General features: G+C 46.3%; 2 protein-coding genes, 1 non-coding gene and 2 pseudogenes across 3 annotated transcripts; 2 read left to right on the plus strand and 3 right to left on the minus strand.

Annotated features, from left to right (window-relative positions):
• Window positions 1-1,538: 1,538 nt before the first annotated feature.
• On the minus strand, window positions 1,539-2,595 carry LOC146183291 (uncharacterized; the record flags this gene model as incomplete). The annotated part of the gene is made up of 3 exons (XM_084608705.1): window positions 1,539-2,020; window positions 2,281-2,348; window positions 2,489-2,595. Coding segments are annotated over 3 exons (657 nt in total), but the record flags the coding sequence as incomplete, so codon positions are not given.
• A 27,888-nt stretch (window positions 2,596-30,483) lies between these two features.
• On the minus strand, window positions 30,484-31,999 carry LOC146183292 (uncharacterized; annotated as a pseudogene).
• Window positions 32,000-40,560: 8,561 nt separating this feature from the next.
• On the minus strand, window positions 40,561-42,890 carry LOC146183293 (uncharacterized). Its single transcript, XM_084608350.1, has 7 exons — window positions 42,698-42,890; window positions 42,222-42,343; window positions 41,970-42,113; window positions 41,832-41,925; window positions 41,456-41,521; window positions 41,232-41,303; window positions 40,561-40,646 (listed from the first exon to the last, which is right to left on the minus strand). The coding sequence occupies exons 1-7, from the start codon at window positions 42,888-42,890 to the stop codon at window positions 40,561-40,563; spliced, it is 777 nt and encodes a 258-aa protein (XP_084464476.1).
• Window positions 42,891-45,557: 2,667 nt separating this feature from the next.
• Window positions 45,558-49,127, plus strand: LOC146183294 (uncharacterized; annotated as a pseudogene).
• Window positions 49,128-57,160: 8,033 nt separating this feature from the next.
• TRNAK-UUU (transfer RNA lysine (anticodon UUU)) lies at window positions 57,161-57,237 on the plus strand. The gene has a single exon. It is a non-coding gene; the product is annotated as a tRNA-Lys (tRNA).
• Window positions 57,238-71,140: the final 13,903 nt, after the last annotated feature.

Below are 71,140 nucleotides of genomic sequence, written 5' to 3' on the forward strand. Positions count from 1 at the left end.
AACCAGTCCTCCCGGTGGCGGCATTTTTTGGTTCTAGCTGTAGTGTAGTAGTTGTCACTGTGCAGCACAAGCAAGTTTTTTTAATTGAGAGAAACACGCACATCTGACATTCTACGTTGTTGCTGCTAAATGAAAAAAATGCTTCATGAAACACTAAAAGCTCTAGCCATTTGAAGCTGCCCGAGCGTGTTGTTATCAAGAGAAGCATTCTTCTTGGCATGCCCCCCAAACCGGCCTCCGTGGCGCAATCGGCTAGCACGTTCGGCTGTTAACCGAAAGGTTGGAGGTCCGGCTCCTCCCGGTAGTGGCATTTTTGGTTGTAGCCGTAGTGTCGTGGTTGTAACGGAGCAGCACAAGCAAGTTTGGTTAATTGAGAGAAATGCACACATCTGACATTTCACTTTCTTGCTGTAGTCTCGTGGATTAAGTGAAAAAAATGCTTCATGAAACACTAAACACCCTAGTCATTTGAAGCCTCCCGAGCGTGTTGTTAGCTAGAGAAGCATTCTTCTTGGCATACTCCCCGACCCGGCCTCCGTGGCGCAATCGGCTAGCGCGTTCGGCTGTTAACCGAAAGGTTGGAGGAACGAGTCCTCCCGGTGACGGCATTTTTTTGTTGCAGTTGTAGTGTAGTAGTTGTCACGATGCAGCACAAGCAAGTTTGGTTAGTTGAGAGAAATGCACACATCTGACCGTGGCCTCCGCGATCGGCTCCGTCGCAGCGCCGTTGCTCCGGCCGTCCCATTCGCACGGAGAGAGCGTAATGCGGTGTGACTGCTGCTCTCGCCGCGCGTGGCGCGCGCTCCCCATGGCTCGCTTCCCCTGATGCGGACGGGCGCAGACGACGCAAACGCACTTATCGCAGGCTGTGTGCGATACGCACGAGAAAATTACCGCCCAGAAGTGCTAGTGAAAAACAAAGTAGCTTGCTGGTGCAATTAGGCAATTGCTTCTTGAATTCTGATGCTGACTTAGAACCGGGGAAAGGCAAATCGTCATGAGAGCGTGCCTTTTGCAACATGCAGGTAATTTTCTTTGTGTAGCTGTTCAGGGTTTCAAAACACGAAATATTTTGCAGTTGAACAGAGCGGTTTATTTTATCTCTTAAATTCTTGTGCATATTAGCTTAGAACGAGAAATTACTTTTCATTTATGGGGATCAAGGAATTCTGCCAGTTTTCCTGTGTAGACATGGTGTAAATCTGGTTTATACTTAAATTCGTGCAATAAATGTTAGCTTTCAGCGCTTGCAGATGCCACTCAATGCATTGTCCCATGCCTATTTTGGCCAGGGCAGTGCACAACAGCCTGCAATGGATAAAGTTTTTTGACCTTGTAGTGGAGGGAACTAAGGCGGATTTAGTCTTTTTCTTTTCTTTTCATCCTCGGCAAGCAACAAAAAAGATGGTTTATTTCAATAAACCTACAGCTTGGCAGGAATACAGATAAAATCATTTGAGGATACAAATTGCACTTTATTTAAAAAGACAAAATTGGAGCCATGATGTTCAGCATCAGTTTTTCACATTTTCTTTATTCTAAACGCGCCGCACTTTCCTTTGCAGTGGCTTGCAGGCGAGCTTCTTGCGGTATGCTGCCCGGTCCGTTACAGTAGAGCCGACGTTGGATAAAAGTGGCCTAATGAACTTGTCGAAAACTACAGCTAGTGTGCTTGTGGCGTGGTCATCTCTTGCTGGGCATACGAAAAGGGGGCACTGCTCCAGTCGAGGCAGTAACAGTTCAGCCAGTTGCTGACGCACGTTGGTCTTTTTTATGTGCGGCAGGGCAATATCAACTGCTTTTTTAATGGTCACGAGGACAGTGACAAGTTCAGACTTTGGGAAAATTAGCCCACCCCTTGACTGCAGGCTAATAAGCCGCATCAGCACCGAACTTGATCCATGCGACTGGTGGAGGGAAGGGCAGAAACTGCATGTTCTTCGCTCCTCAACTGCCTTCGCCACAAAACCTGCTATATAAGCGATGCTTGCATTTGCTATGGTTGATTGTGGCCGCTGCACTGAAATAGAATATACCCATATTAGCATTTGGAGCTAGACATACTGCAATGTACTGCCATTTGTGCGAGCAAAAAAATTCAGCTTATGGCACAAACCTATAAAAAAGGTTTATCATGTCCAAACTCAGCGTGCATTCTCTAAAAAATTTCACATTTAGGCATTGCCACCAGTCATCTGTTAGAGCCGTGCAATAACGCGAAATGGTCGGTTTTCAGTTCCAATTCACATGGATAGAGTGGGTGAACGAGTGTGTACTCACGAGGCATCGCTTTCAGGGATCTGAAGAGCTCGTCGATTTCCATCGCAAAATCCTCAGTTCCCGTGAACCTGGAACAAAAATATGCATAGTATTTATATCAGCAAATTATATGTGTTAGCCAAATCGCTGTAGGCTGCAAAATAAACACAATAGTAGTCCAGCGAGCCAACGAAGCGTAAGTTCTTGAAAAATCTTATGCAACATATACCTGGCTGGGGTCACTGTCAAAGCATGCGGGGTTGTCTGTGCTGTTGCTCGAGCTGGAACATCCAGTTCGGAGGACGACACATTCAGGGAGGCACCATGCAAACTGCAATATATGTAAAATAGTTATCGCCACTAATAATCAGCAGCCACATAAAAGCAAAAAATGGTTGTAACACATTGCCCATCGGCAAAGCAGGTTTTGCGCGCTCACATGGTCTGAACTAAACATTTCCACCAAGCAGGCAGACTACAACAGTAGAGCTGCTCGCGTTGTGAAATTTTAGTTGTGCAAGGGCATGAAAGTGATTAGCTTTGTGTTTTGAAACAAGAGACAACCAGCTGCCAACTACGAGCACTCGCTCCAGAACTCAAATACCATGTACCTACCTCAAAACAGTCTGTCCATTTTCAATGTTTGAAGCTTGAGATGGGCACATGCTTCCAGTCCGCAAGATCCTTTCCAGGCTAAATGTCACAGCCCTTGCATCAAGACAGTCATTCCCACCAGCCATTTGCCGCAAAGAACTGAAGAGGAGCTCTACGGGGTCACTGGAGAGGTTCCTTGTTAAAACATAAAAGAAGCCGTTCTCGAGAAGGTACTTGATGCATAGTACAGTAGATTTGCTTGTCAGCAAGAGAGCTTCGTAGGCTTCAGCACTAAGAAACTTTTTCCGGTTCCTTTTACAGGCATTGTAGATAGTTTTGAGGTAGTCTGGGAACTCCTTCTCCAGCCATTGTAGGCGTTCGTCGGCAGCACAGAAAAAGTGCATTTGGTCAGGCTTTCTCAAATGCACATGTGCCGTTCGGTTGGCCACATTGTGGATGGAAAACCACTTCTGCATCATCTTCATAAACAATATTGGTGCGTCAGCGTTCCTGAACTGTTCTGCCTGAGGGTGGTACCAGGGGTATTCTTTCAAAAAAGAAAGCGCTGAGATAACTTCATCTGAAAACAGCTGCACTGCTCTTCCCACATGCATCTTCTCAAAATTAGTTGGCTCTATGTGCTTCTGTGTTAGGAATCGAACTGGTTTAACAATCTCGTTCTTTTGAAGGACATAGAGCTGCTTCCCAAACTGTCCAGTTATTGGCTGGGTTCCATCTGTCATGTCCCCCTCCAGGATAAGGCTTCGCACGTTTTTTATAATATGACACTGGTCAAAGGACAAGAATAGGCTTCTCTCTGGATCACATGGATGATTGACCACTGGCTTGAGGGAGCCATTGCCCAGGTGGCGCATCATTGTAACATTAATCTTGTGGTTATCCGTGACGATCCGGACGACATAGAGGCCACACTTTTCAACTTCAGTTATCACTTCTTTTGTCAGCTGATACAGGAGCTTGCCACTTAATCGGTTAGTGAAGAAAAAGCCGCAAGGAATCTTGTAAGACGTGGACAGGTTTGCTGCAACGAAACACAACACTTTGTTGGCAAGCACGATGTTGTTCACGTTCTCCCCTGTCCCAGCGTCTTCTCTGGCAGTTTGCTGACCGAAAAAGCAGTCCATTTTACGATCATAGATGTATTTGGAGCTTATAGCCATTTCATCCACAATAATAGAGGAAAACCGCGCTTGCTCTTTTAACTGCCCCACCTCCTGCTTCAGGCGTTCTTTCATTAGTGGTGTGATCCCACTTTCACTATTGGATTTGCCAACATAGCGAAGTAGCGTGTTTTTTGATGGCAGTTTCAAAAGGCCTCTGTTACGTATGTAACGGTATGCCTTAGGGGACAAGTAGTACAAAACTACACATTCCCGTACAAAGTCTGGAGACCACACGGGCCGTTGGCTTGACGCATTGGTGATCTGTTCCGCTAGGCAGTCCTCTAAGCAGAACTGGGCTGTGCCGACCTTGTCCAGGCATTTTTTCAACGCCGAGTGGAGAGTGTGGTTTTCATAACCACTGAGTTTTATTTTTAGGCGACTGTTTTCTCTTTGCAGTCCCCTGACAGTGTCTGCTTTCCTGAACAATTGCACTCGCATTCGGTTTAGACCCCTTGCATCGGACTGCTTGCGTAGAAGAAGGTCATCGGTAGTTTGCGTTGCGCAATCACTAGGCTGCTGCTTCTCATATCCTGCACCGTTAGGACCTGCTTCATCTCCTTCCAATGATGAATGAATCAGGCTGCCTTCATGCACTAGAGAAAATTAGCAGGCAGAAGTTGATGAACGGCTTGTGCTTTCTTCGCGACCATAGGCTGACTCTGCATCTTCATCGCGGCCGCTTGATAAACTTGATGCCCTTTCTTGGTTTGGTGCGGAATTCTGCGACAATCGCTCTATCTTACGTCTTTTTTGTGGCTGTTGCGGCTGCATGTAGCTCGGGTAACCCGCGAACACGCTCGGAACAGCATCCCGTTTCAGACGGCGCACCTTTGTGGACCCCAAATTATAATCCGAGTCTAAAAAGTGATGGCTGCAGACGACACTGCTAGCAGAATTGTCATTTGGCACAAAATCTTTTCTTGATATGGCCTTTAGCCATGCTTGCCTACGCTCATCATTTGAAGGAAATTCATGGAAACTTATTCCGTGGTTCTTTTTTCTATCGGAGCGACAGAAAGGGACACAGCAATACATTTATCTGAAAAATAAAGAAAGAGATAGGATTGCCGTGTGAAGCGGATGACAGAGAATCGATGCAGCTTTCGTCACACCGCAAATAATTTAATAGCGGGATCACATTAGCTGCGCGAAACCACTTTCACCTAGAGGGAGCACATGCAACATAGCAAAACAAAGGCCACGAAAGTATTTTCGCTCAAACTACTCTACTCAAGTACAAAAAACAGAAGTCAGAACTTGTGACTAGCGTAGTGGCGTATAACAATGCGCGAGCGCTTATCGTAATTATATGTTCGAGCCAGAGAGAGCTTCGCTACAAATAAACGTCGCCTGAAAGGCACAAAAAGGCATGCGTAAGTTGTGTCATATAGCGTGGCAACTTTTGCAGCACACACACATATACACAAAAAAATTCAGCGCAATGGCATGCACACCGGACGACATGCTGCACGGTAAAAGCCTCGGTTGCCTCAATCACCTTTTAAACGGCCACAAAAACTGCATGCAAAGGCGATCCTAAGTGTTTAACAACGTACCTGATCTTGACGTAGAAGTCGAAAGAAATTGACAACGCATTCACGGCTGTTCCGCGTGGAAACGTGCCAAAAAAACTGACGACGTGACTGAAATCGCAGGCAGTGCCGGCCACGCGCGCGCCGCTCGAGCCATGGGCTAAGGTCGCCACCTCGCGGCGTGTTACGGAGCTAGCGAAATTACAATTTTCCGCTGGGGCGCGCGCTGAATGGGACGGCCGGAGCAACGGCGCTGCGACGGAGCCGATCGCGGAGGCCACGATCTGACATTTTACTTTGTTGCTGTAGTCTCGTGGATTTAATGAAAAAAAATGCTTCATGAAACACTAAACACCCTAGCCATTTGAAGCTGCCCGAGAGTGTTGTTAGCTATAGAGAAGCATTCTTCTTGGCATACCCCCCGACCCGGCCTCAGTGGCGCGATCGGCTAGCATGTTCGGCTGTTAACCGAAAGGTTGGAGGTCCGACTCCTTCCAGTAGTGGCATTTTTTGGTTGTAGCCGTAGTGTCGCGTTTGTAACGGTGCAGCACAAGCAAGTTTGGTTAGTAGAGAAATGCACACATCTGACATTTTACTTTGTTGCTGTAGTCTCGTGGATTTAATGAAAAAGATGCTTCATGAAACACTAAACACCCTAGCCATTTGAAGCTGCCCGAGAGTGTTGTTAGCTATAAAGAAGCATTCTTCTTGGCATAACCCCGACCCGGCCTCCGTGGCGCAATCGGCTAGCGTGTTCGGCTGTTAACCGAAAGGTTGGAGGAACGAGTCCTCCCGGTGGTGGCATTTTTGGTTGTAGGCGTAGTGTAGTAGTTGTCACAGTGCAGCACAAGCAAGTTTGATTAGTTGAGAGAAATGCACACATCTGACATTTTACTTTGTTGCTGTAGTCTCGTGGATTAAATGAAAAAAATGCTTCATCAAACACTAAACACCCTAGCCATTTGAAGCCGTGTCGTGACGCTGGGGCTATGTCGACCCGGCCTTCACTTGGTAGCGTGCAGAGACTCGGGGTTGAAGTAGGATTGAATCTTCGAAGTTGGTGAAATATGTACAAGCAGGTTTAATGGCACTTTGAGAAAACTTATTTACAATATTTACACGAAAAAGAAGGGTACATCAGCAAAATGGCAAGCGTTAAAAGTTCATAGCGAGAAGCGACTGGATGAGCCGTTTACCCAGGGCCCAGAGCGACATTTCGTGCTCTGCAGTGTCCTTAAAAACCCCCTATGTCCAGCCCCTCTCTGAAGATGCTGACCAACCAAATCCAGGGCACGCCCCTCAGGTATCGGCATCCAATCGAACACATCACTGCACTGATGGTCTGAAGCACTGACTGGTCCGGCATTCATTCGTTGGGCGTGATCACTTGTTGGCGGGAAAAGCTTGGGAACGGCGAGGAGAGGAGGTACATTTCTATTCTTCAACAAAGAAACCACAGGCTGGTTCTGACAAGGGGTTTTACTTCTCAGAAACCCGAGTGCACGTGGCGCCGCATAGGGCTCCCAACATGGTCCCTTTTCGACAATTGCAAATCTTTCCTGCTTTCCCGGGAAATCACTTAATGGCCGTATGAGTCATGCTCCTTTCTTGTCCTGCACGTCAGCGGACATGTCACTCTGTCGTCTCCTTTGGATAGGAGGCATTCATCACTGGAGGATAGCACTTCTCGACTGGAAGGGTGAACAAAAGAAAGAAAGCACTTCCTGCTATTTCCCTCAGGGGGATGTTTCTTTGTGTTTTTCCAGACGTTCTCTTGACAGGGTCAATTTGGCATTTGCAGGTTGTCCACAAAGCAAAACATGCTTACAAAACAGGATTCCTGGAAACAGGCTCACTTAGAGCCATTGGACCATCACCACATATTCACAAAACTTATCCATGCCCACAGGCGAACAATAGAGCGCGCAATTGCGGATGCTTGGTCGTAACAGCCTCCTCCCCCGCCAGAAGAGTCTCGGAGGGCAGCAGTCCCAGCTGCTGCATGAAGAGACGACTTAATGGCCTGCACGTGAACGCTTGAAGCTCGCTGTTGCTTGTCGCGTTGTCTTGATTGTTGTAGGCCAAATTGCTCGAGCTGTCTGAAACTCAACCACATGTCGAAGCAAGCACTCGGCTCCCGTCTGAAGAGACCAGGTCAAAAGAAAACTGCCATTGTTGTTCGAGAAAAGCCCACTCTCAAGACGTTCAGGACCCACGTATTCCTAGAAAACCAAACGTGCTGCTTTACATAGTCACACATATACAAGCGCACGGAAAAAAAAAAACCTGATTATCAATTTGGATACATGGTGAGGAACATCTCGGACCGCTTAGAAAGAGCGGCTAAGCGCGTCCGCATTCCCATTTAACTTCCCCTTTTTGTATCTTATTTCAAATTGTACTGCTGTAAAATCAAGCTCCACCTAAGAAGGCGACTGTTCTTCGATGTCGCAGTTTGCAGCCAAGCCAGGGGACAATGGTCCGTCTCTACGGTGAATTTGGCCCCTCCAAGATAGCACTTCAATTTTTGAATGGCCCATACAATGCAAGCGCACTCTTTCTCTGACGCGCAATAAGCCCTCTCTCTAGAACTCAGCTTTCTGCTCAAGTAGAGCACGGGGTGCTCATTACCGTCGTCATCTCTCTGGCAGAGAACAGCACCTAACCCTCGATCACTGGCATCACACTGGACCGTGAATTCTCGGTCATAGTCTGGAGCTCGCAATACCGGACGGCTAATCAGCACAGCCTTCAGATTTACGAAGGAGGCTTCCCTTTGTTCGTCCCAGACTACATTTGTCGGTTCTGTCTTGCGGAGAGCGTCGGTCAGAGGGCTGGCCAAAGCTGAATAGTTAGGGATGTAGTGATTGTAGTATCCAGTCAGACCTAGGAATGCTCGAATTTCCGTCTTCGTGCTCGGCCGCGGGTAGTCTGCTACCGCAGAAATCTTAATCTCGCTGGGTTTCCTGAAACCTTGACCTACATTGTGACCCAAGTAGTCCACGGTCGCCCTTGCCAGGCAACATTTCTCGGCCTTTACGGTTAGTCCAGCTTGACGCAAAAGGCTCAGTACAGCTCTTAGATGTACCATATGGTCCGCCCATGAGTCGGAAAAAACCGCAATGTCGTCTAAATAAGGCACCGCGAATGTTTCACACCCCTTTAAAACCCTATCCATGAGTCGTGAAAAACAAAATGGAGCATTTTTGAGCCCGAAACTCATCATTGTTGGCTGGTAGCTGCCCGTCGGAGTGACGAAAGCCGCGTATCTGCTGGCGCGTTCAGTGGGCGGTACTTGCCAGTATCCTCGAGTAAGGTCCAGCGTAGTCACATATGCCGCTCTACTGACCTGTTCTACTCTCTCCTCAATATTCGGAATAGGATACACTTGATCCCTGGTGAGAGAATTTAGCTTTCGGTAGTCTACCACAGGCCTAGGGTCTTTACCTGGAGATTCTACTAAGATCATAGGCGAAGCATAATCGCTTTCCGAGGGTTTTATTACTCCCAATTCCAGCATGCGAGTTACTTCCCTATCCAGAATTTCTCTTTGCCTTGGAGAAAATCGGTAGCACCTTGATCGCACTGGCACGTCTGAAGTCAGCTCAATATCGTGCTCAGTCAAATCAGTTCTGCCTGGCCTGTCCACGAAGCAGGCCTCAAACTCTGTTATTATCTCGCCCAGATCGGACAGCTGGGATTTCTTTAGTTCTCCTCTCTGCTCCGTCTTTTTGAGAAGCTCCTGAGCGTTGCTTCCTTTTCCGCTGAGGCAAATCAAGTTGTCCCCCATCTCCTCGGGAAGGTTTAACGTTAGATTTACCACGGCTTCCCTCTGCACATAAGGCTTCATAAGATTGCAATGATAAATGCGCACTTCTTTACGCCTACCGGGAATTTTCACTGCGTAGTTAGTGTTAGAAAGCTTTGCAACGACTTCAGCCGGTCCTTCCCACTGTACTTCGAGCTTATTCTGCCTTGAACTTCTCAGCAACATCACCTGGTCCCCGATACAAAACGTCCTTTGACGGGCTGTCTTATCATAGTACACCTTGGAACGAGCCTGGGCTGACTTCATGCTGGCCTCAACGAGTTCCTTAGTGTTATGTAAGCGATTCAAGAGGTTCAGAATGAATTCTACTACTGTTGGGTCTTCTCCGCGCCCCTCCCAGGCTTCACGCACCATTCGCAAAGGTGAGCGCAGTGACCTTCCGTACACCAACTCGGCTGGGCTAAATCCAGTGGATTCGTGCGGCACTGACCGCAAAGCGAAAAGCGCTGCAGGCAGGCAGGTATCCCATTCGCGCTTGTTTTCATAGCACAGTCCCCTCAGGACTCGTTTGAGAACAGAGTGCCATCTTTCTACGCTGTTGCTCTGCGGATGATGGATCGAGCTATGCACTACCTTAATGCCGCATCGCTCGAGAAATGAGGTGGTGAGGACACTCGTGAAAACGCTACCCTGATCACTTTGGACCTCGGAAGGGAATCCAACTCGTGCAAACACTGACAGCAGCGAATCCACTACACTCTCGGACGTCACCTCGCGCAGCGGAACAGCCTCTGGAAACTTTGTGGCTGGGCATAACATAGTGAGGATATAACGGTACCCTGACTCTGTCACAGGAAGTGGCCCAACTACATCTATTACTAACCGGTGAAACGGCTCGGTAATGATTGGTACTAACACCATCGGAGCTTTCCACTTATCTTGCGCCTTTCCAACCCGCTGGCACGTGTCGCATGACCGTACAAAATTTTCCGTGTCCTTAAAACATCCAGGCCAATAGTATTCTTGCAACAGCCTCTGCTTTGTTTTCTTTATTCCAAGGTGACATGACCACGAGCTGCCATGGGAAAGTCGCAGTAAGTCTCCGCGGTACTTTTGGGGAACGACTAATTGGTCCCGCTCTACTCCGCGTTTATCCTTGAATAAGCGATACAGCACTCCCTTTCTCATCTCGAAAGAAATATTGTTTGCTGTCTTAGTGGCGCGGTGGCGCTCCCTTATCTCCTGTATCTTGGGATCATTGGCTTGCTCTATAGCTAAGTCCTCTCGGGTTCCACTTAAAAGTCTCGTGAGATTACTAGACACTGGCGGCAAGAGGTTACTCCCAAGGACGTCCTCATTCCGCGTCTCATCAAGCTCACTTTCAAGTTGACTTATTTGAGATGCCTTGCTCTCAAAGTTTTCTGACCCACTGTCTTCCGCATCGACCACTGTTTTAGCTGTCGTTTCCTCCGCGGTGGATTTTTCTGGAATTAGCAGTGTAGCTAGTTCTCGCGCCTTTGAACGTGTTAAGGCTGGCACAACTCTGTCTCCGAAAAGGATGCCCCTCTTTCGCAGTAGCATATCCGATTTGTTGGAGAACAAATACGGATAGCACTTAGGAAGCTTTCCTGAAACGGCAGCCTCGGTTGTCAACTTGCCGAAAGGGCCCTCGATGACCACGTTCGCGATTGGCAAGCACACACTCTGTTCCTCCACTACCTGGCGGATCCACGCACACTGTCCTGTATAGTCGGAAGGCGACACATACACCGGATGGACAACATCCATCGTTGCGGCCGAATCGCGCAGTACCTTGCAAGGCTTCCCGTTGACTACTAGGTCATGCATGTAAGGTTCCAAAAGCTGCATATTTTCATCGCAGTCACTGACATACGAGAAAACAAACTTTTCTTTCCGGCAGTTGACGGCAATGTGACCCTGCTCATTACACCTAAAGCATGTGAGCGGCTTCCTAGCCCCAAGCTTGTTCTTTGTGTTCTGCGCGTTGGTCACTTCCCCACTTTTCTCACTGCCGTCCTTTCTAGGGCGTTTGCCTGAAGAAGCCTTCCTTTCTTCGTTTGCAAATCTAGCAAAGTGCCTTTTCTGACGGTTATTTACACTCAACTTGAGATTGCGGAGCCTATCCACTGCTGGGTTGCTGAATTGTCGGCGCGAAGCGTACTCCTCAATGACTTCGGCAGCTTCAGTTGCCGACTTAATGTCGCCTCGGTCCTGTAACCAATTTCTTTCTTTTTCTGGGAGGCAGCTATAAAACTGCTCCAAAAGAATTCGCTCGACTACAGCGTCCCTATCACTGTAGGAATCAGTGCTCTTTAGCCACTCGCCCAAATTAACTCTTAAATTGTACAGGAATTCAGGGTAACTCTCGTCCCTGGACTTAGTAGCGTTCCGAAAACGTTGTCTGAACGCCTCGGCGCTAAGCCTATACTTTCTCAGAAGGCAAGCTTTGACCTTCTCGTAGTTGTCCGCGTCCTCCTTGCTTAGCCGCGCGACAACCTCCGCTGCCTCGCTGGGCAGAACCGTCAATAATCTCTGAGACCAAGTGTCTCGCTGGAAGGACAGTTTTTCGCAGGTTCGCTCAAAGTTAGCCAGATACAGACCGATATCCCCTGATATCACATATGGCTGCATGTACTTTGACATCTTGAAATCTGCCTCCTTGTTGAGACGAGGTACCGCTAGCTGGGGACAATCGCCCGACCTCTTGCTCAACTCTAGTTCTAATTTCCGGAGCTCAATTTCTTGGTCCAGCTTTTTTGCTTCTCTTTCAAGCTTCTCACGTTCGTGCTCCCTTTCCTCTTTTTCCCTCTCAAGTTCACGCTCCCTTTCCTCTTTTTCCCTCTGACGTTCGCGCTCCCTTTCCTCTTTTTCCCTCTGACGTTCGCGCTCCCTTTCCTCTTTTTCCCTCTGACGTTCGCGCTCCCTTTCCTCTTTTTCCCTCTGACGTTCGCGCTCCCTTTCCTCTTTTTTTTGGGCGATGAGGTTCCATGCTTCACTGAGCTCCTCATCATCGGCTCCCAAATCTGTGATTGCCTTTATAATCAAAGGTTTTCGTGCCAAACCACTTGTATCAATTCCCAGTTCCTCACACAATTGCAACAGTTCCGGTTTCTGCAGCTTTTGTAGGTCCATGATCGCTCCGAGTGTCGGCTACTTCCAAAACAACAGTGCAAACTACCAAACCTAAAGGCGTTTCAACACTTTTTACCAGTTCTAAAATCTAACCCTGTTCTAGAACCTGGTCCACATCAGAAGAAAAGCCAAGCACTCACCCACACATGCGATCGATGTTCCGAGCTGCTCTCTTGTTGGCCGATTGTTGCTCCTGCTTGTTGCTTGAGATGCCACCTCCGATCACCAGATGTTGTGGCTTGTAGATTCTGATCCACCTCGAATCACCAGATGTTGTAGCTTGTAGATGCAAATCCCAACGCTGGTCACCAGTTGTCGTGACGCTGGGGCTACGTCGACCCGGCCTTCACTTGGTAGCGTGCAGAGACTCGGGGTTGAAGTAGGATTGAATCTTCGAAGTTGGTGAAATATGTACAAGCAGGTTTACTGGCACTTTGGGAAAACTTATTTACAGGATTATTTACATGAAAAAGAAGGGTACATCAGCAAAATGGCAAGCGTTAAGAGTTCATAGCGAGAAGCGACTGGATGAGCCGTTTACCCAGGGCCCAGAGCGACATTTCGTGCTCTGCAGCGTCCTTAAAAACCCCCTATGTCCAGCCCCTCTCTGAAGATGCTGACCAACCAAATCCAGGGCACGCCCCTCAGGTATCGGCATCCAATCGAACACATCACTGCACTGATGGTCTGAAGCACTGACTGGTCCGGCATTCATTCGTTGGGCGTGATCACTTGTTGGCGGGAAAAGCTTGGGAACGGCGAGGAGAGGAGGTACATTTCTATTCTTCAACAAAGAAACCACAGGCTGGTTCTGACAAGGGGTTTTACTTCTCAGAAACCCGAGTGCACGTGGCGCCGCATAGGGCTCCCAACATGGTCCCTTTTCGACAATTGCAAATCTTTCCTGCTTTCCCGGGAAATCACTTAATGGCCGTATGAGTCATGCTCCTTTCTTGTCCTGCACGTCAGCGGACATGTCACTCTGTCGTCTCCTTTGGATAGGAGGCATTCATCACTGGAGGATAGCACTTCTCGACTGGAAGGGTGAACAAAAGAAAGAAAGCACTTCCTGCTATTTCCCTCAGGGGGACGTTTCTTTGTGTTTTTCCAGACGTTCTCTTGACAGGGTCAATTTGGCATTTGCAGGTTGTCCACAAAGCAAAACATGCTTACAAAACAGGATTCCTGGAAACAGGCTCACTTAGAGCCATTGGACCATCACCACATATTCACAAAACTTATCCATGCCCACAGGCGAACAATAGAGCGCGCAATTGCGGATGCTTGGTCGTAACAGCCGCCCGAGCGTGTTGTTAGCTAGAGAAGCATTCTTCTTGGCATACCCCCCGACCCGGCCTCCGTGGCGCAATCGGCTAGCGCGTTCGGCTGTTAACCGAAAGGTTGGAGGAACGAGTCCTCCCGGTGACGGCATTTTTTTGTTGCATTTGTAGTGTAGTAGTTGCCACGGTGCAGCACAAGCAAGTTTGGTTGAGAGAAATGCACACATCTGACATTTTACTTTGTTGCTGTAGTCTCGTGGATTTAATGAAAAAAAAATGCTTCATGAAACACTAAACACCCTAGCCATTTGAAGCTGCCCGAGAGTGTTGTTAGCTACAGAAGCATTCTTCTTCGCATATACCCTCCGACCCGGCCTCCGTGGCGCAATCGGCTAGCGCGTTCGGCTGTTAACAGAAAGGTTGGAGGAACCAGTCCTCCCGGTGACGGCATTTTTTTGTTGCAGTTGTAGTGTAGTAGTTGTCACGATGCAGCACAAGGAAGTTTGGTTAGTTGAGAGAAATGCACACATCTGACATTTTACTTTGTTGCTGTAGTCTCGTGGATTTAATGAAAAAAGATGCTTCATGAAACACTAAACACCCTAGCCATTTGAAGCTGCCCGAGAGTGTTGTTAGCTATAGAGAAGCATTCTTCTTGGCATACCCCCCGACCCGGCCTCAGTGGCGCGATCGGCTAGCACGTTCGGCTGTTAACCGAAAGGTTGGAGGTCCGACTCCTCCCAGTGGTGGCATTTTTTTGTTGAAGTTGTAGTGTAGTAGTTGCCATGGTGCAGCACAAGCAAGTTTTTTTAATTGAGAGAAACACGCACATCTGACATTCTACGTTGTTGCTGCTAAATGAAAAAAATGCTTCATGAAACACTAAACACCCTAGCCATTTGAAGCCGCCCGAGCGTGTTGTTAGCTAGAGAAGCATTCTTCTTGGCATACCCCCCGACCCGGCATCCGTGGCGCAATCGGCTAGCGCGTTCAGCTGTTAAGCGAAAGGTTGGAGGAACGAGTCCTCCCGGTGGTGGCATTTTTTGGTTGTAGCCGTAGTGTAGTTGTCACAGTGCAGCACAAGCAAGTTTGATTAGTTGAGAGAAATGCACACATCTGACATTTTACTTTTTTGCTGTAGTCTCGTGAATTAAATGAAAAAAATGCTTCATCAAACACTAAACAGCCTAGCCATTTGAAGCCGCCCGAGCGTGTTGTTAGCTAGAGAAGCATTCTTCTTGGCATACTCTCCGACCCGGCCTCCGTGGCGCAATCGGCTAGCGCGTTCGGCTGTTAACCGAAAGGTTGGAGGAACGAGTCCTCCCGGTGACGGCATTTTTTTGTTGCAGTTGTAGTGTAGTAGTTGTCACGATGCAGCACAAGGAAGTTTGGTTAGTTGAGAGAAATGCACACATCTGACATTTTACTTTGTTGCTGTAGTCTCGTGGATTTAATGAAAAAAGATGCTTCATGAAACACTAAACACCCTAGCCATTTGAAGCTGCCCGAGAGTGTTGTTAGCTATAGAGAAGCATTCTTCTTGGCATACCCCCCGACCCGGCCTCAGTGGCGCGATCGGCTAGCACGTTCGGCTGTTAACCGAAAGGTTGGAGGTCCGACTCCTCCCAGTGGTGGCATTTTTTGGTTGTAGCCGTAGTGTCGCGTTTGTAACGGTGCAGCACAAGCAAGTTTGGTTAGTTGAGAGAAATGCACACATCTGACATTTTACTTTGTCGCTTTAGTCTCGTGGATTTAATGAAAAAAATGCTTCATGAAACACTAAACACCCTAGCCATTTGAAGCTGCCCGAGAGTGTTCTTAGCTATAAAGAAGCATTCTTCTTGGCATAACCCCGACCTGGCCTCCGTGGCGCAATCGGCTAGCGTGTTCGGCTGTTAACCGAAAGGTTGGAGGAACGAGTCCTCCCGGTGGCGGCTATTTTTGGTTGCAGCTGTAGTGTAGTATTTGTAACGCTGCAGCACAAGCAAGTTTGGGTAATTGAGAGAAATGCACACATCTGACATTTTACTTTGTTGCTGTAGTCTCGTGGATTTAATGAAAAAAAATGCTTCATGAAACACTAAACACCCTAGCGATTTGAAGCTGCCCGAGCGTGTTGTTAGCTACAGAAGCATTCTTCTTCGCATACCCCCCGACCCGGCCTCCGCGGCGCAATCAGCTAGCGCGTTCGGTTGTTAACAGAAAGGTTGGAGGAACCAGTCCTCCCGGTGGCGGCATTTTTTGGTTCTAGCTGTAGTGCAGTAGTTGTCACTGTGCAGCACAAGCAAGTTTTTTTAATTGAGAGAAACACGCACATCGGACATTCTACGTTGTTGCTGCTAAATGAAAAAAAGGCTTCATGAAACACTAAAAGCTCTAGCCATTTGAAGCTGCCCGAGCGTGTTGTTAGCAAGAGAAGCATTCTTCTTGGCATGCCCCCCAAACCGGCCTCCGTGGCGCAATCGGCTAGCACGTTCGGCTGTTAACCGAAAGGTTGCAGTTCCGGCTCCTCCCGGTAGTGGCATTTTTGGTTGTAGCCGTAGTGTCGTGGTTGTAACGGAGCAGCACAAGCAAGTTTAGTTAATTGAGAGAAATGCACACATCTGACATTTTACTTTGTTGCTGTAGTCTCGTGGATTTAATGAAAAAAAAATGCTTCATGAAACACTAAACACCCTAGCCATTTGAAGCTGCCCGAGAGTGTTGTTAGCTATAGAGAAGCATTCTTCTTGGCATACCCCCCGACCCGGCCTCAGTGGTGCGATCGGCTAGCACGTTCGGCTGTTAACCGAAAGGTTGGAGGTCCGACTCCTCCCAGTGGTGGCATTTTTTGGTTGTAGCCGTAGTGTCGCGTTTGTAACGGTGCAGCACAAGCAAGTTTGGTTAGTTGAGAGAAATGCACACATCTGACATTTTACTTTGTTGCTGTTGTCTCGTGGATTTAATGAAAAAAAATGCTTCATGAAACACTAAACACCCTAGCCATTTGAAGCTGCCCGAGAGTGTTGTTAGCTATAAAGAAGCATTCTTCTTGACATAACCCCGACCTGGCCTCCGTGGCGCAATCGGCTAGCGTGTTCGGCTGTTAACCGAAAGGTTGGAGGAACGAGTCCTCCCGGTGACGGCATTTTTTTGTTGAAGTTGTAGTGTAGTAGTTGCCATGGTGCAGCACAAGCAAGTTTTTTTAATTGAGAGAAACACGCACATCTGACATTCTACGTTGTTGCTGCTAAATGAAAAAAATGCTTCATGAAACACTAAACACCCTAGCCATTTGAAGCCGCCCGAGCGTGTTGTTAGCTAGAGAAGCATTCTTCTTGGCATACCCCCCGACCCGGCATCCGTGGCGCAATCGGCTAGCGCGTTCAGCTCTTAAGCGAAAGGTTGGAGGAACGAGTCCTCCCGGTGGTGGCATTTTTTGGTTGTAGCCGTAGTGTAGTAGTTGTCACAGTGCAGCACAAGCAAGTTTGATTAGTTGAGAGAAATGCACACATCTGACATTTTACTTTGTTGCTGTAGTCTCGTGGATTAAATGAAAAAAATGCTTCATCAAACACTAAACACCCTAGCCATTTGAAGCCGCCCGAGCGTGTTGTTAGCTACAGAAGCATGCTTCTTCGCATACCCCCCGACCCGGCCTCCGCGGCGCAATCAGCTAGCGCGTTCGGTTGTTAACAGAAAGGTTGGAGGAACGAGTCCTCCCGGTGACGGCATTTTTTTGTTGAAGTTGTAGTGTAGTAGTTGCCATGGTGCAGCACAAGCAAATTTTTTGAATTGAGAGAAACACGCACATCTGACATTCTACGTTGTTGCTGCTAAATGAAAAAAATGCTTCATGAAACACTAAACACCCTAGCCATTTGAAGCCGCCCGAGCGTGTTGTTAGCTAGAGAAGCATTCTTCTTGGCATACCCCCCGACCCGGCATCCGTGGCGCAATCGGCTAGCGCGTTCAGCTGTTAAGCGAAAGGTTGGAGGAACGAGTCCTCCCGGTGGTGGCATTTTTTGGTTGTAGCCGTAGTGTAGTTGTCACAGTGCAGCACAAGCAAGTTTGATTAGTTGAGAGAAATGCACACATCTGACATTTTACTTTTTTGCTGTAGTCTCGTGAATTAAATGAAAAAAATGCTTCATCAAACACTAAACAGCCTAGCCATTTGAAGCCGCCCGAGCGTGTTGTTAGCTAGAGAAGCATTCTTCTTGGCATACTCTCCGACCCGGCCTCCGTGGCGCAATCGGCTAGCGCGTTCGGCTGTTAACCGAAAGGTTGGAGGAACGAGTCCTCCCGGTGACGGCATTTTTTTGTTGCAGTTGTAGTGTAGTAGTTGTCACGATGCAGCACAAGGAAGTTTGGTTAGTTGAGAGAAATGCACACATCTGACATTTTACTTTGTTGCTGTAGTCTCGTGGATTTAATGAAAAAAGATGCTTCATGAAACACTAAACACCCTAGCCATTTGAAGCTGCCCGAGAGTGTTGTTAGCTATAGAGAAGCATTCTTCTTGGCATACCCCCCGACCCGGCCTCAGTGGCGCGATCGGCTAGCACGTTCGGCTGTTAACCGAAAGGTTGGAGGTCCGACTCCTCCCAGTGGTGGCATTTTTTGGTTGTAGCCGTAGTGTCGCGTTTGTAACGGTGCAGCACAAGCAAGTTTGGTTAGTTGAGAGAAATGCACACATCTGACATTTTACTTTGTCGCTTTAGTCTCGTGGATTTAATGAAAAAAATGCTTCATGAAACACTAAACACCCTAGCCATTTGAAGCTGCCCGAGAGTGTTCTTAGCTATAAAGAAGCATTCTTCTTGGCATAACCCCGACCTGGCCTCCGTGGCGCAATCGGCTAGCGTGTTCGGCTGTTAACCGAAAGGTTGGAGGAACGAGTCCTCCCGGTGGCGGCTATTTTTGGTTGCAGCTGTAGTGTAGTATTTGTAACGCTGCAGCACAAGCAAGTTTGGGTAATTGAGAGAAATGCACACATCTGACATTTTACTTTGTTGCTGTAGTCTCGTGGATTTAATGAAAAAAAATGCTTCATGAAACACTAAACACCCTAGCGATTTGAAGCTGCCCGAGCGTGTTGTTAGCTACAGAAGCATTCTTCTTCGCATACCCCCCGACCCGGCCTCCGCGGCGCAATCAGCTAGCGCGTTCGGTTGTTAACAGAAAGGTTGGAGGAACCAGTCCTCCCGGTGGCGGCATTTTTTGGTTCTAGCTGTAGTGCAGTAGTTGTCACTGTGCAGCACAAGCAAGTTTTTTTAATTGAGAGAAACACGCACATCGGACATTCTACGTTGTTGCTGCTAAATGAAAAAAAGGCTTCATGAAACACTAAAAGCTCTAGCCATTTGAAGCTGCCCGAGCGTGTTGTTAGCAAGAGAAGCATTCTTCTTGGCATGCCCCCCAAACCGGCCTCCGTGGCGCAATCGGCTAGCACGTTCGGCTGTTAACCGAAAGGTTGCAGTTCCGGCTCCTCCCGGTAGTGGCATTTTTGGTTGTAGCCGTAGTGTCGTGGTTGTAACGGAGCAGCACAAGCAAGTTTAGTTAATTGAGAGAAATGCACACATCTGACATTTTACTTTGTTGCTGTAGTCTCGTGGATTTAATGAAAAAAAAATGCTTCATGAAACACTAAACACCCTAGCCATTTGAAGCTGCCCGAGAGTGTTGTTAGCTATAGAGAAGCATTCTTCTTGGCATACCCCCCGACCCGGCCTCAGTGGTGCGATCGGCTAGCACGTTCGGCTGTTAACCGAAAGGTTGGAGGTCCGACTCCTCCCAGTGGTGGCATTTTTTGGTTGTAGCCGTAGTGTCGCGTTTGTAACGGTGCAGCACAAGCAAGTTTGGTTAGTTGAGAGAAATGCACACATCTGACATTTTACTTTGTTGCTGTTGTCTCGTGGATTTAATGAAAAAAAATGCTTCATGAAACACTAAACACCCTAGCCATTTGAAGCTGCCCGAGAGTGTTGTTAGCTATAAAGAAGCATTCTTCTTGACATAACCCCGACCTGGCCTCCGTGGCGCAATCGGCTAGCGTGTTCGGCTGTTAACCGAAAGGTTGGAGGAACGAGTCCTCCCGGTGACGGCATTTTTTTGTTGAAGTTGTAGTGTAGTAGTTGCCATGGTGCAGCACAAGCAAGTTTTTTTAATTGAGAGAAACACGCACATCTGACATTCTACGTTGTTGCTGCTAAATGAAAAAAATGCTTCATGAAACACTAAACACCCTAGCCATTTGAAGCCGCCCGAGCGTGTTGTTAGCTAGAGAAGCATTCTTCTTGGCATACCCCCCGACCCGGCATCCGTGGCGCAATCGGCTAGCGCGTTCAGCTCTTAAGCGAAAGGTTGGAGGAACGAGTCCTCCCGGTGGTGGCATTTTTTGGTTGTAGCCGTAGTGTAGTAGTTGTCACAGTGCAGCACAAGCAAGTTTGATTAGTTGAGAGAAATGCACACATCTGACATTTTACTTTGTTGCTGTAGTCTCGTGGATTAAATGAAAAAAATGCTTCATCAAACACTAAACACCCTAGCCATTTGAAGCCGCCCGAGCGTGTTGTTAGCTACAGAAGCATGCTTCTTCGCATACCCCCCGACCCGGCCTCCGCGGCGCAATCAGCTAGCGCGTTCGGTTGTTAACAGAAAGGTTGGAGGAACGAGTCCTCCCGGTGACGGCATTTTTTTGTTGAAGTTGTAGTGTAGTAGTTGCCATGGTGCAGCACAAGCAAATTTTTTGAATTGAGAGAAACACGCACATCTGACATTCTACGTTGTTGCTGCTAAATTAAAAAAATGCTTCATGAAACACTAAAAGCCCTAGCCATTTGAAGCTGCCCGAGCGTGTTGTTAGCAAGAGAAGCATTCTTTTTGGCATGCCCCCCAAACCGGCCTCCGTGGCGCAATCGGCTAGCACGTTCGGCTGTTAACCGAAAGGTTGGAGGTCCGGCTCCTCCCGGTAGTGGCATTTTTTGGTTGTAGCCGTAGTGTCGTGGTTGTAACGGTGCAGCACAAGCAAGTTTGGTTAATTGAGAGCAATGCACACATCTGACATTTCACTTTCTTGCTGTAGTCTCGTGGATTAAGTGAAAAAAATGCTTCATGAAACACTAAACATCCTAGCCATTTGAAGCCGCCCGAGCGTGTTGTTAGCTAGAGAAGCATTCTTCTTGGCACACTCCCCGACCCGGCCTTCGTGGCGCAATCGGCTAGCGCGTTCGGCTGTTAACCGAAAGGTTGGAGGAACGAGTCCTCCCGGTGACGGCATTTTTTTGTTGCAGTTGTAGTGTAGTAGTTGCGACGGTGCAGCACAAGCAAGTTTGGTTAGTTGAGAGAAATGCACACATCTGACATTTTACTTTGTTGCTGTAGTCTCGTGGATTTAATGAAAAAAAAATGCTTCATGAAACACTAAACACCCGAGCCATTTGAAGCTGCCCGAGAGTGTTGTTAGCTATAGAGAAGCATTCTTCTTGGCATACCCCCCGACCCGGCCTCAGTGGCGCGATCGGCTAGCACGTTCGGCTGTTAACCGAAAGGTTGGAGGAACGAGTCCTCCCGGTGGCGGCTATTTTTGGTTGTAGCCGTAGTGTCGCGTTTGTAACGGTGCAGCACAAGCAAGTTTGGTTAGTTGAGAGAAATGCACACATCTGACATTTTACTTTGTTGCTTTAGTCTCGTGGATTTAATGAAAAAAATGCTTCATGAAACACTAAACACCCTAGCCATTTGAAGCTGCCCGAGAGTGTTGTTAGCTGTAAAGAAGCATTCTTCTTGGCATAACCCCGACCTGGCCTCCGTGGCGCAATCGGCTAGCGTGTTCGGCTGTTAACCGAAAGGTTGGAGGAACGAGTCCTCCCGGTGGCGGCTATTTTTGGTTGCAGCTGTAGTGTAGTATTTGTAACGGTGCAGCACAAGCAAGTTTGGGTAATTGAGAGAAATGCACACATCTGACATTTTACTTTGTTGCTGTAGTCTCGTGGATTTAATGAAAAAAAATGCTTCATGAAACACTAAACACCCTAGCGATTTGAAGCTGCCCGAGCGTGTTGTTAGCTACAGAAGCATTCTTCTTCGCATACCCCCCGACCCGGCCTCCGTGGCGCAATCAGCTAGCGCGTTCGGTTGTTAACAGAAAGGTTGGAGGAACCAGTCCTCCCGGTGGCGGCATTTTTTGGTTCTAGCTGTAGTGCAGTAGTTGTCACTGTGCAGCACAAGCAAGTTTTTTTAATTGAGAGAAACACGCACATCTGACATTCTAGGTTGTTGCTGCTAAATGAAAAAAATGCTTCATGAAACACTAAAAGCTCTAGCCATTTGAAACTGTCCGAGCGTGTTGTTAGCAAGAGAAGCATTCTTCTTGGCATGCCCCCCAAACCGGCCTCCGTGGCGCAATCGGCTAGCACGTTCGGCTGTTAACCGAAAGGTTGGAGTTCCGGCTCCTCCCGGTAGTGGCATTTTTGGTTGTAGCCGTAGTGTCGCGTTTGTAACGGTGCAGCACAAGCAAGTTTGGTTACTTGAGAGAAATGCACACATCTGACATTTTACTTTGTTTTTGTAGTCTCGTGAATTTAATGAAAAAAAATGCTTCATGAAACACTAAACACCCTAGCCATTTGAAGCTGCCCGAGAGTGTTGTTAGCTATAAAGAAGCATTCTTCTGGGCATAACCCCGACCCGGCCTCCGTGGCGCAATCGGCTAGCGTGTTCGGCGGTTAACCGAAAGGTTGGAGGAACGAGTCCTCCCGGTGGCGGCTATTTTGTTGCAGCTGTAGAGTAGTATTTGTAACGGTGCAGCACAAGCAAGTTTGGGTAATTGAGAGAAATGCACACATCTGACATTTTACTTTGTTGCTGTAGTCTCGTGGATTAAATGAAAAAAATGCTTCATGAAACACTAAACACCCTAACCATTTGAAGCTGCCCGAGCGTGTTAGCTAGAGAAGCATTCTTCTTGGCATACCCACTGACCCGGCCTCCGTGGCGCAATCGGCTAGCGCGTTCGGCTGTTAACCGAAAGGTTGGAGGAACGAGTCCTCCCGGTGGCGTCATTTTTTGGTTGCAGCTGTAGTGTAGTAGTTGTAACGGTGCAGCACAAGCAAGTTTGGTTAATTGAGAGAAATGCACACATCTGACATTTTACCTTGTTGCTGTAGTCTCGTGTATTAAATGAAAAAAATGCTTCATGAAACACTAAACACCCTAGCCATTTGAAGCCGCCCGAGCGTGTTGTTAGCTAGAGAAGCATTCTTCTTGGCATACCCCCGACCCGGCCTCCGTGGCGCAATCGGCTAGCACGTTCGGCTGTTAACCGAAAGGTTGAAGGACAGACTCCTCCCGGTGGTGGCATTTTTTGGTTGTAGCCGTAGTGTCGTGTTTGTAACGGTGCAGCACAAGCAAGTTTGTTTAATTGAGAGAAATGCACACATCTGACATTTCACTTTGTTGCTGTAGTCTCGTGGATTAAATGAAAAAAAAAATGCTTCATGGAACACTAAAAGCTCTAGCCATTTGAAGATGCCCGAGCTTGTTGTTAGCTAGAGAAGCATTCTTCTTGGCATACCCCCGACCCGGCCTCCGTGGCGCAATCGGCTAGCACGTTCGGCTGTTAACCGAAAGGTTGGAGGTCCGACTCACCCGGTGGTGGAATTTTTTGGTTGTAGCCGTAGTGTCGAGTTTGTAACGGTGCAGCACAAGCAAGTTTGGTTAATTGAGAGAAATGCACACATCTGACATTTCACTTTGTTGCTGTAGTCTCGTGGATTAAATGAAAAAAAAAAATGCTTCATGAAACACTGAACGCACTAGCCATTTGAAGCTGCCGAACGTGTTGTTAGCTATAGAAGAATTCTTCTTGGCATACCCCCACACCCGGCCTCCGTGGCGCAATCAGCTAGCGCATTCAGCTGTTAACCGAAAGGTTGGAGCAACGAGTCCTCCCGGTGGCGGGTGGCGGCATTTTTTGGTTGCAGCTGTAGTGTAGTAGTTGTAACGGTGCAGCACAAGCAAGTTTGGTTGGTTGAGATAAAAGCACACATCTCACATTTTACTTTGTCTGTAGTCTCGTGGATTTAATGAAAAAAATGTTTCATGAAATACTAAACACCCTAGCCATATGAAGCTGCCCGAGCGTGTTGTTAGAGAATCTTTCTTCTTGGTATACCTCCCGACCAGGCCTCTGTGACGCAATTGGCTAGCGCGTTCGGCTGTTAACCGAAAGGTTGGAGGATCGAGTCCTCGCGGTGGCGGCGTTTTTTGTTTATAGATGTAGTGTAGTAGTTGTCACGGTGCAGCTCAAGCAAGTTCGGTTAATTCAGAGAAATGCGCACATCTGACATTTTACTTTGTTGCTGTAGTCTCGTGGATTAAATGAAAAAAATGCTTCATGAAACACTAAACACCCTAGCCATATGAAGCTGCCCGAGCGTGTTGTTAGCTAGAGGAGTATTCTTCTGGGCATACCACATGACAAGGCCTCCTTAGCGCAATCGGCTAGCGCGTTCGGCTGTTCACCGAAAGGTTGGAGGATCGAGCCCTCCGGTAGCGGCTTTTTTTGGTTGTAGCTGTAGTGTATAGTTGTCACGGTGCAGCACAAGCAAGCTTGGTTAGTTGAGATAAATCCACACTTCTGACATTTTACTTTGTTGCTGCAGTCTCGTGGATTAAATGAAATAAATGCTTCATGAAACAGTAAACACCCTAGCCATTTGAAGCTGTCCGAGCGTGTTGTTATCTAGAGAAGTATTCTTGGCATACCACCCGACAAGGCCTCCTTAGCGCAATCGGCTAGCGCTTTCGGCTGTTAACCGAAAGGTTGGAGGTTCGGTTCCTTCCGTTGGCAGCATTTTTCGGTTCTAGCTGCAATGTAGTAGTTGTCACTGTGCAGCACAAGCAAGTTTGGTTAATTGAGAGAAATGCACACATCTGACATTTCACTTTGTTGCTGTAGTCTCGTGGTATAAATGAAAAAAAAAATGCTTCATGAAACACTAAAAGCTCTAGCCATTTGAAGCTGCCCGAGCGTGTTGTTAGCTAGAGAAGCATTCTTCTTGGCATACCCCCCGACCCGGCCTCCGTGTCGCAATCGGCTAGCACGTTCGGCTGTTAACCTAAAGGTTGGAGGTCCGACTCCTCCCGGCGGTGGCATTTTTTGGTTGTAGCCGTAGTGTCGTGTTTGTAACGGTGCAGCACAAGCAAGTTTGGTTAATTAAGAGAAATGCACACATCTGAAATTTCACTTAGTTGCTGTAGTCTCGTGCACTCTAAAAAAAAAGGTGTGATCTTTGTCTTTTTGGGGGGTAAACTGCTTATCGCGGAGCTAACACCTTTTTGGGGTAAGGTTACGCTGTGTCTTGAAGACTAAGTATTTATACCATTGCATGTAGTGCAACATTACGCTTCTGGTAGCATAAACTTGCACCTTCACAAGCAGTGTAACTGTATTCTACCTAGGCATAACGTTGCACCTTTCACAAAGGCCTATGTTTTAGTCTGTCGATGGCATAAGCATACCCTTCCATCAAAGGTGCAAGTTTGCACCTTCACAACGTAAACTTATCCTGTATGTACAGGTGCAAAGTTACCATTTTATAGTATAAATTTATATTACGACAAAGAGCGCAAAGTTCTGCACCTTTATGGCGCATATTTATACCACCAGGAGAAGGATAACGTTACCCTTCAAGCAGTTTAAAGTAATGCCATATTACATAGGGTATCTAAGCATCATCTTGTGGTATATATATGCTATCCATGCAAGAGTACTATTACCAATCTGCATCGTAAACTTGGTCACTGGAAGCAGGAATAAAGCTAATCAATACATTTCAAGATTTTCTGGAAGGAAAGATTATGTTGAAATATTGCAATATCTTTGTGTCGTCTGGAGTGTGACAGTGAGCAATGTTTCAGGTGAGGTAGGCTGTGTCATGTTGTGTTCAAGCCGTAATTATGTTGCAGAGTGAACGAAAAGAATTTACAGAAGAATCGGTTAAGATATCATACCATGGTGTTTATTTCACCTCATTATACACCGAAGTTGCAGCAAGGGACTGGATAATCTTCTCCGCACAGTCAGGGCAGTGATATGCCACGTATTTGACCTGCATAGAAAAGAGAACTTGTAATCGGTTACTCAAGAAGAAAGTCTCACAAAACATGCTTATGGAGTAATTAATTCACATATAAAAATAACACTGCACAAAGGGCAAGTAAAAAGGAAGACAGATGGAAATAGTGCACCAGTACAGGCTTCCAAGTGTTTATATAATGAGAATTGTGAACTCACACAATATATAGATCAATGAAAATTCTCCAAATCAGAGCTTTACCTGTGCCACTAACACACACATAGACAACTAGCACATTGCAATCTCAGAAAAAAATTGACAATATGCTCAATAAGACACAATATACAATGAGACATATTCTTGTTAGGAGCAGGGTCAAGCCATAGGCATCACTGATGTTGGACTACCCAGAAGGTAATTTAAAGAAATATCAATGAAATCATATTGATAAAATAGAAGCTAGCCTAATAAAGGCAAAAGATGTGATTTAAAAACCCCTCCCTCTACTCGTTCATATGTGCAGTTCTCCTTTTTTTTATCATTAGCTTTTTATGTTAAACTTTGTTTTATCACCTTCACTTTCACCTTTGTTGTTTGCTGGTTTCCACTCCAACACCCAAACATTATAGTTTGCTTTCACACCTGACCATACCAGTGGTCTTGTTTCTAGTCACTATGGTCTCACCCTCGTAGAGAGAGAGAGAGAGAGAAAACATTTATTGCTCTAAAAAGTTTCTGGGTTTTGCGGCGGGCCGATGTCTTCGTATCTTCGGCCTCTTCACAAGGTCGGCGCCCCTATTCCAGGGCACCGCTGAGCCTTGCTGCTTCGCAGGCGTGCCGCACCAGTGCCCTTTGGGCCGTGAGCTCACTGCTGGTCAGCAGACCCTCCCATTGTTCCGCACTCGGGTTATTTAGTTTGTGGAAGGCTCTGTTTCGTTCGCATTCCCATGTGATGTGGTATAGTGTGGGGGTTGCCCCGCACCACGGACATGTGTTCCTGTATTGTGTAGGGAACATCTTGTGTAGTATGTATAGATTGTGGAATGTCCCTGCTTGCAGTCTCCGCCAGCAGACCGCCTCGTGCTGTGTTAATGATGTGTGGGGTGGTGGGTATTTGAATCTCCGCCCTCTGTGGCAGTTTAGTATTTCTGTATATGTTGGTTCCACCGTTATGGGGTCCTCCAGGGCTTCTGACTGCCCTGCTCGGTTCGTGATCTCGCGAAGTAGGCTGTCTACCCTCGAGTTACCCTCTATCCCGGTGTGTGCCGGTATCCAGAAAATCCTGTGTCTTAAGGTCTTATTTGGAAGCCTTGCTTCGAGGAGGATGCTCAGCGCTTCCTTGCTTATTTTGCCCCGTGTGTAGTTCCTGCATGCTGCTTTGGAGTCTGTTAGGATTATGAGAGACTTGTTCCTACGGTAACCTTCGGCGGCCGCTAGAGCTACGGCAGCCTCCTCCCCCTCCGTTACCGTACAGTTTCTTAACGTCGCACTGCTGATTGATTCCCCCATGTGGTCTACCACTGCTGCCGCGACTCTGAACTTTCTGGTCCTGCGGTCCCATGGGTATAGGGCCGCGTCTGTGTATACCGTATTTTCCATTGTGGCTAAGTTCCGCTGCACATAGTCTGCCCTGGCCTGCCTTCTAGCTGCGTGGAGGTTGGGATCCATGTTTCTCGGCAGGGGGCTGACATCCAGTGTTTGACGGACCTCGTCTGGAATGGTGGCTGTTTTATCTACGATCCCTTCTACGTCGTGTCCTAATCTCTCTAGGAGCTTGCGGCCGGTGACTGTCTGTTGGAGCCTGACTATTTGCGCACTTAGCTGGGCGTCCGTTAGTTCTTCGAATGTGTTGTTTAGGCCCATTTGTAGCAGCTTTTCATTTGATGTATTTTTTAATAGGTGGAGTGCCGTCTTGTACGCTGTTCTTAGCAGCGCCTCCGTCTGTTCTTTGTCTTTCTTGGTCATGCGGTGGTATGGCAACGAGTACGTGACTCTGCTGACTATCAGGCTTTTGACGAGCTTGATCGTGTCGCTTTCCTTCATCCCACTTCTGTTCTGCGATACCCTCTTTATCATGCGGCTTACTTGTTCTGTTGACGACTTGAGTAGACTGATTGTGTGGGTACATCTTCTGCTTCCTTGGATCCACATGCCTAGGATGCGTATCATGTCCCTTTCCGGTATATTTTGGCCTTCTAACCTTACTGTCAGGTCCACCTTGGTGGGGTTGGACCCTACCCTAAGAAGTTCCGACTTCTCCGTGGCACAGGCGAGGCCCCTTTCTCTCACGTACTCTTCTACACATGTTGCTGCTTCCTGCAGTCTCTCTTGCTTTTGTCCTAGCGAGCCTCGATTCGTCCAGACCGTAATGTCGTCGGCGTACATTGCGTGCTGGATGCCATCGATCTTGCTGAGTTTTCTGGCCAGTCCGATCATCGCAATGTTGAAGAGCACTGGTGAGATTACGGATCCTTGCGGCGTGCCCTTTCGTGGGGTGGTGAAGGTGTCGCTTCGCAGGTCTCCCAACCCCACTGTCGCTGTGCGTTCTGATAGGAAGGATCTTACGTAGTCGTGGGTCCTCCTTCCGCAATTGGCGTTGTTTAGGCCTTCCATGATGGCTTCGTGGCTAACATTGTCGAAGGCCCCTTTGATGTCCAGGGCCATGATAATGTTTTCGCCAGTTCTGGGTGCCGTGTCTATGATTTCTTCCTTGATCTGTAGTAGGACGTCTTGCGTTGACAGGTTCGCCCGGAAGCCGAACATGCTGTGCGGGTACTGCTCCTCGGCCTCTAGATATTGTTGGATTCGCCTGGTGACGACTCTCTCGTACAATTTGCCAAGGCACGACGTGAGGGAAATGGGTCTCAGATTCTCTATCTGAAGCTTCTTGCCGGGCTTGGGTATCATAACCACGACAGCGTGCTTCCACTCCTTCGGGACCATCCCCTCTGCCCACAGCATGTTGAGGTACACCGTGAGCTGGTCGATTGCCTCGTCGCTGAGGTTGCGAATCAAGGCGTTCTTGATCTTTTCTGCGCCGTCTGCTGTATTTCGTGTTGTCACTCTTATCGCCGCCTGGACTTCCTCTCTCGTGATCGGCCTGTCCATTGCAGGATTGTCCGCCCCTTGGTACTCCCCGTCGTAGCCCTGGGGGTTGTACTTTCCGTAGCATTTGATGCGGACTGCTTCTAGCAGTTCTTCGTCTGTTCCGTCGTACTGGTGGACCAATTTCTGAATTGCCTTGCCACTTTCTGTTTTTGTCTTGGTTGGGTCCATGAGGGCCTTTAGTATGCGCCACGTGTTGGCCGTGCTGAGCGTGCCGTTCAGTGAGCTGCTGAACTGCTGCCATCCCTGCCTGGCCAGTTGTGTTGCGTACTCCTCTGCCTTTATCGTGATTTCCGCGATCCTCTTTTTGAGTTTTTTATTTAGCTTTTGCTTTTTCCAGCGTTTGGTGAGCCCGCGTCTTGCCTCCCATAGCCCGAGCAGCCGCTTGTCCACCTCCGGTACTTGTTCTGTTCTATCTATTTCTTTCGTATAGAGTTCTTGTATTTGTTTCAGTTGTTGGCCCCACTCCTCCACGGAAGTGATTTCCCCTTTTAGTTGTTCGCAGTGTTTGCGGAAGGCGTCCCAGTTGGTAAGGTGGGCCGTTCCGATCTTCTTCTTTACGTTGGCTGCTTCAATTGTCGTTCTTAGTATGTAGTGGTCACTGCCTAGGTCTTCCAGCAGATTTTCCCACTCGGCCTGCTTTGTTCCTTTAATGTAGGTGAGGTCAGGGCAGGTATCTAGACTCACACTGTTACCTCGCCTAGTCGGTTGATTTTCGTCCGTTAGGAGGTCACAGTTTATGCTTTCCGCCGCCACGCATATCTGTTTCCCCTTTCTCTCTGTTTTTTGGTATCCCCAGCTCGCGCTTCTTGCGTTGAAGTCACCCGCGATTACTAAGGTGTTCGTCTTGGCTAGTTTATTTGCTTCCGAAAAGAGCTTGCGGAAATCGCCACCCTTTTGTTTTGGGGGGCTGTAAAGGTTAACTACGAAGGTGCTCTTTGCCTTGTGCTTCTTTTTGGATATAATTTCTGTTATTATATGTTCTATCTGTGTGCCCTCAATCTCTTTGTGTGCTATGGTGACCGGCTTATTGCTGATGAGGGTAGCGACGCGTCCGTTTTCCTGACATGTGTATCCCTTCAGGGTGGGTGTGGTGTTAGTCTCCTGTAGCATGATGATGTCTGGAGGTGTGTGCCTGGTATTGATGAACTGCTGGAGGAGTCCCTGCTTGCGCCGGTATCCCCTGCAGTTCCACTGCCATATATCTAATTGGTTCTGTCCTGCCATGTTGCGTCACTGCTTTTTCCACTTTGGTTTTCTGCCCCGAATCTTCTTTCATTAAAAAGCCTGTCTCTGGCGTCGTTTGTGGTTTTTTGTGTGTTTTGGCTTTTAACGTATGTTCGGAAATTTTGATCTTGTAGCGCTACTTTCTGCTGCAATTGCATCAGTTGGTTTTGCATCATACTCATAAAATTTTCCAATTTGCTCTCTAAGATTTGTGGTTGTTGTGTGTGCTGCTCCAAGGGCTGTTCCGGCGCTTGCGGGGCCGGGTTCATTATTCGCGGGGGCAAACCCTGTCTCTGGAGCTGCATTTCCTTTATGAGGTCATCTATTCTTTTTTTTAAGTTTCCGCGTTTCCTCGCGGCAGAGTTCGAGCTCCTTTTTAAGTGCCCTATTCTCCTCAGCGAGTTTCTTTTCATTGTTTGTTTGATTTTGTTGTCCCGAGTGCGGAAAAAGTGATTTGGGAGGGCCTGCTCCCCAGCTCACCTTCACTCCACCTTTCTTCTGTTGCTTTTGTTGTCCGGGGTCTCCGCTTTGCTTTACCAAGGGTGGGTAGGACTCGTCTCTGGTCCGACTCTGGCCCCGGCTCTGGCTCCGCGACCGGCTTCTGGACGGGCTCGCCTCATCCCGGGCCTGGCTCCCAGTCCGCTCCGAGCTGAACCACCTTGGTCCACGTCCTCCCTTTCGGTTACGCCTCCGGCTTTGTCGCTGTGTGGGCCCGCCTCGTGTGGGTCCTCCTCGCAGCTCTTCGGCCGTCTTGAGCCGGTGCTTGCACTCCCTCGTGCCGGCTGCGTGATCGCCTCCGCAGACCAGGCACTTGGTTGTGCACGAGTGTCCTTCCATTGGATTCTGCGTTCCGCAGAGTCTGCAGGCCTTGCTTCCCGGGTTGGGGCAGACGTCCGATCTGTGTCCTTGTTGACAGCAGATATAGCAAATCTGCCGCGTCGGGCGGTATGGGTAGCACCACATCTCTCCTCCGTAGTATAGTACTTGTCTTGGTGTGGTGGGTCCGTCAAACGTGATGACGGCTGAACGTGACTTTCCAAGCATCCGGGCGCTGTGGATCTTGACTCCCTGCGTCCGCACCCTTAGGTTGGCTTTGAGTTCGGCAGATGATGTCCCCGGTTCTATACCGTGGATCACGCCTCTGAGTGCCTTCGGGGGCTGCTACGTAGGCGTTGACTTCATACGCTCTCTTGTCAAACGTAAGATGGGTAATACGTCTTACGTTCTGGGCCGTATCTTCATCGTCTGTGCTGACTATGATGATGTTCGAACCGTTTCGTAGTCTTATAATTATGTCTTCGCTCTTGCACTTTGCACCGGTCGCTGCGACAACAGCTCGGGCGACTTGATGGGTTTGTAGCGATCGTATCACGAGGCCCCTCGGTCTCAGGATCACCTTGAAGTCGTCTTTCGGGAGCGGCGGCAATCTTGGGCCTGGCCGGCGCGCCGCTTCCTTCTTGTCTTGCTTCAGCGCAGCTGGCGTTCCAGCTGCCGCCGAGGCGCCCCCCGGCGTTTTTGCACCTAATTCCGCTTGGGCGGGTGGCGGGAGATCTCCGGGGTTTTTCCGTTCCTTGCGGGGTTTCCTCTTGCGTTTCGATCTGGCTAATTCCCAATTTTGGTCGTCTTCCTGCTCAATTTCGCTCTGCGAGCCCTGCGGGCCCAACATGGCGACCTCGTTTGGCGCGAAAATTGTCGCGTTTCCCGCCTCAGCCGCTGGCCGAGTGCTGACGTGGCAATCTTCTTCTATCTCCTGGATTTCCATGAACTCTTTTGGTGATGCTTCTGATGCACTCTCAGTGTTGGGTCGGCTGTCGAGGTAGAGGGCCGTCTCCATCGCCGTCGTCGCTCGTGACGAGGCCGGAAAGTCCTCGAACGCCCGTTGTCGCGCTAGGCCTAACGAGGCTTAGCTCGCACCCCGCCGCTCGGCAAACGCAAAGTCCGGTAGAAAACCCAAAAATGGGCCCACCTCTTCGAATTTTCTGTCCAAGTGGTCCGCTTCTGTTCCTCTTCAAGCTCCAACAAGAATTTTGGAGATCCGTTGAGATGATCGGGCCTGGCTGGTGGAAATTTGCGGAGCTCATGCGAAGCACGTCCGCTCCCTCAAGCTACCGCAGCGCCTCCTCCCCCCTCGTAGAAAACACTGTCTCTGGTCCTTCATGACATTATCTTATGTTGTCTATAGTGTTAATGTTTTCCTGAGACTACACTGTCTTTAGTCATCTGATCATCCATCACAAGTGACAACTGCAAATCTCTTCTTTTTTTTTTTTTGGGGGGGGAGGTTCTTTTGTTCTTGCATTCGTTGTCATTTCTCATGAATATAACGAATGAAGCTTGTTCCTGCAGAGCTTGCTCCTGCAGGGGTATGTCTAAGGCCATTCTATTGTTTCTGCCTTTAGTGCAGTTTACATTCCTGGAGAAAGGCATGAATATACCACAGAGGCTATGCCTTATAAAATGCGGGATACCACTTCTGAAAGATGGAACATTTCATGCTAAAAGAGCAATGATAAGCAAGGCACATCCAAAGCACCTTCTGCACATGTGCATTACTGCAGTGATGTCACAGATGCAGAATTATGTAAAGCATGGCAATAAAATGCAACTTTTACATAAGTTCATTGCTAGTTTCACACCACACATCAGCTTATGCCGATGCCAAAAACTTCTCAAGACTGCCATTTCACTTCAAAACTACATTATCTTGCTCAGGAGGCAAAAAACAATACACTTCAATACCCCTATAATTCCTTGAACAAACCACAAAGCTTGAGATTCTATGTATTGCTGCTTCATGTAATGCTCGCAGCACATACAGCAGGAATAAAATTTCTCATAAACTGCAATTTGCCAGAACTGTCCACTGCTTATCTCTTTAGATGCCTAACTAATGAAATTGTAAATGCTGACCAATATTATACAAGAATGATAATTAAAAAGTGTTTACAACAAATTTCTTGAAGATTATGTTCTTTACCTTTACAGATTGCAAATCACAAACTATGAAGAGACACCCGTGCAGTCTCTGCCGGTGGGTTGTGCAGCAATGTGGACTTTGGATACCTGGTACAGCTTCAGGATTAGACTTAATTATCTATTCTTTTTGTTTATAAGAGGCAATATGAAAACTGCAAAATTTAAGGCTATTAATGAGTGAGCCTAGGCCTAAAATCCTCCTAATCATCTATGTGGTCTAACATAATGAGCATCAAAAATATTCCTTTAAAAGCTTTGTGAGTTGGTTTTTCCACATTACATAACTAAAAAAGGGTGTTGCTGACATTTCTTATTCAGATAATATAGACATATTTTGTGTTTTTGATGATGCAGAAGAAGCTAACATGATTCTGGCAGCAATACCAAGTGCAGCAACATTTTTTACATGCAATGTGGGAAAGCAAGAGAATAGTTTTCAAATATGCCTTTCCTTGTTCAATATTCTGAACTACATTGCTCTTTAAGAAAATTTAAGAACTGGGCTCACCTATAATACTGGGGACCCTCATTTCTGGTATATAATACTGTCCCCTAAAATTAAAATGCAAAAGTTTAGTTAATTTTGGTTGATTAGCCATTCAACTATTATCCTCTACCACAGACATGTCCACTGTGCTGCACAATCCAGTTCTAATTGTACTGCAAATTTCATTTCATTCATTCTCCCTTTATAGGCCCATAGACATGACATAAGGGGTGGGGGCATATATATATATATATATATATATATATATATATATATTTGTTAAATGGTAGTGGTGGAACACAAGGAAAATACGCTGAGCACAAATGGCACAAAACAATATAAAGAACACAAAAGAAACAATAAAGCTGAAAGTGCTAAAATACCGTCCATTACATATCACCTGCAGTACTTCATTTTTAGTTTCATTCTATTGTGGACATACCTAGCAACATAAGAGCATGTGAGTTGTTGAAAATTACACCCATCAGAGAACATAACCTTACTGCTGAGAACCAAGTGCAAACAATTTAAATATTAGGTTTTGAAGAAAAAAAGAAAAGAGCCATACATTAACAGCTCACTCAATAAAAAGAAGTCAACATGTTCAGATCGATTACATACTGAAAAAATTCCTCCCTTGCTAACTTGCTCAATAGCACTGAATGGTTCCAAAATCAATGTAATGCCAGGGCTATTGCTCCTCAGCATAGAAAAATATGCTCTTTGATAGACATAAAGCAACAATGAACAGACCACAATGCCACAGCTATGTCGAAAAATACATACCACACAAATCTTGCCATAAGTAGTCGTCCAGCGCTGAAGAAAGCAGGTTGATCTTTAGAAGCAGGAGTAACAGCACTTCTACACCGTATTCCTCCTACTGGCAGGTACGCTGCAGCAAAGGTATCATTCATAACATTAGCATGATACTCGTAACTAGTACATACATTACTATAGTACAAAAAATAATGGCACCACACATGCCAAAACAATGACTCAAATATTTTGACAATGAGCTTAAAAGCTGCAACTCCTGTTCCTAGATATATCTGTAACAATATCTGCCACCTCTTTACAGTCGAAATAACTGCTTAAATAAACTAGAATAGCAGATTTATGACAAACTGCTAGCACAATGACAATACACATTAACTTCAATGAGGGAATGTCTCAGTACCAGTGAATTGTAGTAATGAGTATAACACGATGTCTGACAACAGAAACTACAGAAGGAAAAGAATGTGTTGTTATTGGTCAGGCATAGCCTCCTTTCTATGGGTCAGGAGGCTGAAAAGTTCAGAATGGAAATAGCTGAGTAGAAACTATAGAAAATCCCCAAATGAAAAATAATAGTGATATAAAAATTTTCCTTAGCTCGCTAACGAAAATTAGCACATTTAATCAAAATAGCTGTTTGGGCCAGTTGGTTCATACTTACACCCTAAAAGACCAGCGAAAAAAAAAGAAAACAGGTACAAAGGAACACAAAACGTATTTCAGTGCCCGTCCTGTCATTTTTTGTTCCTTTGTCCCCGTAATTATTTTTTTTGCGCTGGTCTTTTATGTACCGATTACAAAAAGAAAGTCAGTCTTAAAGCAGACAAGGGGTGACACATGGTTTGCTTCAATGCTGAAGACATCTGATCACCAGCTAACCCAGATTTTTCACTTGTTAAGTGATTTGATCGAGTCCAATATTTATTATCAGTTCTTAACATAAGTGATCAGCAAGTTAAATAACACTATTTACTCGCACACGCCCTCAAACACAATGAAACTCAATTGATAAGTCACTGTCTGGGCGTGCACCATATTGCACGGCATGAGCGAAAATGGCAACACGCAAGGAGACACACACATGGCACGCGACATAAATATTCTCCGACGAGAATCCCAAGCAGTATACATTGAGGCAGATGTCAGTGATCAGCAATATGTGCCACAAAAGTGCGCGTGTCAATTTAAACGCCCCTTTCTGGACGGAAACAATGCTTTGGACTTACCAGCACGGATAGCAGAGACCAGTTTCAAATTCTTTGAAGAAACGACAGTCTACGTTCTTGCACAGACGAGACGAAGGACTTGAGCCTGCAGCGAAAAAAAAGCGTGAGAAATGTCTTTCCTGCACATTGCGTCACTGCGACAGTATACATGTACACGAATCGGCTCGGTCCCACCTCTGGTCTCGACGCCATCAGCTCAAAACTGCGGGGTTAAATCGGCGTTCTGAAAGCGTGACTTTAGGATATCAAGCGCGCTGCCTTCGAACGTACAGGTTGCTGGCAAAAGAACCGTGAACTTAACCCATCACCCTGCATGCTCTCCCGCATTTATGGCAACGTTCCCGTAAAGCAGCAACAACAGACGATCAAAATCGATTGTAGGCAGCGAGCAAAAATAATGCGGCATGCAAACACGTCAATGCGTATCACCGGAACTGCATTAGCGCTCGTCGACGCATACTTTCGACCGCGGGATATGCTTGTGAGCGTCGTAGACGACTAAAAATGCACCATTAAAATCCCGCAAAAAGGTCGTGACCATCTGAAAATTTTGGGATGCGCCGCTCCTCCAGTCTGAACTGAGGGAGTGGTATGCTCAGGTTGGGATCCAAGACGTCGTGTTCAGAGGCCGTTTCACAGACAAACAAGCAGCGTCGCGGACGTAAGCAATAACAAAACATGTTCAGGCCAAGTTAAATAGCAGAGAAAAACACGTAAAACGAAATGTAAAACGTCACTTACATGCGCGGCTGAAATTTGGCGCCAAGGATCCGTTCGAACACCACCACCGCGACGACCAGCCATCCGCCGTTTCATTCCGAAGTTCACACTTTCACGAAGTCGTTGCATAGTGAGGCATCGACGAGCGCACTCGATGAAAGCTGAAAAAGTTCATTGGTTCCAATTGGAAAAATTCCAACTGGAACCAGTTAGGTTTTCGGACACCAGCTGGACGATTCCAGCTGGTTCCAATTAGATGATACCAAATGGTTCCCATTGCAAGGCCAATGGGATCCCACTACAGAGCTAATGGTTTCCCGCTAGAGATCCAATGGGTTCCTACAACAAAGCCAGTAGGTTCACACTACAGAGTTAATGATTTCCCATTAAAGATCCAATGGGTTCCTACAACAAAGCCAGTAGGTTCCCATCACATAGCCAATGGTTTCCCACTACAGAGTTAATGATTTCCCACTAAAGATCCAATGGGTTTCTACAACAAAGCCAGCAGGTTCCCACTACAGAGCTAATGGTTTTCCGCTAAAGATCCAATGGGTTCTTACAACAAAGCCAGCAGGTTCCCATTACGTAGCCAATGGTTTCCCACCACAAAGCCAGTAGGTTTCTTTTATAAAATCAAAGGTTTCGTATCATGAAACCAATGGGTTTCAATTAAGTTTCCATTGCAATAGGTTCTCACCACGGGAACTATCGCGACCCATTGGCTCTAATTATTTAAAATGTGTAATCAATTATAAGATCAATTCCTTCCACACATCGGTCTTTACAGGGCTACTTGATCCTTTAATTATATTTAGATAGGCTCAGAGTTGTCTGCACCAATTTATTTGAAATAAAGAGAGAAAATATTTAACAACACAGTATATTTATTTATCTTCTGCTGCAGTGTGTTCCTTGTTCTGAAATAAATAATGCCATAATAAATTAGATGCCCAAAACATGGCAGTTGAATGCTAAAATTTTTAAATTGCACTAATATGTTCTTGAACTATCTTTACACATGCTTTGGATGTCCTCTGCAGCAGCTGTTGCAGATTCCCCTGGCATAGTTGCTTCTGCAGCAGCTTGTTCCCTGCGCAATAAATACAAGTGTAAGAGATGCAATCATGACGTTAGCTGGGTTTTGAAATGTCACATAGTACAAACCAGCATAAACTGTTTTATTCCATTTACCTCCTTGCCTGCCTTCTGAGGTCGCCAATCTTCTCATTGATGAGTCCTGTGACATTTCTGATTGCAATCTCTCGTGCCATTTGTATAGGCATACGCATGGCTTGCAGCCTTTCCCTGTAACAGTCTAGAGTAAAATACAGTTCATTTAGCAAAAATTTCATGAGTTTTTAGAAAACCACATCTACTGCAATCTTTAGTGTGTGAGTATTAAGTGCCCCACTAGCAAGAAAGCTGTATTATGTCGGGATGAAGCATTGTAGTAGCAAATGCTACCTATTGGAAAGGATTAAATCTGGTACCGAACTTGGTAAATGTGTGGAATGAGTGCTTTTTTAGCATTTACCGAAAGTATCGCTGCTCAAAATAGAGCCAGCAATTACTTTTATAAAAGTTCCTGAAATTCGCACCCCAATTCGTAGTGCATAGCAGTGAATTTTGAAACTACTATTTACTGGGATGGTATACATCATGAGTACACATAATTGGCAGCCTCCGGTAGCAGCGAATGGCAGCCACCGGAGGCTGCCATCGCTGCCACCAAAAAGGCCATGACATCACGGGAACACACGGAAAGTCGTCTGCTCATGTTGCTGCGCGTGCCTCTCGTGCATGAACAAGCTCCATCATTACTTTCGTGCATGTTTCTGATCGATTGCTGCCGCATTTTTCTGTTGACGGTAGTTGCACTTCGAGCTCGGTGTTCATATTGGAGCAAAGGCGGATGAGAAAGAAAGAAAAGCAGTGATCCACGATTTTGCAGGAGGGAGAAACTCAAGACCAGGAAAAGGGGCCCTACAATGGGATGTCGGTAAACTAAACATCAACTCATGATGTTTTTCATGGGCGAGTGCAGTGCACAAGCTGTTCCTTTTATTTTTTCTGGTGCCTCTGAGCATATGAGTCGAGAAGACAGAATAGCATCATTTTCAATCATCAATATCTCCGCTGTTAATGAAGCTAGTTCAAAAATTCTTGCACTGGAGCGACGAGTGATGGACTACCTATCGCTTGTCTGACCTTGGTAAATGAAATGGAGATGCAATTAATGGGTCCAAAAATTAAGCTCAGTTGTGCTAAAATTCTCGACAATGCAGCATACAATTTGTCAATCTCCATTTTCCAGGGTTAGACTTTGAGAATGCAATAAAATCTATACCTGAGGATTCCAAAGCTCAGGACTGTCAAATCCGGATGCTGAAAATCCTTTCATGGCCTAATGTCCAGGGACCTCAAGTGATGATGAACAAATTGTGGATAATAATGTTTGGTTCGTTATATAAAGGGAATTTATATAAGACCTCATTTAAACAAGAAAACTTGACGTACCCTGTCAAATATAGGACAGAGGACCGACAACAAATGCTGAAGACAGTGATAAGGTAACACATAAATCATATAACTGTTATTGGTATGTTCTTAGAACTGCAAATATTGTGAAACTGCACTTTTGAAAAATATTTTAGGAAGTGTGCAGGTATGATAGGCAACCTAAAATTTTTTTGCGTACCTCCTTAACACCGCCCAGCATAAACAATAACTGACACATTCGTCACGTCTACCATAAACAAACAGGAACAAACATGTGTGACCAACAGTGAAATCGGCCACTTACCTTGGATCACTGCAAGCTTTCGTGGAGAGATCGGCTGCCTTTTCGGCTGGGTTGGAAATTTTGTCAGTGCCGTCCTTGGAACAATAAAAACAAAATTTAAGTTCAGTAGAAGATAGTCAGCGGTAATAAGTTAAAATTGCTGAGTATCAGATTAAGCATACGTGGCGATTCTGAAAGGCAACAGAGTGGATTGAGCTGTTCACTTTTCTGCTCAGACTTTGTGACAGGTTTCATTTACTGATACCAGCACTTCCACACATCTGCCTCATAAGAAATATCAGCAGCACTCTAGTGATCTCCTTGTCGCTGAAAATAGTTGCCTGTCATAGTTATGCAAATGGAAGGTTAGAAAACAAGCTTAAACATGGAAATAACACTCATATCTCAAGCTCCTGAAAAGTTAATAATCTTCGAAAAGAAATTTAAAATTCTCACACTATTTGAAACAAGTAACACTTATGCCACGCTTTCCATTTCATTATTTTCCAAAGCATCCCTCATTGACTAGATATGCTGGTGATGTCTCCAGCTAAACCAAAAGCTCCACCACAACTTGTGGCGACATTTTATTTCGTGGATTTCCCGTGGAAAAACAAACTTCTGCATGGTCACTGCATTGAAATTCGAGTTCAATCACCCTTTTTTAGTGAAAAAGGAAAACAATTACCAAAACTTCAATACAGCTTCATATCTGGTTTGGTTTGTGGGGTTTAACGTCCCAAAGCGACTCAGGCTATGATAGACAGCTTTATATCTGGTAGCAGCAAACAATCTATAGCTGTTCTCACACACACTACTTGCAGGGTGTCACAGTATATCTAGCTAATCAGAAGGAAGAGCGAAATCATTTCAATGCTTTCAAAGACAACAAAACGGAAGCCCAGCATAGCTTCCCAGGTTAAAATTCTTGGTTTGGACATCCAATGACACAAAGTTGTCTTTCACTGACTTGAGCTTATATTGGTCAAGAGTTCAGAAAGCTGCAAAATATTCGTTAATCAGCACCTATAAAATTAAGACTAATGCTTACCCTTGGCCGACCTCTCCATTAGCTCCTTTGGACCATAGAGTGCAACAGCCAGCTCCTTAACGAAGATTGTGTTTTTGGTGGTCTTCGATATGGCCTGCCAGGCAGCTTCGGAAATAATGATGCCCTGTCCCAGGTTTAAATTCAAAGTTTAGAAAACATTGCAAAAAAACCTTTCAACAAAAACAAGTCGACATATAACAACCTTTAAGGAGTGACTATACATTTGTTATGCTGGAAGGAACAGAATAAATTACTATACACTGTATCAACAAAAATCTTCAAATCAGGAGTCGCAGAGAGCCGTAAAGATATTTTTAAATGGAGACAACTGTATCACACTGTTTAAAAAACAAATTGTTCTTACCATGCCTTAATCACATGCATCCACAAGTCTTTCTCGAGAGCCACTCTTCTCTTGTTGCAGTGGCCTGTCATAAAGAGGCCGTTCTTTGGGTGCTGAAAAAAAAAAGACGTAGCATCAAAAACATTTTTTCTCTTACCTCTGATCAGCTAAACTCTTGATTCAGGAGTAAGACCTTGAATTTCCAGTTGGTTTTGTTGAAATACAGAGGGTGGTTTACAAACAGTTTTACTGGAAATTCAGCACCTAGCATTCATGCAAAACCAAGTTTATGGGAGTATAGTTATGTTATAACCCTGCATTATTGTATAAAAAAACACCCATGTGCACAGTAATGTACAGTAATACTATCTGTACTATAAATACATATGTAAGCATGGAATATGCTTTTGGGAGCATGGCCAAGAATCTAAGGCATTAGTTTGAGGTATCACGTTCCGACTGCAATGTGGGTGTGAATGCTGCTGTGGCTGACAGTTATTTCATGATATGTTGTATTTCTGTACACTAAAACAAACAATTTGGTTTCACAGTATGATGCCTGCGACTGATAGACCTCTTTTTCGGCATGATAAAATGATTTTGATGTACAAACTGATGACTGGAAGAAATTTTGGATTTAAAGATGCAGCAGAAATTACATGCTGTGTGCAAGCTAGAACATTTACTATACTCCTTACCATTAGTCATGAACTGCCTTGAGGTGAATGGTATGTCCAGTGCATCATGTGTTGGCTGTGTGGTTGCCGTGTCTGAAAGAATCAGAAATTTACACTTTAAATATAAATCTCCAAAATGTAACAGTGCTTCCATGGAATTTTGGATAAAGTTGCAGCAGCAAAGCAAGTGCACCAAGAACATGCTGTATATAAGACCAAAAATATTTGTTTCCTATGCCCCTTACCATCAGCCATGAGCTGCCTTGAGGAAAATGGCACATGTAGTCCATGGTTTGACTTGTCGTCCTTGTCTAAAACAATCAGAAATGTACATTCCAAATATAGCAAAACATCAGTGACCTCCCAAATCGTAACGGTGCTTCCTTGGCAACCAAACAATAGCAGAAATAGGATCAGTATGTGCTGAAGAACACTAAAAACAAGGTATATGTCAGCTCAACTGTGTGATATGCACTGCATCACTGCCCTTCAATAAATGAATCATGATACGCATTCCACATTCTAAATCGCCAAAAGCAAAACAGTGAATATTGTAATTGTTCTCACCTTCCATTTCTAAATCGCCAAAAGCAAAACAGTGAATATTGTAATTGTTCTCACCTTCCATTTTCTTCAACAATGCTTCCTGAAGCTGCATATTCAGGTTCCGAAGCTTAGTCAGCTCCTCATTCTTTGCATCTAACGCCTCTTTAAGCTTACAAGCTAATCATCTCTGGAGGATCTTCCCTTGGGCTCGGCTGAAGCGACGAATTCTGGGGAAGTCTCTCTCGGCCGTTTTCGGTGTTGGTCGGCATTCTTCTTTTTTAGTTTTTTTTTCTTTGTTTCCAGCATTTTCAACAGGTCGGACTTGGTGGAGGTGTCCTGTTTTTCTTTCAATAGCTTCTACATTGAAAAAAAAAGAATAAACAAACGAAAAACTTGGTATAAGCACTTTAAATATGCACAAAAAACTTCTGACTTCTTAGCTATAAATACTTGACATCTTTTTACCTTTTCTTGCTTTCGTATGTTCTCCTCTGGAAAAACTTCATCTTCAGATGATTCTGAAATCCAGACTTTTTTTATTCTTAGTTTGTTCTTGGCCATCTTCGCTTCGACGTCAGCCCGAGATACTGTAAGAACAAGAATGTAGTTGCAGTCCACAAACTGTTTTTAAGGAAATGCCGCAATGACAGGAGTTGGCAAGAAAAAAAAAAGAAAGACTTGGGCTATGAGAGACACCACAGTGGAGGGCTGCGGAAATTTCGACCACCTGAGGTTCCTCTAACGTGCATTGACATCGCACAGTACAAGGGCGCGTTGCTTTTCGCTTCCATCAAAAAGCGGCCGCTCAGCCGCTGCGGCCGGGAGTCGATCCCGCAGCCTTGGGTATAGCAGTACCACCCTAATCACTACGCCACCGTGGCGGGCAATGAGGGTGTGCAGCGGCTGTTTACATTACTGCAGGCATGAAAATATCGACTTACCTCCCAAGAGCAAAATTCTGGCTTTGTACAAGTCGTCGTCCTCGTGGTCCTTTCCGTTTGACCACCTCACGTAGTACCGAGCACCGTCGATAAAATCGGTTGGCCCCGTCGGTTTAAAGTCTCTTATATCGTCCACCGACACAATTGCCTGCGTTAAATCATCTTCGTACCGCACACATGCATGCGTAATCATCCTAAACAACGGACCCGATAGGCCACACGATGCAAGGATTAAAAACAACAAAGAAAAGAAGTCGCATGGATTGTATTGGATGGTGTCGATATATTTCAGGGACCATAGGGTCGATCTTGGCGTCTTGACAACCTCCCATTTGGTCCAAATCCTCCGAGCGTCTCAAAGCAAGCTGTCGCAAAATATTTATTTAACTTGGTTTTAAATTAAAATGTATTCTAAAGTGGAATTAAAAAACAAAATTCACCCTTTTATTTCGCTTCAGTGTAAGGTAAGATCACTATGGACATCAATTCATGGCGGCCGCGAGCTTGACCACATTACAGTGGTATTGTTACACAGGGTCGACTTTCAGCGTGTGCATTATCGTCTCATACCATCCGGTGGCGTTAAATAGCCGTAGTAGTAAATCGGGAAGCTCATTCTGATCCCGCGTTACGAATAATAGTTAAGCTTGATAGCTGTATTCCTTCGTGTCTGCGTCGGCGTGGTAGCGGGTCAGACAAGATGGACGATAAGCCATCCTCATCGACACTGGAACGTCTATTTCACTACGATGTTTTAGAACGACCCAAGCGTTCAAGGAAACGGAAGAAGAAACGATATAAGCAACATTTATTTCCCGGCTCTGAAGAAACGCTCCCGAGGTCGACAAGATACGAGCGTGACAAGTCTTCGAATATTGATGAGGTATGTACTACGATACATAGTGCACGCAAAGAGTGTTTACCGTATGAGTGATTATGCTAGAGTTATTGTATACGCAAGACGTCGTGCTCGCTAAACGGGGAGCTTATACTACACACGACGAACACCACTTAGCGCGCTGCGTCGACCTCGGCAGCTAGGACAGGCCGGAGTTGTGTGGTGATCGTTTGCTTAAGGGCGAATTTTGGCAGGTTCGCCGAATTAGATACGCGCTCAGATTTTTTCATGTGGGAACAAGGAACAAGCAATAGTGCGTGGCGATAAACGAATGATTCGTTTGCAAGCATGAGGCTGCTACTGGGACTCAAGCAAATTTTTGAACTATCGTTAGAAATTTTAGACAGAAGGGCATGCGGGCAAATATTATACTCGGCCCCTCTACTGACACGTAAACAAAATGCTAGCGAAAACAATGCCAAGCCAATGTGTTGCGTCCGCTGATCACAAGCAACGATCGGGTGTCAAATTGGTCAGATCCCCTCGACTGTCGCGAACTGACACGTTTTTGTGGCTCTTGCAGACACCGTCGTGCGTAGACGTTTAGCGAACACATCGTAGTGCGTGTACGATCACTTTCACGAGCTCTAACCCCCCCCTCCCCTCGTTGGGGAAAAAAAAAAGCAGGATACCTTTATCACCGAGTAGCTACAAGGACTGGTTTGCTGCCTATGCGGTTATATCCCGACCTTGAGCAACTGCTAACCATCCCTGGGCGCACCCATCCTGATTTGTATCCTGCTCATTATAAGCAGTGTCCGATGATCGGTTCTGAGGCCGATTTTTTACACTTTTTCAAGTGAATTTGCCGAAAATAAAAGGTATATAGCATTTTAGCGCGTCATACTAGTATCTTTAGCGTGCACAGGCTCAGTTTGTGCATTCGATATATACCGTGCGGAGCTGCGCAATTCAGTTCCTTTAAATAACCGTAGCATGTTTGCCAGGAAATGTTTTAGACATCTATCCAATATGCATGTTCAGAGTACAGGTGCACCAAAAGTAACACTGAGCACACATGGGGTGGAAGAACTGCTTTCCAGCGTGGTCAATCAGCCCACGTAGACAGAGAGGCGAGGGTCTTGCAAGCACATCTTGCAGTTTTGATGGTCGCGTTACTGTTGGAGTTGGCATATGCACACTGCTTCCATCAGTGTTCTTCAGTGGTACTTTCCTGATTACCCTTTTCTATTTGGCTTTAGGAGCCTTCAGAACAGCAAGCACCTGCATCGCGCACTTCTAGTGGAGAATGCGCACAAAGTTCGCAATCGGACAGTGACTCCACGACTGATCTTGTAAGTGTGCTTTTGTAAATGTTTTATATTTGGGTAGTTTGTGGGCAAATGTTTAGTTTTTTTTTTTATTTAAGTTCAGAGTTGATCTCATTGTGACTAAATCTCATCTTTGTCACAGCTGGTGTCATCACAACAGCCAGCACCCACGAGGCATGCCCAGAGTAGCAGACATCTTGAAAGTTCAGATTTAAGCTTGGAAAGTGACTCTGCCAGCGACCGTGTAAATATTTTCTTGGGAATTCTTGGAGGATGTTTGTAAACAGCTTATACAAGTTTGAGACTGAATTGTGGTTCTAAATGTAAACAGCACGATTGCACTCATTCTGCTTTGCTGTAGGTGCCAAAACTATGATGAAAATAGCTTTCATGATTGCCTGTCCGCTTTGCTTTAGGTGTCTTCAGGACACCGAACACCTGTGTCACATACATCTGGGGAAGAATGTGCACAAAGTTCACTTTCGGACAGCAACTCTACAAGTGAAAAGGTTTGTAGCGGCAAACTTGGCCAAACTTCAGGCTTCAATTATTGTGACTCTAAACATCCTTCTTTCTTAGGTGATTTGAACTGCAGTGACATTTTCCTATTCTTTTGCTCTATCTATGCCAGGTGTCTCCAGAAGAGCAAGCATTCACTGTGCATGCTAGCAAAGATCTACAAATTTCGGACATGAGCTGTGACAGCGACTCTACAAATGGCATCGTAAGTATTCTTAAAAGTAGTTTTGTGAGATATCCATGTTAACTGCCTAGAACCATGCAGAGAGGGCTGGGTAAACCTCTATGAAGAAACTACTACCAAATACCAGCTGCTGTTCTAAGGCTTACCCAATGCTTCTCAATAAGTAATATGATACCCTAGCAGGCAGCCTAGCAAATAAGTTAAATTCTATAGTTGGTTTGGTTTGTGGGCTTTACCATCCCAAACCAACTCTGGCTACTAGGGCCGTAGTTTAGTGCTTTGGAAATTTCGATCACCTAGGTTTCTTGTGCACTGACATTGCATAGTACACTGCACAGTAACACACGTGTGCTTTGCTTTTTGCCCTGCAACCAAAAGCGGCTCTGCGACCAAGATTTGGTCCTGCATCTTTGGGTTCAGCAGTCAAGTGTTGTAACCGCTGAGCCGCTGGGATTACTAATTGGGAACCGTGAAAGCAGAATTCTTAGTTTTCCAGCTGCTACTGGGTTCACATAATTAAACACTTTAGTATACAGCCCAACATCACTTTTGTGCCTATCGAGAGTTGTCTTGTGCCCCAAAATATTTACATAAAGAACCTAACTTCTGCCCCTGCATTTGACAATGGGTGGCCTGGAAAGATGAATATTGGTAAAGAGGCTTTGCACAAGTTGGGCAGTCCATGCAGGGGTAACTGAACTTAATAAAATTTCACTGCTGTTTAGAGATACAGCGAGGTGAAGCATCGAGTTTTGTTCATTTCATTTCGATGGAGGGCCGAAAACACAAAAACAATTCCCTTCTTTTGAGCATTCCCTTATGTAACATAGCTAACATTCTGATTGGTTTTGTTTTCTTGAAAACAAAATATTGTCATTGCCCCGCCGGGGTGGTGCAGTGGTAAGACGCCCGACTACTGTGCCGGAGTTCCCGGGTTCGAGCCCGACCCCGGCGGCTGCGTTTCGATGGAGGCGAAACGAAGTGGCGTCCGTGTGCTGTGCGATGTCAGCGCACGTTAAAGATCCCCAGGTGGTCGAAATTACTCCGTAGCCCTCCACTACGGCTCCTCTTTCTCTCTTTCCACTTTCATTCCCACCTTCCTCCCTTCCCTTACGGCGCGGTTCGGGTGTCCACAGAGCAAGTGTGACAGTTACTGCGCCTTTCCCTTCCTGTGAACCAATTTAACTTTAACTTTGCCTCACATAGTCTTGAACATGATTTGCAATGCCCTGAAAGGACAAAGTGCAAAGCTCGTGCTGAAATTTTGCCCCGGCTATATTTGAAGGTATAAATGAGTTTCACTGTTATGCAGTACATTATAATAAATACTATCACTTTTCCAGGACTCGTGCACTGAAGACGAGGGACTCAATGAAAACGAGTGTCCACCAAGGCAAGAGCATGACAACCTGGGAAGACCCTTTGCTTGTTTATTTGAAGAGGTTATCCAGGACCATGCTGTTGTATCCAAGGGAGAATTGCTGCTAATGGCACTAAAGTTTTCCATCAGCAGCAGCCTCAGCTTTACAGGCTTTTCAAACCTTGTCAAAATGTTAAATTGTACCTTCAGTCGACCAATTTTGCCTGAGTCGCGCTACATGATTGGTCAGGCATTGCAAGATGCAAGCAGTAGTATGACTTTTCATTTTTACTGCGTGCATTGGTTTTATTACATTGGCCTTCTGGAGAGCAAATGTCAATCCTTTACATGTCCACATTGCACCAAAGTATGCAATGTGTCTAGCCTATCGGAGGCGCCATTCTTTGTAACTTTTGAGGTACGCTCACAGTTGCAAAATATTTTGAAATCCGAAGAGTTCTTAGATTTAACTCAGCCCCTTCCATCGACAGACACTCTCACGGATATAGTAGATGGGGAAATGTATAGAAGCTTTGTTGCGGCTACTGCTGACTGCGGCCATAGAGTGAGCATGACACTTAACACTGATGGTGCTCCAGTGTTTTCCTCATCATCGACTGCCATCTGGCCTATCCAGCTAACTGTGAATGAACTTCCTCCCACAGTTTGAATGAAGAAGATAGTATTGGCAGCACTGTGGTTTGGAAAGTCAAAACCAAAAATGGATATATTTCAAAACGTTTTCGTTCACCAGATCAATGATTTGTCTGTGCAGGGATTCAAATTGCTGTACAAGGGTGCCACACAAGTTTTCAAAGCATTCTGTATATGCTGTGCTGTAGATTCAGTGGCTAGAGCCCCAATGCAGGGAATACTACAGTTCAATGGTTATTATGGGTGCAACTGGTGTTTGCATCCAGGGGAGCGACATGGGGGCTCTATCAAATATCCTACTAGGAAAGATGACCCTCCAGAAAGGACAGAAATGCAGATGATTAAAGATATGGAAGAAGTCCTTGAACCGGCACAGTAGTTAGAGGTGTTAAAACTGCATCACCTCTAATCAACATTGATCATTTTGACATAGTCTGGGGGTTTGTACCAGACTATATGCATTGTGTGCTTCTGGGAGTTTGACATCAATTTCTAGAATATTGGCTTGAAGGTACAAAGGAAGACTACTACATTGGGAACAAGCTATCAGAATTAGACAAAAAACTTCTTGAAATGAGGCCACCTAAGGATGTTGGTAGATTACCAAGGTCTATGAAAGAAAGTTCTGGAAAGCGAAGGAACTAGAGAGTTGGATTCTCTACTATAGCATGCCTGTCTTGGAGGACTTCTTGGGTGTTCGATACCTTCGCCACTGGGCGCTTTTGGTTGAATCCTTGCACATGATGTTACAGAAGAAGATCTTCATCTCTGACATCGATGAAATTGATTTATTAGTGCTAGAATTTACGGTCAAGGCAGAACATTTGTACGGAAAAAGTAGCATGACCTACAATGTCCATCAATTGGGTCATCTTGTGAAGAGCGTGCGTCTGTGGGGGCCTTTATGGGCCCATTCTGCATTTCCTTTTGAATCTGGAAATGGCTATCTTAAAGCTCGTATAAAGGCAGCTAATGGTATTCCTCAGCAAATTTGTCGAGCTATGGCATTGCAAACTGCAGTGTCCAAACTCAGTGACCTCACAGACAACACAAAGGTCATGCATTACTGCACCTCATTAGAGAACCATATCACTCAAAAGGCTGTTGCAGTTTGTGGAGAGGGAGTGCGGTTCTTTGGAAGGGGAATGCCATTCATCGCACATGATGGTGCCCTGCGATATTCCGAACAATTTTCTTCCCAGGCTCTTCAGCATAAGCGCATGATTATGGACAAGTCCAATTTGACAACCTCTGGATATAGTGCCAACAAAAAAACAAATAACTCCGTTGTCAAACTTTCTGATGGAACTTATGGTAGGATAGAGAAGATTATCCATGATGGCTCAGCCTTCCTTATCTTGAAACCACTAAAATGCTTGCCAGCCACCTATTTCCCAAGAACTCGACAAAACCATTTTTATCAAGTATCAGAGGATCAGCAGTATGCACAGGTTGTTTCGGTCTCTCAAGTTTCAAGTATCTGCACATTCATGGCACCTCGGAAGAAGTTTGTTGTGACTGTCCCTAGTGCTCTCAATCTCTAAAGTAATGAAGTAAAGGCACAGGATTTAGTATTATAGTAGAACCTAATAAAGGAGCTATGAGAATGGAAAAGTACATTGCAGCACATATCTACGGCTTCCAATACACATGCATGTTTTCCTCTCTGTCAGGCATGTAGGGATTGTAGCATGCCTACTTTTCTCTTTTGTTGAAAGAACGTCCTGCCTCAGATCCAGACTTTAATGCTAGTTTTCTTTTTTTTTAACGAACCTTATTGCTTCTTTAACGGTACTTTCAATTCTACCACAAATTTAAGTTAGGACAGGGGATTGTAACAGGTGGTAGCCAGCCGCTCGACCGCTTGTTCGGAGCAGGATGGCATGTAATGAATACAAGATATGTTAGAGTGTCTACGATTAAGTAAAAAAAAATTATGTTACTATAGTCTCGATTCAGCTGTATGGCTTGAGAAACAGCTCATCATTCGAGGTTCAACAGCTCAGTAGACATCATTATGACACAAATAAGTGAATAAAGTGTATGGAATGACAGACGGGCTTTACAAATTACATTTACAGGGGTGGGCGAACCGCATAGCTGGTACTTCGGCATCAGATGCCGCTTCTCGGCACGTGGTAGATGTGCGTATCTGCAAGTCGCTCATACAAATTTTCTCTGGTGGGGAAGTCGTGGCAAACTGTGTAGGGTGCTGGTGTCGCTTAGGTTGCTAAAAAAAATGCACCGTGAGCTCCTCATGCATGTGGTCCGACTATGACACAAGGACAGCCGCTAGCATGTCGGGATCCCAAGGAGAGCTAGAGGTCCACAGCGGACAACCATCTGAGCTAAAATAAACTGACAGGGCAGGCAAGGAGAGCAGTTTACAGTTAAAATTCTTCAGTAGAGCTGAGGGGGGTAGCGATGAAAAAAGAAAAACGTCGGTCTGGGGTCGGACAAATGAAACCGCCCAGGAAGAGAAAGTAGCAGCATAAGAGTGGAAGGAAAGGAACGAGCTGAGAGGGAGGAAAAAATAGTGAAAGACCGCAAAAAAAAAGTTGTCATTGCCAGAACATTTCGCGAAACTAAGCAGGAAACTAGTAAATGCGCAATTAAAATGCTGCATTCCCAGTGATTGCTCTTTGCATATTACTTGTGCGCATGCAAGCTATCGTAGACGGAAATATAGACCAAAGGACAGCTACAGTAAAAATTATGCAATGATCAAGTGCATCCATGAGCGAACTCCGAACTAATATCAATGCATTCGAAAGGGCCGGGTGGAAGGCTCACGGTGTCAGATGCAGAGCAGGCTGAAGGTTCTTCAAATGGGCTAGCAAAGGCAATCGCAGTAGAACGAAATAGGTGTCGATGTTCATGCGAAACGTTAGTGAGCAGGACCGCTGACTGTCCTTGGCGAAGGTGGATGAGGGTTCAGATTGTACAGATACCATGTGTAAACAAAAGTGAATGATTTTCCTCGGCGAGCACTGTCCCATCACCTAGACATTCGCAGGTGACACGCTCAAAAACACTGCCCAGGGGGAATCGTAACACTGTGCGCGGAAATTCTAAGCGCTGAACAAGACTGTTGAATGGCCAAGTCACGATTTGTGTTCTCATTTGAAAATGTGACGGTGTGTAGCCTAAGGTCCAATAACAGCTTCAGACTCCCACAGAAAATCCACGCTAAGTACCAAGTAGCGCGAACACTCCTGAAGCACAAGGCACTTAACAAAACGTGGTGTCGTGAATTTGCACCCGAGCCTTGCACTGTCCTGTCGGGGTGACTACGTGTCCACCAGCAGTGCGAATTGGTGTGCTGGACCATAGAGTCATAACTTTTCGAAGAAGCTTGGCCAGTTTGGCATGTAGAATACAGAAGTTCGCTCCAGTGTACACTAACACACTTAACTTGTGTTTATTCAAAACTACAGTTATGTCAAGCTACGGGCGGTTATGCATTTCCGATGTTTTCGTAGGGCCCATGGCAGTTGACATCAATGTTGTCGGGGGGACTTCGTGATGACTTCTAGTGACCCCCCTCCCCCGAGGCCATAGTCTTAGTTTCCCCTGCGGGTGCTAGGGGATCGTCGAGGTGCCCCACATGAGAAAGTCTGGGATGAGGCAGCAAAGAGGAGATTGTGATAGCCGCCGCTGAGAATATAGACGCTGTTCAGCGACATACTCTTCGATTTCCCTGGGTCGTCCAAAGGGTGGTTGTCGAGCGATGGGGGCAAAACCCTGCAGGCCTAGTTCACGATAGAGGCTCTGTCGAAAGAGATGGCCAGGCTCGCCACAGTGATAATACAGGGGCCATCGATCGGGAGCACGCCAGATGTCTGATCTTTGCCAAGGTGGTCGTTGACTGGAAGTGTACTGGGTCGGCTGCACGCATGGCAGAGGATCTTGAGATACAGGAGAAATTAGTGCCGGAGCTGGTGCAGTAGACAAAGGCAGCGTTGGATCTTGTCGTACAGAGACAAATGGCTCTGATAATGGGGCAGAACGTGCCAAAATATCCACGTATGTTGGAACTCTGCACTCTGCTGAGTAAGACTAGGTCATCACCCAGTGACAGGCCTGATGGCTTGATGTACCTCGTCGCGAATGATAGCACTAAAGGCGCCCTGCAGTTGAGGCACACTGCAAAGCTTTTGCAGTTCGTCTCGCACCACAGAGCGAATGAGTTCGCGGAACGATTCATTGGTGACTCTATAAGCCGGAAGCGACTCAATAGGGGATGTAGCGAAATATGGTCTATTGTAAGCATTCGCCCGCTGCTGAAAGACCTTCTCCATTGTCGATGCTTTTGACAGGAAATCGGCCACTGTTGCCGGAGGACTGCGCACAAAGCCAGCAAACAGCTCTTCTTTTACACCGCACATTAAGTGGCGCAGTTTCGTGCCCTCCCACATGGTGTGATCGGCACGGCGGAACACTCGCGTCATATCTTCAACATACATTGTGACGGTTTCATTTGGCATCTTGAAACGGGACTGGATTGCCCGCTTAGCTCGTTCTTAGCGGTCTGGACTAATGTAGTCGTGTAGAATTCGACGCCAAAATTCATACCAGGAAGACAAATCGCTTCGCGGTTCTCATACCACGTGTGAGCGCCGTCTTTGAGGCTGAAGAAGATGTACCTAAGCTTCGCAGTGTCATCCCAGAGATTAAAAGCAGACTCACTTGAACTGGGAGAGCCAGTCTTCTACTTCTTCCTCCGATTTACCGTAGAATGACTTCGGTACTCGCGAAGTGTGCAGGGTGTAAAGTGTACCTTGCACAGGGTGTTGAGGGGCAGCTGCAGCGGCTGGCTCGAGTTGCTGTGGCGCCACACCTTGCATAGCTGTTCGGAGGGCAGGCCCCGAGATTGACTCCAAAGGTCCGTCTTCGAGTGAGAGGCCAAGGTTCCTTTGGCTAACACGATGGATTGGTGTCGCAACAAGAGCAGAGGTAGAGTCCAGGTCGACAGGAGGAGTGCGGGACATAAGTACTGAGCCACTACCCAGCAAAGCACCACCAAATAAGTCACAAATATCTAAAATAGACAGCTCAATTGACAGAGACAGGCTTGTGGTGAGCACTCGTAGTTCACAACTGCACGAGCTCTTCTTTCTCTGCCAGCTGGTAAACCAGGTGGCAATATATTGTCTTTTATGCTCTCTGGAAATCAGTTTGGTCTACTTGGTCAGATGTGTTAGTCTATAAAATGCTTGTCGCTCAAATCTGTTTCATATATACAGCTCTGTGTTTAATTGAAACCCTAAATTAAGTGTTATTGATATTGCAATAATTCTTTTTGCAAATTCTGTTTGTTTCACTGTACCTCTCTACTGTATCAAAACCCTTAACTAGGGTTAATGACGTGATAATAAAGCAGTCTCACAAACTATTCATAAGAAACAAGTGTGACGATGTTCATATTTTGGTAAATTGCTATTGACCACATTTGCTGTTGAATGCAAGAGCAAGAGAGTCAATCTTATTCATGGAACATCTTCTCTACTCCAGCAAGGAGCATGAAGGGTCGGCTTGATGAAGCCATTTGCTCCACCCTTCCATATGTTTGTATATAATTAGTTGTACATCTTTCACTAGCATTTTGGTATAAAGTGTGCTGATATTAGATTGTGAACACTATTTCATTGCTGTATGTGTTTAAAAACCACCAGTCTGTAACTGTTATAATTGTGTTAATAAAAGAAACGCTTTCCTTGAAAATATTTCTCATGTATAGAAAGCAGATTAGTCTTCATGCATACATAAATTTAATGATGTTGAATTTGTTGCCAGTGTTGCCATAATTTTACCAAGTCTCAGTATCTGAAATTTCACTGAAATTAGCATTAATTGAGTTATATGTAAACAGCAACACGATCACACATGTAAATGACATTTTAAATATTGATACAACTACTTAATTTACCTTTGATGACCAAGAAAAAGGAACTTTAAATTTTCTTGATCCCGATTAGACACACCTACTTTGGCTGATTGAACTTGCCTGGTTTCCAATTAGGACCAATTGTTTCTAACTGGAACCAGCTGGATCTACAGCTGGGACCAGTGGGATCTCCAATTGGGACCAGCTGAGAATCTTACTGGAACCAGCTGAATGTCCAGTTGGATTCGGCCTACTTTCTTACTGGAACCGATGAGATTTCTAGTTGGAACCAATTAAGTTGCCAAGTGGTCATATGCATGCTAACTATGTTCACTGACACTTTCTGTTACCATTTAGAATTCCAATAAGCAGAATAAATGCCAGCTGGCAAGACCAACTGGACAAACTATTCCCCATTGGAGCCCACTAACTCTACTTGGTTCCAGTTAATGCCAGCTGGAATTCCAATTGGAACCAGTGGACTTTTTCAGCTGGGATGAGTACCAATGACAAAGAGCACGAACGCTGACTCGTGCGGCAATCACCGTCGTCGACTTCTCGGACTCGCGGAGTCGCAGGGAACGCAGGCAGGCTCAAGCAACTACGAACACGTGACGCCGTGTTGAGAATAAAAGCAACAAAACTAAAAAGCAACTGCTTCGCTTCTCACCTCACCACCACTCCCCCCTCACCTCCCCTTTCTCCCTGTTTTGCAGCGTACACACTTCTCTGTCCGCCCTTGTTCTGAGTTCGGCCTTGCTCCTTCCACGGTTAAGCTCCCATAGCAGTCAAAAGACGGGACGACCAAGGGGTGTCGGGGGGGGGGGGGGGAGGTGAAGGAGGAGGCACCGCTTTTTGTAAGAAGATAAGATGCTCCCAACTTTCGACGATTCCCCACCTCCTCAGGGGGAAAACGGGGGGGTCCTTTTGTGGTAGCTCTTGAAAGGACATCGGATGGGAAGTAGAAACAAAGCCGCACCCAGCTTGAAACCGGTTGCCATCATAAAAAAAAGAAGAAACAAGCGGCAAACTTTTTTTTTGCTTGAGCTGCAGGGACGAAATGGTGTAAAGTCATGCGAAAGAGACTAACGTCTTCCGTGCGGGTGATTGCGCAGGGTATATTTAAGCCATGCGGTTTCAGATAGCATAAATCCCGAAGTTACCCTCCTTTTACACTCTTTTTTTTTAGAGTGTGAATTAAATGAAAAAAAAAATGCTTCATGAAACACTAAACACCCTAGCCATTTGAAGCTGCCCGAGCGTGTTGTTAGCTAGAGAAGCATTCTTCTTGGCATACCCCCCGACCCGGCCTCCGTGGCGCAATCGGCTAGCGCGTTCAGCTGTTAACCGAAAGGTTGGAGGAACGAGTCCTCCCGGTGGCGGCATTTTTTGGTTGCAGCTGTAGTGAAGTAGTTGTCACGGTGCAGCACAAGCAAGTTTGGTTATTTGAGAGAAATGCACACATCTGACATTTTACTTTGTTGCTGTAGTCTCGTGGATTAAATGAAAAAAATGCTTCATGAAATACTAAACACCCTAGCCATTTGAAGATGCCCGAGCGTGTTGTTAGATAGAGAAGCTTTCTTCTTGGCATAGCTCCCGACCAGGCCTCTGTGACGCAATTGGCTAGCGCGTTCAGCTGTTAACCGAAAGGTTGGAGGTCCGACTCCTCCCGGTGGGGGCATTTTTTGGTTGTAGCCGTAGTGTCGTGTTTGTAACGGTGCAGCACAAGCAAGTTTGGTTAGTTGAGAGAAATGCACACATCTGACATTTTACTTTGTTGCTGTAGTCTCGTGGGTTTAATGAAAAAAAATGCTTCATGAAACACTAATCACCCTAGCCCTTTGAAGCTGCCCGAGAGTGTTGTTAGCTAGATCAGCATTCTTCTTGGCATACCCCCCGACCCGGCCTCCGTGGCGCAATCGGCTAGCGCGTTCGACTGTTAACCAAAAGGTTGGAGGTCCGACTCCTCCCGCTGGCGGCATTTTTCGGATCTAGCTGCAATGTAGTAGTTGTCACTGTGCAGCACAAGCAAGTTTATTTAATTGAGAGAAACACACACATGTGACATTCTATGTTGTTGCTGCAGTCACGTGGGTTAAATGAAAAAAATGCTTCATGAAACACTAAAAGCTCTAGCCATTTGAAGCTGCCCGAGCGTGTTGTTAGCTAGAGAAGCATTCTTCTTGGCATACCCCCGACCCGGCCATCGTGGCGCAATCGGCTAGCGCGTTCGGCTGTTAACCGAAAGGTTGGAGCATCGAGTCCTCCGGTGGCGGCATTTTCGGTTGTAGCTGTAGTGTAGTAGCTGTCACGGTGCAGCACAAGCAAGTTTGGTTAGTTGAGAGAAACGCACACATCTGACATTTTACTTTTTTGCTGTAGTCCCGTGGAATAAATGAAAAAAAAAAGGCTTCAAGAAACACTAAACAACCTGGCCATTTTGAAGCTGCCCGAGCGTGTTATTAGCTAGAGAAGCATTCTTCTTGTCACACCCCCGACCCGGCCTCAGTGGCACAATCGGCTAGCACGTTCAGCTGTTATCCGAAAGGTCCGACTCCGCCCGGAGGTGGCATTTTTTGGTTGTAGCTGTAGTGTAGTAGTTGTCACGGTGCAGCACAAACAAGTTTGGTTAGTTGAGAGAAATGCACACATCTGACATTTTACTTTGTTGCTGTCGCCTCGTGGATTAAATGAAAAAAAGGCTTCATGAAACACTAAACACCCTAGCCATTTAAGCTGCCCGAGCGTGTTGTTAGCTCGAGAAGCATTCTTCTTGGCATACCCACCGACCCGGTCTCCGTGGCGCAATCGGCTAGCGCGTTCGGCTGTTATCCGAAAAGTTGGAGGTCTGACTCTTCCCGGTGGTTGCATTTTTTGGTTGTAGCTGTAGAGTAGTAGATGTCACTTTGCAGCACAAGCAAGTTTGGGTAACTGAGAGAAACACACACATCACACATTTTTCTTTCTTCCTATAGTTTCGTGGATGAAAAGAAAAAAAAATGCTTCATGAAACACTAAACACCCTAGCCATTTAAGCTGCCCGAGCGTGTTGTTAGCTCGAGAAGCATTCTTCTTGGCATACCCCCGACCCGGCCTCAGTGGCGCAATCGGCTTCCACGTTCAGCTGTTATCCGAAAGGTTGGAGGTCCGACTCCTCCCGGTGGTGGCATTTTTTGGTTGTAGCTGTAGTGTAGTAGTTGTCACGGCGCAGCACAAGCAAGTTTGGTTAGTTGAGAGATGCACACATCTGACATTTTACTTCGTTGCTGTAGTCTCGTGGATTAAATGAAAAAAAGGCTTCATGAAACTCTAAACGCCCTAGCCATTTGAGGCTGCCCGTGCGTGTTGTTAGCTAGAGAAGCATCCTTCTTGGCAAACCCCCCGACCCAGCCTCCGTGGCGCAATCGGCTAGCGCGTTCGGCTTTTAGCCGAAAGGGAGGATCGATCCCTCCCGCTGGCGGCATTTTTGGTTGTAGCTGTAGTGTAGTAGTTCTCACGGTGCACCACAAGCAAGTTTGGTTAATTGAGAAAATGCACACATCTGACATTTTACTTTGTTGCTGTAGTCTCGTGAATTAAATGAAAAAAAAAAATGCTTCATGAAACACTAAACACCCTAGCCATTTGAAGCTGCCCGAGAGTGTTGTTAGCTAGAGAAGCATCCTTCTTGGCATACCCCAAGACCCGGCCTACGTGGCGCAGTCGGCTAGCGCGTTCGGCTTTTAACCGAGCGGTTGGAGGATCGAGTCCTCCCGGTGGCGGCATTTTTGGTTGTAGCTGTAGTGTAGTAGTTCTCAAAGTGCACCACAAGCAAGTTTGGTTAGTTGAGAGAAATGCACACATCTGACATTTTACTTTGTTGCTGTAGTCTCGTGAATTAAATGAAAAAAATGCTTCATGAAACACTAAACACCCTAGCCATTTTAAAGCTGCCCGAGCGTGTTATTAGCTAGAGAAGCATTCTTCTTGGCATACCCGCGACCCGGCCTCAGTGGCGCAATCGGCTTCCACGTTCAGCTGTTATCCGAAAGGTTGGAGGTCCGACTCCTCCCGGTGGTGGCATTTTTTGGTTGTAGCTGTAGTGTAGTAGTTGTCACGGCGCAGCACAAGCAAGTTTTGTTAACCGAGAGAGGCACACACATCTGACATTTTGCTTTGTTGCTGTAGTCTCGTGGACTAAATGAAAAAAATGCTTCATGAAACACTAAACACCCTAGCCATTTGAAGCTGCCCGTGCGTGTTGTTTGCTAGAGAAGCTTTCTTCGTGGTATACCTCCCGACCCGGCCTCCTTAGCGGAATCGGCTAGCGCGTTCGGCTGTTAACCGAAAGGTTGGAGCATCGAGTCTTTCGGTGGCGGCATTTTTCGGTTGTAGCTGTAGTGTAGTAGCTGTCACGGTGCAGCACAAGCAAGTTTGGTTAGTTGAGAGAAATGCACACATCTGACATTTTACTTTTTTGCTGTAGTCCCGTGCAATAAATGAAAAAAAAGGCTTCAAGAAACACTAAACAACCTGGCCATTTTGAAGCTGCCCGAGCGTGTTGTTAGCTCGAGAAGCATTCTTCTTGGCATACCCACCGACCCGGTCTCCGTGGCGCAATCGGCTAGCGCGTTCGGCTGTTATCCGAAAAGTTGGAGGTCTGACTCTTCCCGGTGGTTGCATTTTTTGGTTGTAGCTGTAGTGTAGTAGATGTCACGGTGCAGCACAAGCAAGTTTGGGTAACTGAGAGAAACACACACATCACACATTTTTCTTTCTTCCTATAGTTTCGTGGATGAAAAGAAAAAAAAATGCTTCATGAAACACTAAACACCCTAGTCATTTAAGCTGCCCGAGTGTGTTGTTAGCTAGAGAAGCATTCTTCGAGGCATACCCACGACCCGGCCTCCGTGGCGCAATCGGCTAGCGCGTTCGGCTGTTAACCGAAAGGTTGGAGGTCCGACTCCTCCCGGTGGTGGCATTTTTTTATTGTAGCTGTAGTGTAGTAGTTGTCACGGCGCAGCACAAGCAAGTTTGGTTAGTTGAGAGATGCACACATCTGACATTTTACTTCGTTGCTGTAGTCTCGTGGATTAAATGAAAAAAAGGCTTCATGAAACTCTAAACGCCCTAGCCATTTGAGGCTGCCCGTGCGTGTTGTTAGCTAGAGAAGCATCCTTCTTGGCAAACCCCCCGACCCAGCCTCCGTGGCGCAATCGGCTAGCGCGTTCGGCTTTTAGCCGAAAGGGAGGATCGAGCCCTCCCGCTGGCGGCATTTTTGGTTGTACCTGTAGTGTAGTAGTTCTCACGGTGCACCACAAGCAAGTTTGGTTAATTGACAAAATGCACACATCTGACATTTTACTTTGTTGCTGTAGTCTCGTGAATTAAATGAAAAAAAATGCTTCATGAAACACTAAACACCCTAGCCATTTGAAGCTGCCCGAGAGTGTTGTTAGCTAGAGAAGCATCCTTCTTGGCATACCCCCCGACCCGGCCTACGTGGCGAAATCGGCTAGCGCGTTCGGCTTTTAACCGAGCGGTTGGAGGATCGAGTCCTCCCGGTGGCGGCATTTTTGGTTGTAGCTGTAGTGTAGTAGTTCTCACGGTGCACCACAAGCAAGTTTGGTTAGTTGAGAGAAATGCACACATCTGACATTTTACTTTGTTGCTGTAGTCTCGTGAATTAAATGAAAAAAAAATGCTTCATGAAACGCTAAACACCCTAGTCATTTAAGCTGCCCGAGCGTGTTGTTAGCTAGAAAAGCATTCTTCTTGGCATATCCCCCGACCCGGCCTCCGTGGCGCAATCGGCTTCCACGTTCAGCTGTTATCCGAAAGGTTGGAGGTCCGACTCCTCCCGGTGGTGGCATTTTTTGGTTGTAGCTGTAGTGTAGTAGTTGTCACGGCGCAGCACAAGCAAGTTTGGTTAGTTGAGAAATGCACACATCTGACATTTTGCTTTGTTGATGTAGTCTCGTGGACTAAATGAAAAAAATGCTTCATGAAACAGTAAACACCCTAGCCATTTGAAGCTGCCCGTGCGTGTTGTTTGCTAGAGAAGCTTTCTTCGTGGCTTACCTCCCGACCCGGCCTCCTTAGCGGAATCGGCTAGCGCATTTGGCTGTTAACCGAAAGGTTGGAGCATCGAGTCCTCCGGTGGCGGCATTTTCGGTTGTAGCTGTAGTGTAGTAGCTGTCACGGTGCAGCACAAGCAAGTTTGGTTATTTGAGAGAAATGCACACATCTAACATTTTACTTTTTTGCTGTAGTCCCGTGGAATAAATGAAAAAAAAGGCTTCAAGAAACACTAAACATCCTGGCCATTTTGAAGCTGCCCGAGCGTGTTATTAGCTAGAGAAGCATTCTTCTTGTCATACCCCCGACCCGGCCTCAGTGGCGCAATCGGCTATCGCGTTCGGATTTTAATCGAACGGTTGGAGGTCCGACTCCGCCCGGAGGTGGCATTTTTTGGTTGTAGCTTTAGTGTAGTAGTTGTCACGGCCCAGCACAAACAAATTTGATAAGTTGAGAGAAATGCACACATCTGACATTTTACTTTGTGTCTGTCGTCTCGTGGATTAAATGAAAAAAAGGCTTCATGAAACACTAAACACCCTGGCCATTTTGAAGCTGCCCGAGCGTGTTATTAGCAAGAGAAGCATTCGTCTTGGCATAACCCCATACCCGGCCTCAGTGACGCAATCGGCTAGCACCTTCAGCTGTCATCCGAAATATTGGAGTTCCGACTCCTCCCGGTGGTGGCATTTTTTGGTTGTAGCTCTGGTGTAGTAGTTGTCACGGTGCAGCACAAACAAGTTTGGTTATTTGAGAGAAATGAACACATCTGTCATTTTACTTCGTTGCGGTAGTCTTGTGGATTAAATGAAAAAAATGCTTCATGAAACACTAAACGCCCTTGCCATTTGAAGCTTCCCGAGCATGTTGTTAGCTGGAGAAGCTTCCTTCTTGGCAAACCCCCCGACCCGGCCTCCTTGGCGCAATCGGCTAGCGTGTTCGGGTGTTAACCGAAAGGTTGGAGGTCCGACTCCTCCCGGTGGTGGCATTTTTTGGTTGTAGCTGTAGTGTAGTAGTTGTCACGGTGCAACACACGCAAGTTTGGTTAGTTGAGAGAAATGCACACATCGGACATTTTACTTTGTTGCTATAGTCTCGTGGATGAAATGAAAAAAAAAATGCTTCATGAAACACTAAACACCCTAGCCATTTAAGCTGCCCGAGCGTGTTATTAGCTAGAGAAGCATTCGTCTTGGCATACCCCCCTACCCGGCCTCAGTGGCGCAATCGGCTAGCACGTTCATCTGTTATCCGTTATGTTGGAGTTCCGACTCCTCCCGGTGGTGGTATTTTTTGGTTGTAGCTGTAGTTTAGTAGTTGTCACGGTGCAGCACAAGCAAGTTTGGTTAGTTGAGAGAAATGCACACATCGGACATTTTACTTTGGTGCTGTAGTTTCGTGGATTAAATGAAAAAAAATGCTTCATGAAACACTAAACACCCTAGCCATTTGAAGCTGCCCGAGCGTGTTATTAGCAACAGAAGCATTCGTCTTGGCATACCCCCCTACCCGGCCTCAGTGGCGCAATCGGCTAGCACGTTCAGCTATTATCCGAAATATTGGAGTTCCGACTCCTCCCGGTGGTGGCATTTTTTTGTTGTAGCTCTGGTGTAGTAGTTGTCACGGTGCAGCACAAACAAGTTTGGTTATTTGAGAGTAATGCACACATCTGTCATTTTACTTCGTTGCGGTGTTCTTGTGGATTAAATGAAAAAAATGCTTCATGAAACACTAAACGCCCTTGCCATTTGAAGCTTCCCGAGCATGTTGTTAGCTAGAGAAGCTTCCTTCTTGGCAAACCCCCCGACCCGGCCTCCGTGGCGCAGTTGGCTAGCGTGTTCGGGTGTTAACCGAAAGGTTGGAGGTCCGACTCCTCCCGGTGGTGGCATTTTTTGGTTGTACCTGTAGTGTAGTAGTTGTCACGGTGCAGCACAAACAAGTTTGGTTAGTTGAGAGAAATGCACACATCTGACATTTTACTTTGCTGCTGTAGTCTCGTGGGTTGAATGAAAAAAAGGCTTCATGAAACACTAAACACCCTAGCCATTTGAATCTGAACGAGCGTCTTGTTACAACTAGAGAAGCATTCTTCTTGGCCTATCCCCCTACGCGGCATCCGTGGTGCAATCGGCTAGCGCGTTCGGGTGTTAACCGAAAGGGTGGAGGTCCGACTCCACCCGGTTGTGGCGTTTTTTGGTTGTACCTGTAGTGTAGTAGTTGTCATGGTGCAGCACAAACAAGTTTGGTAGGTTGAGAGAAATGCACACATCTGACATTTTACTTTGTTGCTGTAGTCTCGTGGATTAAATGAAAAAAAAGGCTTCATGAAACACTAAACACCCTAGCCATTTGAAGCTGCCCGAGCGTGTTATTAGCAAGAGAAGCATTCGTCTTGGCATACCCCCCTACCCGGGCTCAGTGGCGCAATCGGCTAGCACGTTCAGCTGTTATCCGAAATATTGGAGTTCCGACTCCTCCCGGTGGTGGCATTTTTTGGTTGTAGCTCTGGTATAGTAGTTGTCACAGTGCAGCACAAACAAGTTTGGTAATTTGAGAGTAATGCACACATCTGCCATTTTACTTCGTTGCGGTATTCTTGTGGATTAAATGAAAAAAATGCTTCATGAAACACTAAACGCCCTTGCCATTTGAAGCTTCCCGACCGTGTTGTTAGCTAGAGAAGCTTCCTTCTTGGCAAACCCCCCGACCCGGCCTCCGTGGCGCAATCGGCTAGCGTGTTCGGGTGTTAACCGAAAGGTTGGAGGTCCGACTCCTCCCGGTGGTGGCATTTTTTGGTTGTACCTGTAGTGTAGTAGTTGTCACGGTGCAGCACAAACAAGTTTGGTTATTTGAGAGAAATGAACACATCTGTCATTTTACTTCGTTGCGGTAGTCTTGTGGATTAAATGAAAAAAATGCTTCATGAAACACTAAACGCCTTGCCATTTGAAGCTTCCCGAGCATGTTGTTAGCTAGATGAGCTTCCTTCTTGGCAAACCCCCCGACCCGGCCTCCTTGGCGCAATCGGCTAGCGTGCTCGGGTGTTAACCGAAAGGTTGGAGGTCCGACTCCTCCCGGTGGTGGCATTTTTTGGTTGTAGCTGTAGTGTAGTAGTTGTCACGGTGCAACACACGCAAGTTTGGTTAGTTGAGAGAAATGCACACATCGGACATTTTACTTTGTTGCTATAGTCTCGCGGATGAAATGAAAAAAAAAATGCTTCATGAAACACTAAACACCCTAGCCATTTAAGCTGCCCGAGAGTGTTATTAGCTAGAGAAGCATTCGTCTTGGCATACCCCCCTACCCGGCCTCAGTGGCGCAATCGGCTAGCACGTTCAGCTGTTATCCGAAATGTTGGAGTTCCGACTCCTCCCGGTGGTGGTATTTTTTGGTTGTAGCTGTAGTTTAGTAGTTGTCACGGTGCAGCTCAAGCAAGTTTGGTTAGTTGAGAGAAATGCACACATCGGACATTTTACTTTGTTGCTGTAGTCTCGTGGGTTAAATGAAAAAAAGGCTTCATGAAACACTAAACACCCTAGCCATTTGAATCTGAACGAGCGTCTTGTTATATCTAGAGAAGCATTCTTCTTGGCCTATCCCCCTACCCGGCATCCGTGGCGCAATCGGCTAGCGCGTTCGGGTGTTAACCGAAAGGTTAGAGGTCCGACTCCTCCCGGTGGTGGCATTTTTTGGTTGTACCTGTAGTGTAGTAGTTGTCACGGTGCAGCACAAACAAGTTTGGTAGGTTGAGAGAAATGCACACATCTGACATTTTACTTTGTTGCTGTAGTCTCGTGGATTAAATGAAAAAAAGGCTTCATGAAACACTAAACACCCTAGCCATTTCAAGCTGCCCGAGCGTGTTATTAGCAAGAGAAGCATTCGTCTTGGCATACCCCCCTACCCGGGCTCAGTGGCGCAATCGGCTAGCACGTTCAGCTGTTATCCGAAATATTGGAGTTCCGACTCCTCCTGGTGGTGGCATTTTTTGGTTGTAGCTCTGGTGAAGTAGTTGTCACAGTGCAGCACAAACAAGTTTGGTAATTTGAGAGTAATGCACACATCTGCCATTTTACTTCGTTGCGGTATTCTTGTGGATTAAATGAAAAAATTGCTTCATGAAACACTAAACGCCCTTGCCATTTGAAGCTTCCCGAGCGTGTTGTTAGCTAGAGAAGCTTCCTTCTTGGCAAACCCCCCGACCCGGCCTCGGTGGCGCAATCGGCTAGCGTGTTCGGGTGTTAACCGAAAGGTTGGAGGTCCGACTCCTCCAGGTGGTGGAATTTTTTGGTTGTACCTGTAGAGTAGTAGTTGTCACGATGCAGCGCAAGCAAGTTTGGTTAGTTGAGAGAAATGCACACATCGGACATTTTACTTTGTTGCTATAGTCTCGTGGATGAAATGAAAAAAAAATGCTTCATGAAACACTAAACGCCCTTGCCATTTGAAGCTTCCCGAGCATGTTGTTAGCTAGAGAAGCTTCCTTCTTGGCAAACCCCCCGACCCGGCCTCCGTGGCGCAATCGGCTAGCGTGTTCGGGTGTTAACCGAAAGGTTGGAGGTCCGACTCCTCCCGGTGGTGGCATTTTTTGGTTGTACCTGTAGTGTAGTAGTTGTCACGGTGCAGCACAAACAAGTTTGGTTAGTTGAGAGAAATGCACACATCTGACATTTTACTTTGTTGCTATAGTCTCGTGGGTTAAATGAAAAAAAGGCTTCATGAAACACTAAACAGCCTAGCCATTTGAATCTGAACGAGCGTCTTGTTATAACTAGAGAAGCATTCGTCTTGGCATACCCCCCTACCCGGCCTCAGTGGCGCAATCGGCTAGCACGTTCATCTGTTATCCGTTATGTTGGAGTTCCGACTCCTCCCGGTGGTGGTATTTTTTGGTTGTAGCTGTAGTTTAGTAGTTGTCACTGTGCAGCACAAGCAAGTTTGGTTAGTTGAGAGAAATGCACACATCGGACATTTTACTTTGGTGCTGTAGTTTCGTGGATTAAATGAAAAAAAATGCTTCATGAAACACTAAACACCCTAGCCATTTGAAGCTGCCCGAGCGTGTTATTAGCAACAGAAGCATTCGTCTTGGCATACCCCCCTACCCGGCCTCAGTGGCGCAATCGGCTAGCACGTTCAGCTATTATCCGAAATATTGGAGTTCCGACTCCTCCCGGTGGTGGCATTTTTTTGTTGTAGCTCTGGTGTAGTAGTTGTCACGGTGCAGCACAAACAAGTTTGGTTATTTGAGAGTAATGCACACATCTGTCATTTTACTTCGTTGCGGTGTTCTTGTGGATTAAATGAAAAAAATGCTTCATGAAACACTAAACGCCCTTGCCATTTGAAGCTTCCCGAGCATGTTGTTAGCTAGAGAAGCTTCCTTCTTGGCAAACCCCCCGACCCGGCCTCCGTGGCGCAGTTGGCTAGCGTGTTCGGGTGTTAACCGAAAGGTTGGAGGTCCGACTCCTCCCGGTGGTGGCATTTTTTGGTTGTACCTGTAGTGTAGTAGTTGTCACGGTGCAGCACAAACAAGTTTGGTTAGTTGAGAGAAATGCACACATCTGACATTTTACTTTGCTGCTGTAGTCTCGTGGGTTGAATGAAAAAAAGGCTTCATGAAACACTAAACACCCTAGCCATTTGAATCTGAACGAGCGTCTTGTTACAACTAGAGAAGCATTCTTCTTGGCCTATCCCCCTACCCGGCATCCGTGGTGCAATCGGCTAGCGCGTTCGGGTGTTAACCGAAAGGTTGGAGGTCCGACTCCACCCGGTTGTGGCGTTTTTTGGTTGTACCTGTAGTGTAGTAGTTGTCATGGTGCAGCACAAACAAGTTTGGTAGGTTGAGAGAAATGCACACATCTGACATTTTACTTTGTTGCTGTAGTCTCGTGGATTAAATGAAAAAAAGGCTTCATGAAACACTAAACACCCTAGCCATTTGAAGCTGCCCGAGCGTGTTATTAGCAAGAGAAGCATTCGTCTTGGCATACCCCCCTACCCGGGCTCAGTGGCGCAATCGGCTAGCACGTTCAGCTGTTATCCGAAATATTGGAGTTCCGACTCCTCCCGGTGGTGGCATTTTTTGGTTGTAGCTCTGGTATAGTAGTTGTCACAGTGCAGCACAAACAAGTTTGGTAATTTGAGAGTAATGCACACATCTGCCATTTTACTTCGTTGCGGTATTCTTGTGGATTAAATGAAAAAAATGCTTCATGAAACACTAAACGCCCTTGCCATTTGAAGCTTCCCGACCGTGTTGTTAGCTAGAGAAGCTTCCTTCTTGGCAAACCCCCCGACCCGGCCTCCGTGGCGCAATCGGCTAGCGTGTTCGGGTGTTAACCGAAAGGTTGGAGGTCCGACTCCTCCCGGTGGTGGCATTTTTTGGTTGTACCTGTAGTGTAGTAGTTGTCACGGTGCAGCACAAACAAGTTTGGTTATTTGAGAGAAATGAGCACATCTGTCATTTTACTTCGTTGCGGTAGTCTTGTGGATTAAATGAAAAAAATGCTTCATGAAACACTAAACGCCTTGCCATTTGAAGCTTCCCGAGCATGTTGTTAGCTAGATGAGCTTCCTTCTTGGCAAACCCCCCGACCCGGCCTCCTTGGCGCAATCGGCTAGCGTGCTCGGGTGTTAACCGAAAGGTTGGAGGTCCGACTCCTCCCGGTGGTGGCATTTTTTGGTTGTACCTGTAGTGTAGTAGTTGTCACGGTGCAGCACAAACAAGTTTGGTTAGTTGAGAGAAATGCACACATCTGACATTTTACTTTGTTGCTATAGTCTCGTGGGTTAAATGAAAAAAAGGCTTCATGAAACACTAAACAGCCTAGCCATTTGAATCTGAACGAGCGTCTTGTTATAACTAGAGAAGCATTCGTCTTGGCATACCCCCCTACCCGGCCTCAGTGGCGCAATCGGCTAGCACGTTCATCTGTTATCCGTTATGTTGGAGTTCCGACTCCTCCCGGTGGTGGTATTTTTTGGTTGTAGCTGTAGTTTAGTAGTTGTCACGGTGCAGCACAAGCAAGTTTGGTTAGTTGAGAGAAATGCACACATCGGACATTTTACTTTGGTGCTGTAGTTTCGTGGATTAAATGAAAAAAAATGCTTCATGAAACACTAAACACCCTAGCCATTTGAAGCTGCCCGAGCGTGTTATTAGCAACAGAAGCATTCGTCTTGGCATACCCCCCTACCCGGCCTCAGTGGCGCAATCGGCTAGCACGTTCAGCTATTATCCGAAATATTGGAGTTCCGACTCCTCCCGGTGGTGGCATTTTTTTGTTGTAGCTCTGGTGTAGTAGTTGTCACGGTGCAGCACAAACAAGTTTGGTTATTTGAGAGTAATGCACACATCTGTCATTTTACTTCGTTGCGGTGTTCTTGTGGATTAAATGAAAAAAAAGGCTTCAAGAAACACTAAACATCCTGGCCATTTTGAAGCTGCCCGAGCGTGTTATTAGCTAGAGAAGCATTCTTCTTGTCATACCCCCGACCCGGCCTCAGTGGCGCAATCGGCTATCGCGTTCGGATTTTAATCGAACGGTTGGAGGTCCGACTCCGCCCGGAGGTGGCATTTTTTGGTTGTAGCTTTAGTGTAGTAGTTGTCACGGCCCAGCACAAACAAATTTGATAAGTTGAGAGAAATGCACACATCTGACATTTTACTTTGTGTCTGTCGTCTCGTGGATTAAATGAAAAAAAGGCTTCATGAAACACTAAACACCCTGGCCATTTTGAAGCTGCCCGAGCGTGTTATTAGCAAGAGAAGCATTCGTCTTGGCATAACCCCATACCCGGCCTCAGTGACGCAATCGGCTAGCACCTTCAGCTGTCATCCGAAATATTGGAGTTCCGACTCCTCCCGGTGGTGGCATTTTTTGGTTGTAGCTCTGGTGTAGTAGTTGTCACGGTGCAGCACAAACAAGTTTGGTTATTTGAGAGAAATGAACACATCTGTCATTTTACTTCGTTGCGGTAGTCTTGTGGATTAAATGAAAAAAATGCTTCATGAAACACTAAACGCCCTTGCCATTTGAAGCTTCCCGAGCATGTTGTTAGCTGGAGAAGCTTCCTTCTTGGCAAACCCCCCGACCCGGCCTCCTTGGCGCAATCGGCTAGCGTGTTCGGGTGTTAACCGAAAGGTTGGAGGTCCGACTCCTCCCGGTGGTGGCATTTTTTGGTTGTAGCTGTAGTGTAGTAGTTGTCACGGTGCAACACACGCAAGTTTGGTTAGTTGAGAGAAATGCACACATCGGACATTTTACTTTGTTGCTATAGTCTCGTGGATGAAATGAAAAAAAAATGCTTCATGAAACACTAAACACCCTAGCCATTTAAGCTGCCCGAGCGTGTTATTAGCTAGAGAAGCATTCGTCTTGGCATACCCCCCTACCCGGCCTCAGTGGCGCAATCGGCTAGCACGTTCATCTGTTATCCGTTATGTTGGAGTTCCGACTCCTCCCGGTGGTGGTATTTTTTGGTTGTAGCTGTAGTTTAGTAGTTGTCACGGTGCAGCACAAGCAAGTTTGGTTAGTTGAGAGAAATGCACACATCGGACATTTTACTTTGGTGCTGTAGTTTCGTGGATTAAATGAAAAAAAATGCTTCATGAAACACTAAACACCCTAGCCATTTGAAGCTGCCCGAGCGTGTTATTAGCAACAGAAGCATTCGTCTTGGCATACCCCCCTACCCGGCCTCAGTGGCGCAATCGGCTAGCACGTTCAGCTATTATCCGAAATATTGGAGTTCCGACTCCTCCCGGTGGTGGCATTTTTTTGTTGTAGCTCTGGTGTAGTAGTTGTCACGGTGCAGCACAAACAAGTTTGGTTATTTGAGAGTAATGCACACATCTGTCATTTTACTTCGTTGCGGTGTTCTTGTGGATTAAATGAAAAAAATGCTTCATGAAACACTAAACGCCCTTGCCATTTGAAGCTTCCCGAGCATGTTGTTAGCTAGAGAAGCTTCCTTCTTGGCAAACCCCCCGACCCGGCCTCCGTGGCGCAGTTGGCTAGCGTGTTCGGGTGTTAACCGAAAGGTTGGAGGTCCGACTCCTCCCGGTGGTGGCATTTTTTGGTTGTACCTGTAGTGTAGTAGTTGTCACGGTGCAGCACAAACAAGTTTGGTTAGTTGAGAGAAATGCACACATCTGACATTTTACTTTGCTGCTGTAGTCTCGTGGGTTGAATGAAAAAAAGGCTTCATGAAACACTAAACACCCTAGCCATTTGAATCTGAACGAGCGTCTTGTTACAACTAGAGAAGCATTCTTCTTGGCCTATCCCCCTACGCGGCATCCGTGGTGCAATCGGCTAGCGCGTTCGGGTGTTAACCGAAAGGGTGGAGGTCCGACTCCACCCGGTTGTGGCGTTTTTTGGTTGTACCTGTAGTGTAGTAGTTGTCATGGTGCAGCACAAACAAGTTTGGTAGGTTGAGAGAAATGCACACATCTGACATTTTACTTTGTTGCTGTAGTCTCGTGGATTAAATGAAAAAAAGGCTTCATGAAACACTAAACACCCTAGCCATTTGAAGCTGCCCGAGCGTGTTATTAGCAAGAGAAGCATTCGTCTTGGCATACCCCCCTACCCGGGCTCAGTGGCGCAATCGGCTAGCACGTTCAGCTGTTATCCGAAATATTGGAGTTCCGACTCCTCCCGGTGGTGGCATTTTTTGGTTGTAGCTCTGGTATAGTAGTTGTCACAGTGCAGCACAAACAAGTTTGGTAATTTGAGAGTAATGCACACATCTGCCATTTTACTTCGTTGCGGTATTCTTGTGGATTAAATGAAAAAAATGCTTCATGAAACACTAAACGCCCTTGCCATTTGAAGCTTCCCGACCGTGTTGTTAGCTAGAGAAGCTTCCTTCTTGGCAAACCCCCCGACCCGGCCTCCGTGGCGCAATCGGCTAGCGTGTTCGGGTGTTAACCGAAAGGTTGGAGGTCCGACTCCTCCCGGTGGTGGCATTTTTTGGTTGTACCTGTAGTGTAGTAGTTGTCACGGTGCAGCACAAACAAGTTTGGTTATTTGAGAGAAATGAACACATCTGTCATTTTACTTCGTTGCGGTAGTCTTGTGGATTAAATGAAAAAAATGCTTCATGAAACACTAAACGCCTTGCCATTTGAAGCTTCCCGAGCATGTTGTTAGCTAGATGAGCTTCCTTCTTGGCAAACCCCCCGACCCGGCCTCCTTGGCGCAATCGGCTAGCGTGCTCGGGTGTTAACCGAAAGGTTGGAGGTCCTACTCCTCCCGGTGGTGGCATTTTTTGGTTGTAGCTGTAGTGTAGTAGTTGTCACGGTGCAACACACGCAAGTTTGGTTAGTTGAGAGAAATGCACACATCGGACATTTTACTTTGTTGCTATAGTCTCGCGGATGAAATGAAAAAAAAAATGCTTCATGAAACACTAAACACCCTAGCCATTTAAGCTGCCCGAGAGTGTTATTAGCTAGAGAAGCATTCGTCTTGGCATACCCCCCTACCCGGCCTCAGTGGCGCAATCGGCTAGCACGTTCAGCTGTTATCCGAAATGTTGGAGTTCCGACTCCTCCCGGTGGTGGTATTTTTTGGTTGTAGCTGTAGTTTAGTAGTTGTCACGGTGCAGCTCAAGCAAGTTTGGTTAGTTGAGAGAAATGCACACATCGGACATTTTACTTTGTTGCTGTAGTCTCGTGGGTTAAATGAAAAAAAGGCTTCATGAAACACTAAACACCCTAGCCATTTGAATCTGAACGAGCGTCTTGTTATATCTAGAGAAGCATTCTTCTTGGCCTATCCCCCTACCCGGCATCCGTGGCGCAATCGGCTAGCGCGTTCGGGTGTTAACCGAAAGGTTAGAGGTCCGACTCCTCCCGGTGGTGGCATTTTTTGGTTGTACCTGTAGTGTAGTAGTTGTCACGGTGCAGCACAAACAAGTTTGGTAGGTTGAGAGAAATGCACACATCTGACATTTTACTTTGTTGCTGTAGTCTCGTGGATTAAATGAAAAAAAGGCTTCATGAAACACTAAACACCCTAGCCATTTCAAGCTGCCCGAGCGTGTTATTAGCAAGAGAAGCATTCGTCTTGGCATACCCCCCTACCCGGGCTCAGTGGCGCAATCGGCTAGCACGTTCAGCTGTTATCCGAAATATTGGAGTTCCGACTCCTCCTGGTGGTGGCATTTTTTGGTTGTAGCTCTGGTGAAGTAGTTGTCACAGTGCAGCACAAACAAGTTTGGTAATTTGAGAGTAATGCACACATCTGCCATTTTACTTCGTTGCGGTATTCTTGTGGATTAAATGAAAAAATTGCTTCATGAAACACTAAACGCCCTTGCCATTTGAAGCTTCCCGAGCGTGTTGTTAGCTAGAGAAGCTTCCTTCTTGGCAAACCCCCCGACCCGGCCTCGGTGGCGCAATCGGCTAGCGTGTTCGGGTGTTAACCGAAAGGTTGGAGGTCCGACTCCTCCAGGTGGTGGAATTTTTTGGTTGTACCTGTAGAGTAGTAGTTGTCACGATGCAGCGCAAGCAAGTTTGGTTAGTTGAGAGAAATGCACACATCGGACATTTTACTTTGTTGCTATAGTCTCGTGGATGAAATGAAAAAAAAA

This window comes from Amblyomma maculatum, chromosome 7 (genome assembly GCF_055883805.1).
Source record: "Amblyomma maculatum isolate TAMU_Amacu chromosome 7, ASM5588380v1, whole genome shotgun sequence".
Lineage (NCBI taxonomy): Eukaryota > Metazoa > Arthropoda > Arachnida > Ixodida > Ixodidae > Amblyomma > Amblyomma maculatum.

Coding starts and splice junctions, on each gene's coding strand:
- LOC146183293 (XM_084608350.1), bottom strand. CDS start 42,890: ATGATTACGCATGCATGTGTGCGGTACGAAGATGATTTAACGCAGGCA. Junction 42,114..42,221: donor ACATACGAAAGCAAGAAAAG/GTAAAAAGATGT, acceptor TTTTCAATGTAG/AAGCTATTGAAAGAAAAACA. Junction 41,304..41,455: donor AAGGCAGCTCATGGCTGATG/GTAAGGGGCATA, acceptor TGATTCTTTCAG/ACACGGCAACCACACAGCCA.